Source organism: Paroedura picta, chromosome 4 (assembly GCF_049243985.1).
Source record: "Paroedura picta isolate Pp20150507F chromosome 4, Ppicta_v3.0, whole genome shotgun sequence".
Taxonomy (NCBI): Eukaryota; Metazoa; Chordata; class Lepidosauria; order Squamata; family Gekkonidae; genus Paroedura; species Paroedura picta.
The window spans coordinates 129,421,450-129,493,538 of NC_135372.1; the positions used below are offsets into that span (position 1 = coordinate 129,421,450).

The following is a 72,089-nucleotide window of genomic DNA, read 5'->3' on the forward strand; positions in this document are numbered from 1 at the left end:
ATGGCAGACTCAATATGGGGTGGTTTGCCAGTGCCTTCCCCAGTCATTACCGTTTATCCCCCAGCAAGCTGGGTACTCATTTTACCAACCTTGAAGGATGGAATGCTGAGTCAACCTTGAGCCGGCTGCTGGGATTGAACTCCCAACCTCATGGGCAGAAAGCTTCAGACAGCATTTCTGCTGCCTTACCACTCTGCGCCACAAGAGGCTCATAAAAGTAAGTCACCTAATTGGACAGAGTAGTGACTGCAAGTGTTGGTGTCTGGGACCGATAGCACTAAACAGTCAGGTCTAAACTATCCTTTTCCTTTGTGGACAACTATTCTCCCCAGTGATGGGAGGTTGGATGCTGTGGTCCATGGAAGGAGACATCAGGAACATAGATGCAACCAATCGGAGGGCAGGATTTCTAACTGTGTTGCAGGAGAACTTTTAACAGCCAGGTTCTATATATGCTTTTAAGCTAGTGCAATATTTCTGCTGATTCCAACAGAATGTATTTATCTGGTCTCAGAGCTACTTGGTGGCTTAAAGTGGTTAGGCCGAAACATGATACTCTATAGGGTTTTAATCTAGTATAAGATTATCTCATAAATGTGGAAATCACTGTAGCTCCCAAGACAATCTCTGTGCTAAACTAGCAACATTTACACTTTTATCTTTGGCTTTTGGAAAGGCAAAGTTGAAGTTCTATAGGATTAATAAGCCTTGGTTATAGCAAGCTCCCAATGGGAGATGAACTGGGAGTTAGAAACGATAAAGACAGCATCCGTTTGAATCCATTGGTTATATATGCTAAGGCATATATAAGCTCGAGTAATCTTCTTGCTTGGATTTTATCGATGGTCATAATCTTATTCCCTGTCCTACACTCATGGCCTTGTCCCCTGATCTCCCGTCCCTCATTTCTCAATATACCACAGGCTGTGAACTCCGGTCAATCAGTTCTACCCTCCTCCATCATCTCAATGTTTCCTGCTCCCTTAAAGAGCTCCGTACTTTCTCAAACTCTGAGTCCGGTGGGACCTTTGAGTCCAGCAAAGTTTTATTCAAGGTATAAGTTTCGTGCACAGGCACACTTCATCTGACACGAAAGCTTATACCTTGAATAAAATTTCCCTGATCTTCAAGGCGTCCACTGGCTTCAAACTTGGTTCTGCTACTTTAGGCCAACATGGTTACACTCCTGAATCTATCTGTACTTTCTCATTATTTGATAACTTGATTTGTATCTGTGTATCTATCCTTTCTCTCTGCGGCTCAAGGTAGCTCAAGGTAGCTTACATTATCAAAAAACAGGGTCATAGAAATACTTCCCTAAAGAACCAAATTAAAGAACCAAGGAAGCCTGCTTGACCTCAACCAGGGCCAGAGCTTTCTCCATTCTGGTGCCCAGCTGGTGTAATGAGCTCCCAGAGAAGATCAGGGCCCTGACAGAACCTAAGCAGTTCCATAGGGCCTGCAAAAGGGAGCTCATCCACCAGGCATTTGGTTGAGGTCGACCCAAACCACCACTGCCAGTTGCCCCCCAAGCTCCCCCCCACTACGATTGACACTGGTTCCCAGTAAGAGTTGAGCTGAGGCTCTTGCAATTTCTATTTTATAATGTTATTGTTATGATCTTGTTAAGTTATTTTTGTTATAATGTTATCACCTGTTACCATATGTTATCTGTATCTTTACCTGGTTTCTGTACACGCCCCGAGCCCTCGGGGAGGGCGGTATATGAATGAATGAATGAATGATGGGACTATCCCATTGCAGAGAAACAAGCTCAGGGTTCCCGTTGATTTGTCATTGTCATGAGTTAAAATTTCCATGAAAATAAAATGTTCCTTATGTTCATTGTTGTGGCGTGTCTGTATCTTATTTTGAAGGGATGTTTAAACATTACCATAGCGATCAGAGAGCGTTGGGGCAGTGGTTGAGAGTAGAGGAGTAAACTACCCCCCCCCCACTGGGCCTCAGTAAAATTGTCAAGCATTGAGTGGTCCCTGGTGATAGAAAGGTTGGGGACCACTGCTATAAAACATTAAAATCCGGTTTAGGTCACTTAAACCAGGGGTAGTCAACCTGTGGTATTCCAGATGTTCATGGACTACAATTCCCATGAGCCTCTGCCAGCAAACTCTGGCAGGGGCTCATGGGAATTGTAGTCCATGAACATCTGGAAGACCACAGGTTGACTACCCCTGCCTTAAACAATTCTAACCATCTCCTTCTTATAGCGGGAGGGTTGATATAGATCAAAGGTTTCAAGTTTTGATATAAATTTGGCAGGTGTTTTGAACAGGGAGGCCAGGATTTTGACACTATTTTAGGCCTTGACCATAGGCCTGGGGGAACAGCTCTGTCTTGTAGGCCCTGCAGATATGTCCAAGTTCCCACAGAGCCCTGATTTCCACCAAGCTGGGGCCAGGGCTGAAAATGCCTCGAAATAAAAATATAAATAAAATCAAGGAAAGAAAGAAAGAAAATGCCAGTAATTCTTCATTATTTTATGTTCTTTTCTTTTCTTTTTTTTATTAAATCTCATTCTTTATGGGCTAAGGAATGGTTCAAGGAGCAAGGAAATATGCCATGGGGCAGGTGGGTTAGTACCAAATAGAAGAGAGACTCGTCATAATGAGTGCAAGAGGTAAGATTTAAATTACAATGTCAACTGCGAGTTTTATTTAGATTAACAAATCCCACACCCTTGCATACAGAAGCGGAATAGACTGAAAACACAAGCTGCCCTAATACAGCAATATTCAATAAATATTCTGCTACTCCAAGACATTGGCTGACTAATACACGGCTTGTTCTGCCAAAAGATGTCAGATAGCATCTTGCTGAAGACATCAGTTGCTAATGTTCTCGCTTCCAAGTTCTTACGGCTGATATCATCCACCGTCCATTTCTGTTGTGTTTCTTTGCTATCACTAGACCTCCTGGGAGCTGTTCTGGAGGAAATTATTTGTGAATTCCTTCATGTCTTACTATCTCTGTACTCCAGGCATTCGCACTGTCCCCTTTCCCCACTGTGGGAAAGACAGAGATGAGGGACGGACCAGAACGAATGGGATGAAATTAATTCAAAAGAAATTCCGTCTAAACATCCGGAAGAAGTTCCTGATAGTTAGAGCGGTTCCTCAGTGGAGCAGGCTTCCTTGGGAGGTGGTGGGTTCTCCATCTTTGGAAATTTTTAACCAGAGGCTGGATAGCCATCTGACGGAGAGGCTGATTCTGTGAAGGTTCAAGGGGGTGGCAGGTGACAGTGGATGAGCAATTGGGATGTGAGTGTCTTGCATAGTGCAGGGGGTTGGACTAGATGACCAAGGAGGTTCCTTCCAACTCTATGATTCTATGATTCCAGCCATTTTCTCTCCCAGTTATGATGAGCAAACTCAGTTGGGTCAGGAGAACCTTTGAAACCAACCAAGTACATGAAGCTGCCTTTTCCTGAATTAGCCTACAGGTTAATATTGTCTTCTCAGATGAGCAGTGGCTCTCCAGGGTCTCAGACAGAGGTCTTTGACATCACCTACAATCTGGTCCCTTTAACAGGAGATGTCAAGGATCAAACCTAGGGCCTTCTGCATACTAAGCGGATGGTCTTTTACTGAGTTGTGACTCCTCCTCTCTCCATGCAGAAAAATAATGTGGCAGGGTAGGCAGGTTTTAGGTCACAGCATGTTCCACTTTCTTTTGAAAAAAACAGATTCCTCAAACACAAAAAGTATCCTGGGAAAGTACGAAAAACTCACATGCCAATGTAGTTGTGTCTCACTGACCGTTTACGCACTGGAGGTTTCATACCGGGCTGTAAGCTGGAGATGTAGTTGTGGCAGGTTGCCCCACCTCTTCCTGCAGTCACATGGGGGAGCATTTGGCCTGGTGCACCTCATCTGCCCCCGATTCGTGTTCCTGCACAGGAGCTGGGGCAGTGAAGTTCCCAGTGCATGAACGGTCACTGGGGTCATTTCTGCAAGTAGAAAGTTATTCGTCTCTCTAGAAGGAATGTTCTCATGCCAGTGGAATGGGGAACACAATTGTTAGATGAAAGTAAAAATGAGCTGATAACAAAAATAAATGGAATAACAGCAAATCAAACAATGTAAACAGTGTAAATTACTCCCAAATTTTGGGACCTTTGAAACCTAGCCCTAAACCTAATGCGGAAATACTTGGGTAATGCATATGTTTCAACTGCCCCCCTTCCCCTTTTACTAGATGTAATCAGGGGGTTTTGGAACCTCTGCCCAGCAAGAACCTCTGTGCTCAGTAGTGTCGCTAGCTCTTGGTTGGGAAATTCTTGGAGATTTTGGAGGTGGAGCCTGGAGAATCTGAGGGACCTCATTGGACTATAATGCTATGTAGTCCACCTTCCAAAGCAGCCCTTTTCTCCAGGGGAACTGATCTCTTTAGCCTGGAGATGAGCTATAATGCTATGGAGTCCACCTTCCAAAGCAGCCCTTTTCTCCAGGGGAACTGGTCTCTTTAGCCTGGAGTTAAGCTATTATTCCAGGGAATCCTAAGGTCCCACCGGGGGATTAGCATGACCAAACTCTGTGTACTTTGATCCTTCCATTAGACATGCATGCAGGTAACAGACCTCTTCTGTCAGTTGCAGGATGATGCCCTTTCCCTAGCTCCTGCTAGGTATCCTCTTCAAGAGCTATCAGATGATCATCTAACAGGTTCTATTGAAGAAACCTGTATAGCCACTGAAGAACATTAATAATCTCTTGTTGAGAGTATCACCACTGGTCCCTTTAGAGCAGGGGTGGCTAAAATTTGTTGTTCTTGCAAAAAAAGTGTCCATTAAAAAATAAAGATGATTTAAAAGGTTCATCGTGCTGGCTTTGATGAAAACCTTTACATGCTTAACCCACCCTGGTCTGCTGTCTGTTGTAGTTCCTAGAGTGCAATACCTGAGCCAAGAGTAAAGTCCCAAGATATCATGCCAAAAGGCTTGCAACTTGGTCACCAATTGAACAAAATACCTGCAGGATGCAGTAAAAGGAGGGGGTAATATGGCCAGGTGGACCTCCATTGCTGATGCCTTGCTGCCAGCAAGCCAGCAGAATCATCATTTTTCTCCTCATAGAATCATAGAGTTGAAAGGGGCCATACAGGCCATCTAGTCCAACCCCCTGCTCAAAATATTATGGATGGGTAAGAGATAGGGTTGCCAGTCTCCATATTGCAACTTAGAATTACAGCTCTTTTCTCGGCGACAGAGATCAGTTCCTCTGAAGAAAATGGCAGCTTTGGAAGGTGAACTCCATGACATTGTACCCCACCGAGTTTCCTCTCCTCCTCAAACTCCCATCTTCCCCGGGCTCCACCCTCAAAACCTCCTGGAATTTCCCAACCCGGAGCTGGCAACTTTAGGCAGTGAGGATCTATGGAGACAGAGCCCTAGATGACAGGGATAAATCTCCAGTTTGTGCGGTCTACTTAGAAGGGTTTTCCTTTTTTTTTAATGGAAGGGTTATCAAACACGAAGAAGACCACAGTGAATGGGTAATGGGCCGTTTGCAGCTGGAGGGGCTTTTGTGTCACAGCCTTTGCCAGAGCGCTCATCAGAAAAACCTGGTCATGATTTATTATGAATGATTAATGTTGTGCCGCGCTTCCTGCCGTTAGATCTGCTTCCCGTACCCTTCCTGTTGGAGAGCCGCTCGTCACCTCTTCGATACCTCAGCCCATCCTCTCTTTCTTCTCTCATCAATCTTCCTCCACCCTGGCCTTCTCCTTTTGAAGAGCTGCTAGAGTATTTCATGTCCTATTTGTTTGTCTTATTAAGCATGTAAGCACTATGTGGTCGAGGAAGGCATTTGGTGCCCGACGCTTTTGAAAGATGATGTGTAATTGAATTGCATTAAGGGTATTAATTTACGAGGGGCCAGTCACACTGGCAACTGGAATGCGCTCGGAGGAGTTTGAGGAAGTGAAATGGCTAGAAGTCTCCATTGACTCACACCTGGGAACTATCGATCTCACGCATGAGTGGGTAGCCGTGTTGGGCTGAAGCAGCAGAGCAAGGTTTGATTCCAGGGGCATCTTTCAGGCCAACAAAGTTTCCTTCAAGCTTTTGGGCGCGCACTCACTTCCTCGGATACAATACCCATGCCTGTGGGTAGAGAGAGCGAGCAGTAAATTGGCATAACCTGCTGCGAGCCTGCATTGCTAGGAACAGTGGGTAAGAAATCAAATTAATAAGTGCAATTTAAAAAAATAAGTAAGGAAGATGTTGAACAGATTCAGGGGGTAAACAGGAATGGCAGGCTTAGAAGAATTGGGTTTTATACCCCACTTTTCAGAAGAAGAAGAAGAAGAAGAAGAAGAAGAAGAAGAAGAAGAAGAAGAAGAAGAAGAAGAAGAAGAAGAAGAAGAAGAAGAAGAAGAGCTGGTTCTTATATGCCGCTTTTCCCTACCCGAAGGAGGCTCAAAGCGGTTTACAGTCGCCTTCCCATTCCTCTCCCCACAACAGACACCTTGTGAGGTGGGTGAGGCTGAGAGAGCCCTGATATTACTGCTTGGTCAGAACAGTTTTATCAGTGCTGTGGTGAGCCCAAGGTCACCCAGCTGGCTGCATGTGGGGGAGTGCAGAATCGAACCCGGCATGCCAGATTAGAAGTCCGCACTCCTAACCACCACACCAAACTGGCTCTTTTCACTACCCGAATGAGTCTCAAAGTGGTTTACAATTGCCATAGTAGGAGTAAAGGCAAGGTGAGGGAACAAAAGGAGGGCTAAGGGTGTAAGTAACGATGTCACTTCTGAGGGTGTGGCAGGGGGGCGTGGCCAGATGACATCCCTTCCAGGGCTCTTTGAAATCTGAAAAACTATTTTAGGGGCTCCTCCATGGTCAAAAGGTTGAAAAACGCTGGACAACACATTGCGAACCTAGTGAAACCTTCCACAGGACCTTTTCTTTCCGTCTTCTAATTTTCGCAGGATTGCAGTGAATTTCAGGCAGGGGCTTCTGGTGTAGACATTCCAAAACACATCAAGGTGAGACCTGTTTGTATCCAGCCGCTCACCTCCTTGGTGTTCCTCATCGTTCTGCCTCATCACATCAAGGTGAGACCTGTTCGTATCCAGCCGCTCACCTCCTTGGTGTTCCTCATCGTTCTGCCTCATCACATCAAGGTGAGACCTGTTTGTATCCAGCCGCTCACCTCCTTGGTGTTCCTCATCATTCTGCCTTCCCAGACCGCCTGCCACGTTCGGCCCGCCGAATGCATTGGCTGAATCCTTTTTTCCTTCTTCCATTCCCAGCCTCCTTGCATTAACACCCTGTAATGTCACTGCCTGAGTTATAAATCTTTTCTTTACTGAAGGTCAGCTTCAATCTTGTATGAAAATGAATGTCATAATTACTGCCACTCACTTAAAACCAGTCCTAGCTTTTTTCCCCCTCTAAGACCTAGCTAACTTTTATCCCATCTATAACCTCCCTTGTATTTCAAGCATTTTGGCTGTCAGAGTGGTAAATGACTTCCCTCCCATTTACGCCACCACCCAGAATATATAATGGAAATGTCAACTGAAGCTTTTTTTCCCCCCCCTTTCTCCGGGAGATGGAAAGCGTTATATGGTCATTTTGCCGCTGGTTCTCTTTATTGTTTAAATAGTCCCAAAAATAAAGCCCAATTAATTCAAATCCAAGGAACATGTGACAGATGCTAGGAACAGTTAGGCGAGAATGCCGATCTACTTAGGCCAGGGGTATTCAAACTGCGGCCCTCCAGATGTCCATGGACTACAATTCCCAGAAGCCCCTGCCAGCGAACGCTGGCAGGGGCTTCTGGGAATTGTAGTCCATGGACATCTGGAGGGCCGCAGTTTGACTACCCCTGACTTAGGCAATTGGGTCTCCTCGGCACATGACTGACGCCATGACATGAATCGGCTGAGCATTCATTGGGCGCTGGTGCACAACGGAATGCTGAGAACACACATGGGAGAGTTCAGTAAGCCGTTTTGGAATGGTTCTTACCCATGATAGCGCCACTTCTGGGGTTTCTCGAAACCTGAAGAATGTTTCAGAGGTTTCTCAATGGTAAAAATGTTGGGAAAGTCTGTGGCACCTACCTTGTGGAACAGGCTCCCTCAGGAGGTGAGTGGGACACCATCTTTAGATGTTTTTTTTAGCAAGGTGCTATAAGGCTGTGATATTTTCAAGGACTTTGAACAGGATTTAAGCTGCAGGAATTTTCTTGAGAAAGGCATAGCTGAAGTTTTATCATATTGTATTTTGTATTTTTTTTTTAAATTTCTGGAATTGTAGGCTATCTTGAGCCACAAGTGAACGGAGAGATGCTTTTCATCTCTCTCTCAGAAATTCCAGAGAGCTGCTGCCAGTCAGAGCTCAATAGAGGAACCAATGATAGTGTTGCCAGCTCTGGGTTGGGAAATACCTGGAGACTCCAGGAGTGGAGCCAGGAGTGGGCAGAATTTTGGGCAGGGAAAGAGCTCAGTGGAGGATAATGCTATGGAGTCCACCCTACAAAGCAGCCATTTTCTCCAGGGAATCTGACCTTTATTTATTTATTCATTCATTCATTCATTCATTCATTCATTCATTCATTCATTCATTCATTCATTATATTTCTATACCGCCCTCCCCAAAGGCTCAGGGAGGTTTACAGGGAACAAGAAAAGATACAGATAACAGATAACTATAATTTATAGTCTGGATATGGGCTATAATTCCAGGGGATCCCCAGGTCATCCTTGAGTTTAGCATCCCTAACCAAGTATTTGAAACAGTGTAAACGCAGCCTCGTGTGCTGTATGCTCATAGACCCAAAACTGTTTTTCTCCCCGGGGGAATACCAAGGATTACAGCCCTTTGTAGATGGAATTTTAACTTCAATATCACGAATGTTTCTCACCATCATTTAACCCAATTGGTAAGAAGAGAGCTGGAAAAGTAAGGTTCAGGTCCTGAGCAATTTCAGCCCCAGCACTGATAACAATACCCAGTGCCAGATTCAGGTGGGTAGCCGTGTTGGTCTGAAGTAACAGAACAAAATTTGCGTCCAATGGCACCTTTAAGATCAACAAAGTTTTATTCAAGGTGTGAATAATACTTAGTTGGTCTTAAAGGTGCCATTGGACTCAAAGAATGCCCTGTGCTGTTGTTCAGCTTCTCAGGAGGAATAAAATACGCGACTCTGTGTGCGGCAGGCATGTTATTTTGGTATTCAAGAAATGAGCATTTCAATTGGTGGGGCTTGAAGCAAACATAAGAGATGAGATTTTGGCGAGAAAGGAAATCTGAATACAGCCATCCATGCGGTTTCATCCCAAGATGAATGGGAGATGGCTTCTATTATTCACATCCAGAGGAGACAGGCCTACCAAGAATGATTGGGCGAGTGCTGGAGATAAATCATAACACAGATCGCGGCCGTCATGGTCCCATTGTGAACGTGATTCTTTTCTTTAAAGATCTGTGATGAGCCAGGAGAAGATGAAACGGGGCAGGCGGGAGATATTCTGAATGTTTCCCTCCCGGGAAACCACCCTCTGCCATGCCCACCAACTGGCCTGCCTAGAGGTCCATTCAAGAAAAAGGGACTTTCTTGGGTAAGGAATGTCACCAGCTTACAGGGGATCATGAAAATCTGCATAAAAGAATGCATGAGGAATATCGAAATGGGATGCCTATACATGAATTTGGCAGAATCAAACTATGCACACATGTACATAAATTCACAGTGAATTCAGAGAGCAGGAAGTCCCTTTTGCTTCTGAAAGGATGAGGGGAGAGAACTGCTTGCTTGTTTGTCTGAATTTCTTATTTGTTTAATTTAATTTCACACTGAAACTTGAAGAGGCTTTCACAGTCCAACATGACACAACCAAATAACACCAGGCATCCAATAAACAAGGGTTACAAAAAGGGGTAAGAGTACCCAGGGAAGGTGACATGCAGGTTCATGACACACAGCTGCTCAAAATATCACTGAAGGGCACAAGAATGGAGCTCAATAGATATGGCTACAAGGTGGAGGTCCTTCACACCCACTTCTGTCCCTTTCGCCCTACAATGTATTGAACTTCTTTGTGTCTGAATGCTCTGCTTTGCTTCAGAGATATTCTCCTGCCACCTGGAGAGCATTGAGCTGACCTAAGTCATCTTGTTAGCACCTGGTGGTTTCTTTGCTCCATCTCACCCTGTTCTCTTCCCAGCTACAATTCTCATCCCACATGGAGAGGTTTGCCAGCTCCTTGTTGGATGCAGGGGATCCTCTGCCCCTGGGGGCCCCACCTCCACTATCAATTAGCTGGCTGATGAGGGGACTTCTAGGAGCTGGAAAGAGGCCAGGCTACATTGCCAGAGACCTGGTGATGTCACTAGAGGTGGGAAGTTCGACTCAGATAAGTTTTAAAAATTCAATGCTGATTCAGGTACTTTTTCAGCTTAATTGAGCTGAACCACCTATTTCCTGCATTCAGATGTTTCAAAACAGTGTGGCTGAATCACAATTCGGTGTTCTGGCCATGATGTGGGCCATTTAAATGCAGACACCCCGCTTTCTCAACCAGCGTCCCACCTGCTCCCTTTAAATTGCTCCCTGGCTGGAATTGATTTGACCACATCCAAAAAGGTGAAGTATTGATGTCATTCAGATTTGGCCAAATCATTTCCAGCTGAATCTGAAATGGTACCTGTGTGTGTGTGTGTGCATGTGTGTGTGCGCGCATGTGTGTCCATCCCTAGATGCCGCTTTCAACAATCAGAGAGGCCAAAGCTGGGAGTGAGCAGAAATTGTCCAGGGAAACCCACTAGAACAAGAAAAGGGAAATGAGGCAATAGGCCTGCTGTTGGGTGAAAATAGATAGACTCTGACACAGAGAGAGAGCAGAATGGCTCAGTACCTATTTTGCCTCTGTGTTTTCCCACTTCTATCTACTCTGTCCCTCACTTGGATGGCCTCCCCATTGGAAAAGATTGGCCAAGTTGCATGTTGCCAGCCACTGGGCTAAACACAGTACCTGGCAATCCCCAAGAGAATGTGCAGGTGGGGACAGAGAAGCTTGCATCTTTCCAGTGCATGTCATCACTTCCACAGAATCCAGTGGTGATGTCATTATACCGAGGGTGATACTCTAGGATTTACCCCAAACCCCATGGTTAAACGATAACATTGGGGTGAATTCTAGACCCTGGTTGGGTGGAAAGGCGGCAAGAAAATGTTTTAACAAATAAATGAATGAATGTAATGAAGTCATTTCCAGTTGTCAGTGGAAGCAATGCCTTGCCTAAGTGCACCCCTCCTATTTCTTCCCATTTTTCTCCCACCAGCCTTGGAAGCTCCTGCAGTGAACAAGGATAAAGAGTGGGATTGGCTTACCTAAGAGTTGGCACAGCCCAGTAACATACTACTGGTCAGGCTCGGTCCTGTTGTGTGTGTTATGAGACTCCAGAGGTTACTTCCAGGTGAGCTGTTCATCCGAGGACATAAGGCAGGGCCACAGTTTGACTACCCCTGACATAAGGGATCAGGCCTGCAGGGCTGTTTTGGCTTCCAAGTTCTCTCCCGCAGATTGCATTACAAAAACCAGGGCCTAGCAGCCTCAGCAATATTCACGTTACCGAAATCTAGCCTTAGTAACCTCAGGAATATTGTAGTGGAGGCTTAGCAACCTCTGAAGTGGCTCGCTGAGAGCTTAAATCTATATGAATTTTTGCTGTTGTTTGGCAGCATTTTAATTCCCTGGTGGCTTTTAATAAAAGATTCTGGATGTTTCTGCAAACCTGGGACATTTGTAAAGAAATTCCCCCATAATGTCTATAGCTCCACTATGCAGATCTATCGATCCGCACTCTGTGGGCTAGTTTGGAATTATATGCATGATGTGGGAATCAGTGTCTTATCTAATGGATGCCAGCCAGGCAGAATTTTACAGGCCTGGGGCCAACTTTACACATATCCATTCCTAGAAGACATGATTGAATTTAATGTATTTTGTAGTTCATTTTTTTGAAACAAGTTATAGAGTTATGTACATGTGTTTGGATTTAACATTTGAAATAAATGGTTTTTATTCCCTGTTTGATGAAATTGTATAATGGATATTTGGGAGGAAAGTACTGGAAGTACTCAGGCATAGGTGATTGGGTCAACTCTGTTTTCCTGGCCTCTTGCTGAATAAAACTTTATTTGATTGACTGATTGATTAGTTGATTGATTGATTGATTATGCAACTTCTATACCTCCTGCAATTGGTCAACACTACTGTCTAGAATAGAATCGTCCATATTTATTTCTATTATATCACATGTTGTCCTGATTATACTCCAAGGCAGGGGTAGTCAAACTGCAGCCCTCCAGATGTCCATGGACTACAATTCCCAGGAGCCCCCTGCCAGCGAATGCTGGCAGGGGCTCCTGGGAATTGTAGTCCATGGACATCTGGAGGGCCGCAGTTTGACTACCCCTGCTCCAAGGAATTGAGGGAGCATACATCGTGCCCCTTTCCCTGACTGGGTAGAAGCAAGCCCCATGCTGAATAACATCTTTCATACAAGGAACTCTAGATGGTTACAGGATTCTCCACAGCTCTGTGGGGTTGGTTAGGCTGATAGCGAATGATCAACCCAAAGTCATCAAATCAATTTTATTGGCTTCCACTGGAAAATATCTATATATCCTAGCATTATACAGTTAGCATTATACAGTCAGTGTATCCTGCATCATTTTTTTGGTTGTGCAAGATGCCGTGCAAACCTTTTTTGGAAGACCCAGGTGAACCTGGAGCAACCTCGGTAAAGATAGTGTTAATTACTAGCTACAATGTATTTTAATTTTAACTTGAAATTTGATTGAGTCTCATGGTCTGGAATGTTTCTTCCATCCTAACTTCCAGTGTATTTATTTTATCTACATTGTAATATGATTTCTGGTCCTGTACCACATTTTATTAATGTTTATTTGTTTGTTACAAGGATTTTTATCTGGGTCTGCCAAGGCCTTGTCCAATATTCCAGCATCCACACCATAAGAAGACCCCTACTGGATCAGACCAGTGGTTCACCTAGTCCAACATGCAGTGGCAAACAAGTTCATCTGGAGGGCCAACTACAGGACATAGAGGTCTTCTCCTAATATTGCCTTCTGGCTCCAGGATTTAGAGGTTTAGTCCCTCTGGATGTGAAGCTTCCCATTAGTCACTATGGCTAGTAGCCAACGAAAGACCTATCCTCCATGAGGACATATGGCTACACCATAGACCTATCCTTGGATTATTGATCACATTCACTGCATGCTGCAATGCAGGCTCTGAAACATCAGTTAAGGTTGTCAACTCATTGTTGAGAAATACATGGAGACTTTGGGAGGGTAGCTGGGATTGGATGGTGGTGTAGCATAGAGGGTCCTCAGTGTTGTATAATGCTATGTAATCTACACTCCAAAGCAGCCATTTTCTTCAGGGAGTCTGGAGGTAAGCTACAGTTCCAGGGGATCCTCAGATTCCACCTAGGACTGGCATCCCTAACTTCAGTAGATGAACTGCTGAAAAGGCTGCCATCTAGAATTTGGTCTGCCCATCTCCTAGACATGATCACCTTCTGGCATTTGAGTCCTCAGCCTCAACTCTGTTGTAACAGGAGGCTACAATGAGCCCTCTGAAATTGCTGGCTGGGCCTGGTGCTGTCAGAACACCCCTCATCCCTTCATCCTGAAAATGTCCATCAGAGATCAAAGATATATGAAATATGGAGAAATAAAAATTTACAATTTGTGGGGTTTTTTAATTTAAAAAAATAAAATAAAAAGAGAACAACTAACAGAAGGCTTCAGGAGATGAGTTTAGGAGTGCTTTGAAACACTGGAGAGAAATGTGTCACAGAAAACAAATACACGCTCAGCTGTCCAAGTTTAATTTTTCACTGATAAGCCCTCCCTTTCCCAAAAAGCCTTTCCAAGCCAATGCAATAAATAAAACTGCGTAGCCTTTGCCAGGATCCAATTTCCATTCCTGGTGACTAAGTGTTTCTAGAGCTGATATCAGCCCATACGCCTCCCACTAACCAGGTGCCTCTTGTGTCATTGGGAGGGAGGGGGGGTGGACAGCGATGGAGGCTGTCAAAGCCAAGGACATCCTGCTCTTCTTGTAACCGACGCAGCCTCATGCTCCATGGCGAAGCCGTCCCGAGAGCGCTCGCCTGTTGAGTTTCCCCGTTGTTTGGGTTTTAATTCACTTTACTAAGATTGCTTTTCACTCACTTAAGTGACAGGTAGTTATTTGTTTTGCAGGGTTCCGTTTGACATTTTTTTGTTCGTGCGAAAAACCCCTAATAATAATAATTAGTGCTTTTTTAGAGTTGTCTGAGGTTTCAGTGCTGGTGCATGTTGTTAATCTCAAAGGTCCCCACCACTTGGCTGCGCATGGGACAGCATGATAGCATTTCATGATAGCAAAAGGAGCTTATTATATTAAGACCAGATTGCAGTATCTTTCAGCCTCTCACTTGCCAGGGAAGACTTAACATCCTCTGGATTTGTTTGCAATGCTGACGCCTTTCTCAGAGGACGCAGCAGCATGGTTTGGGGGTCTTGAAGATCCTTGTCAGTCAATTCTTATATCTCTTTCTTCATTATGACCGTTTATGCACTGGGAACCTCGCTGCCCAACGCCCATGCAGCAGCACAAATCGGGGGAAGATGAGGTGCACTGGGCCAAAAGCTCCCCTGTGTGGATGCAGGAAGAGGTGGGCCAACCTGCCATGGCTAAAACTCCAGCCTGCAGCCTGGCATGAAACCTCCAGTGCATAAACGGTCTATATGAAAGAAAACCTGAGGCAAAACACCCATGTATTCATGGATAAAAGCATAATTTTCTTTGGGTTACCTGTGCTGGAAAGCCAACAATTGTCCTTGAAATGCGAGACATCTACTATTTGATTTTTCTGTCCCTTTTGGGGAGAGCCAGAAAACCCAATCAAATGGACCTTGCTAATGACCCTTGCTCTGACCTAGATGGCCCAGGTTAGACTGATCTCATTGGATCTCAGAAGCTAAGCAGTTAATCCTTGAATGGGAGCTCACCAAGTGTATCTACACACAGTCAGGCAATGGTAAACCACACCTGAATGTCTCTTGCCTTGAAAACCCTCCAGTGTCACCATAAGTCAGCTGCTACTTTTCATCATCATTCATTCTCAGTGGGTGTTTTCTTTTTTAAAGACAAGTGTTAATGTTTATGTAGAAGACAGTAATATGACCTTCAAGCATTCATAGAATCATAGAACGATAGAATCATAGAAACAGAGTTGGAAGGGGCCACACAGGCCATCTAGTCCAACCCCCTGCTCAACCAAAAGCATTCTGAAGCATCCAAGAAAAGTGTATATCCAACCTCTGTTTGAAGACTGCCAGTGAGGGGGAGCTCACCACCTCCTTAGGCAGCCTATTCCACTGCTGAACTACTCTGACTGTGAAAAACTTTTTCCTGATATCTAGCCTATATCGTTGTACTTGTAGTTTAAACCCATTACTGTGCGTCCTTTCCTCTGCAGCCAACGGAAACAGCATCCTGCCCTCCTCCAAGTGACAACCTTTCAAATACTTAAAGAGGGCTATCATGTCCCCTCTCAACCTCCTTTTCTCCAGGCTGAACATTCCCAAGTTCCTCAACCTATCTTCATAGGGCTTGGTCCCTTGGCCCCAGATCATCTTCGTCACTCTCCTCTGTACCCTTTCAATTTTATCTACGTCCTTCTTGAAGTGAGGAACTGCACACAGTAATCTGGGTGTGGTCTGACCAGTGCCGTATACAATGGGACTATGACATCTTGTGATTTTGATGTGATGTCCCTGTTGATACAGCCCAAAATGGCATTCGCCTTTTTTACCGCTGCATTACATTCAAGTCTACATTTTGCAATCTGGGCATCAGATCATTCATTTGGGAGGACTACTGGGTGATTTGCATCCATACTTGTTGGAACTTTTGGACTAGAAGTGGACCCTCCAGAGAAACCGCACGGAGTAACAGTGTTTTGAAAGTTATGGATGGGGCAAGCAACTAGTCTCTTTGAATTATTTCTTTTTACAATTGGGAAAGGTTCTGCCGTTAATTACTAACCTTGACATTTTTATTTCTCCATTGTTTTTTGTGAACCACAACTGAACTCAATAGGACTGAGTAGCTGTTTTAGAAAAGAAGTGTCGTACTGTATAATTTGGATATTATGATATAGTTTACTAATTTGCCACTAATTTACTTTTGCCTTATATCTGTAATCTTATGATCCTTGTTCCATTTTTTCTGAGGAAGAGTCCATGCACTCGAAAGCTCATGACTTGAATAAATCTTTGTTGGTCTTAAAGGTGCTATTAGACTCAATTTTTGTTTTGAAAGTTATTAGTGACTTTTGCAAATGAGGCACAGATCCAGACTTACAGTACTTTGAGGTTTAAAAGTGAGAATCTTTATTGGGAAACATTATTTGCAAAATATATATTCATCTGCTTCAGTCTCCTTACTGAGAGTACAAAAACTTAAAGAATAGTTACAAAAGCAGTATATTGCAAGCCTCTTGTAGCTAGGCTGCAGACAGACTACATGCCACACATCAACAGATGGAGAGAGAGCAGAGAGCCTGATGGCTGCTTGCTTACTTGAGCAAAAGCACACACTGATCTTCTCTTCCTGAAGAAGCAGGAAGTGGGTGGGAACACATAGCTCAGAATTCCCTGAAACTTGTCCAATGACTGTTTGATGCCACTAGAGGGCACACAGATACAACTCAGCGGCTTAAACAGCTTAACAACAGCCCTTCAAGGCTGACTTCACCAAATAACTTTCTGATTGCTATTCCAGCAATACTTCTATTTAGGTCTCTCCTTCCCCCCCCCCCCCCCAGGATCTTTTTCAACCACTGAAGCTACCACCCCAGAAATGGCAAAGAACCTCTTTTGTGGGCATTTCCTTCTAGAATCATAGAATCATAGAGTTGGAAGGGGCCATACAGGCCATCTAGTCCAACCCCCTGCTCTGTTCAGTTGGAAAGGAGAGCAAAACTTCAATTATGCTAGGACTGGCCAGTGGTTCATCATGTGACTTTATCCTGGGTTAGGGTTAGACTCAGGAGAAATCTAGTGTGTCATCCACCTGCCCAGGTAACACCATGTGATCCCCTGCACATCAATAACAATTCTCAAAGCTTTAACAATAGTGGTCCTTATTCCTGGGCAGAGTCTGCACTTACTTTGTTTATTCCATTGTCAATCCTGTTGAATTCAGATCGCTTTTAACTCGGGTCTTCCTCTCCCCCCCCCCCATTGAAACAGGAAAGTCTTCTACACATGGTTAGGGTAGTTTCTTTCTTTTCTTGAAGAGAGGGGGGGAGAGGAGCCAGGCAGGGAGCCTCTTTCTTTTCTTGGAGGGGTGGGGGAGAGGATCGAAAAAGGCAGAGGAGGGAGGAAAAATCCAGGACCGACAGAAGTTGAGAGAAATTAGGGGCTTCTCCTTTAAGGCAAGTTTGTCACATGACCAGGTGTGGCCTATCAGAGGTTCTCTACCACGGAGCTTGGTTTCCCAATCCGGATATTGAGGCTTAAAAGCACTCTAAGATATCGCACAATAAAGGTAGGGTCACTCTGGATCAATCCTTCTTGCTGCAGAAGGAAATTTTAAATCTCCCCAAATCCAAACGGAAATCGCATTCTGTGTAGAGGGCAGGGAATGAATCGACCTGGGATTGGAATAAAAGCTCTGTGCAGTTTACACCCTGGTAGAAATAAAGCTCACAAAAAGTTGCAGTTTTACAACACTCTCTCACTAAGGAGGCTACGAGGTCTTACCTCTTCAGACTATACTATTCTAGCTTCAGCCGGACTGCTTGAACATTGGCTGCCTGCCTCCTGGCCCAGCTATTCGGTTGCCCTGATGCCTAAGAGCACTCAGAATGAAACATCCCCTGCCTTATAGAGTCTGTTTACAATACAGACTCAAAGTTCAAAGTTAATTTTAACAAATCTGAAGCTGCTGCATTAAATCTCTCTGACCAGACTCTTAGAATAACCTTCACTCTGCATTCTCATTGAACTGGACTTCTAAAACATGGAGTGCCATGGTGCTCAGGTTATTGATAAGTGCTCTCCATTTTATAACAGCACTTTTGAATTTATGCTCTATCCAGTTGGAAGGAAAAAAAAAACAGACATATGGAGAAATGTGTTTGCCTTACATTAGCTGCGTAGCTGCACTTATGGATGGTTGCAGTGTCCAAGTTCTACTTCTTATTTCAAGCTATTCCAATTTATCTTGAATTTATTTTTTTTTCAAACTGAAGGAACAAGATTTTTTGAACAGCTTTCCCAGGAATGAGAAGTAAAGCCTGAATAGATTTGGGCGGGGGACACACCTTTGAGTGAGATGATCGAATTCAGTGGCAGAAGATTAGGGTGGGTGAATAACTCAGCACAAAGAAAGCACCTTTTGACTGACCCTTTAGATGCAGAGATCAAATATTTGTTCAGAAATGGTGAAAGAATACAATGTCTGTTCCCTCCCTCACCACTGGATATTTAAAACAGAAATTTGGGGGAAATATATACAATCCTTTCTTCCCTATCAAACACAAACATATTTTAATGCTTTAACAACATAAAACCGCATCATTCATAACTCAATGTATAAAGTTGACTATTTGGCATGTTTATGAAATTTAAATGTATAAATGCCTTCATTTTCTACAAGCAAACCTGAATACACCCAGTACCGGATAAAGATCTACCAATTGCTGCATCCTGGGCTATCTTAATAAATGTATCTTAGCATTTGCCATGGGGAGGGGGAGCTGAAAACAGAAAACACAAATGTTGCTGCTGCGATCAAAAGGAATTGTATTATTTAAACTGAACCAAGCACAATAGGACCAGCAACATGTCTGGATATAGATCTAAACTTTATAACATTACAAACGTTAAACTCTTCAATAGTGTGTTAGCAGCATAAACATTTGTGTACCCAATTCATCATGTTTAAACAATAAATATATCCTCAAAATATGCTGTATATGTGTATAATACACACCAGGTTATCATTATCTTCTACAAAAACACATACATCCTTAACACTATTTCGCTCCCTTGTATATTTGGGAAACAGCCTCCTGGGAGGAGACTGTCCAGGGCCCTGTCTGTCCAGGTCCACTCTGATTGGCCCTCCCCCTCCAGCTCCCACCCTCCCTCCTTGCCTGCTAGAAGCCTTGTGGCTGCGGCCTCCATTGTCGCCCACGAGGAGAGGCAGCGACAGGGCTTTGCGGCTCGCAGGTACACTCATGCTGGGAGGGAGCAGGGGGGAGTTTGGAGCCTCCCTGCTAGCCACAAAGCCCTGTCACCACTGGCAGGGAAGCTTTCCATTCCTTTTGGCCTGCTTTGCGGGCCAAAGGGAGCCGCGGCCACCCTTTCATGCTCTCCTGCCTGCCCCCACTTTCAAAGCCTTTTTTAAAAATGGGCTTCGATACTAGTTATCTACATAATCTTTACCACACCTTTTAAAAAATAATTTTGTGAATTCCAGAGAAGATATTTTGTAGGAGTTTCTTTAGCACTCCACCAAAATTAGGTGGTGGTGGTGGGGAGTCCTCAGGGAACCGGGAGAAAAATAGCCCCGGTCCTCCCCCCAGCCTTCACATCTCCATTCACATCTTCAGATCTCCATTCATGTGCTGGGATTGTGATCCTTCACTCATAAAGGTAAAGGTATCCCCTGTGCAATCACCAGGTCATGTCTGACCCTCGGGGTGACGCCCTCTAGGGTTTTGCTCATAGGGAATTATTATTTAGGAGGATGTTGAAGAATGTAATCTCTCCCCTGTACTCTCCGTTCTGCCCCCTTAGCCAATTCACTGTACTACAAGAATGGACAAGGCCTATATATGGCAAAATTATAAGTAGGATTGCCAACTGTGGCTTGGTAAATTCTGGAGGATTTGAGAGTTGTGCCTAAGCAAGACTGGCCTTGGAGAGGGAAGAAAAATTTGTGATGTCACACAGTAGTCAAATATCATCTCCAATTCTTCCTTTTCCTGTGACACTACTTGCTCGCACCAACATTTTACATTTAAAACTCCTACCTCCTATTGCTTCCACGTTTTTCTTCTAACATCACTTGTAGTCGTCTATGGGCATGCGGTCTGTCACATGAACTGTTTTTTTTTCCAAAATAAATGTGCCATGTGTCACTTTTGGGTATCCAGTTATGTTCTACTGACCAAAAAAAATGAAACAACCAGCCCTTCACAACATCACCTTCAGGTGATCCTCTCAGACGATCCATAGGGGCATGCAGGCCGACATACCCCCCTCTATCTCACTTCCTCTAGCTGGCCTCTAGCCTTGGCTGTTTTTAGAGGGAACAATCAATCAGTTTCTCGTATACTCCACAGCAGCCTTTCTCAGCTTTTTTACCATTGAGAAACCCTTGAACCATTCTTTAGGCATTGAGAAACCCCAGAAGTGGTACAATCGTGGAGAATATGGTTGGGAAGCAGAGCTGTGGACATGCCCACCCAGGGCCCCTCCCCTTCCTACCCCCTCTAGACCTATCATGGTCCATTTGGAGGAGCAGGTCGACATGACCACACGTGGTCATGATGATGATGATGATGTCATCCATTCAGTCATGTCTGACCCTCGGCGATTCTATAGGAAAGTCTTCACCATGCGCCCCTGTCTCTGACTGCTTCTTTTAGTTGGTTCATGGTCAGCCCTGTATCAGCTTTGATCGTATCGAGCCAGCAGATCCTTGGGCGACCACATTTCCTTTTGCTGCTGACCATGCTGAGCATTAATGATGCAATCCTTCTGGTTTTCTTTTGGCTCAGGCCTCTGCGTTATCCGTGGGCTACATTGGCAGCTAGGTGTCCATAAATGCCCAGGTTACTGGCAGAGAGCTGTTGCCTTTCCCCAGTGGCTTGTTCAGTACTTCGTGGCCTGGGGGGCCTACCACTCCATACCATAGTTGGCGTACTTTCCATAGAATTTTCTTGGCAAGAAAAATGGGGTGGTTTGCCAGTTCCTTCCCTATGCCTCTGTAATTGACCTGCAGGGAAAAAGAAAAGCAAATATTGTTTGTTATTCATTAAGAATGTTCACAATAGATTGATTTACAGTTAGGAATCAATCCCATGGTAGGGTCTGGTCACCAGATCAGAGATCCATTTCCCAAGAGAAAATATCAATTTCAGAGAGCAAACTAGTATACTATAGAGCAGGGGTAGTCAACCTGTGGTCCTCCAGATGTCCATGGACTACAATTCCCATGAGCCCCTGCCAGTGTTTGCTGGCAGGGGCTCATGGGAATTGTAGTCCATGGACATCTGGAGGACCACAGGTTGACTACCCCTGCTATAGAGCAAGCTTGCTCAACCAGGGTTTAGTGAGACCTTGGGGTTTCTTGATGGCAAGGTTTCCCTAATGGGTGTTAAGTAATCTTTAATCATAGAATCATAGAATCATAGAATCATAGAGTTGGAAGGGGCCATACAGGCCATCTAGTCCAACCCCCTGCTCAACGCAGGATTAGCCCTAAGCATCCTAAAGCATCCAAGAAAAGTGTGTATCCAACCTTTGCTTGAAGACTTCCAGTGAGGGGGCGCTCACCACCTCCTTAGGCAGCCTATTCCACTGCTGAACTACTCTGACTGTGAAAAACTTTTTCCTGATATCTAGCCTATATCGTTGTACTTGAAGTTTAAACCCATTACTGCGTGTCCTTTCCTCTGCAGCCAGCAGAAACAGCATCCTGCCCTCCTCCAAGTGACAACCTTTCAAATACTTAAAGAGGGCTATCATGTCCCCTCTCAACCTCCTTTTCTCCAGGCTGAACATTCCCAAGTCCCTCAACCTATCTTCATAGGGCTTGGTCCCTTGGCCCCAGATCATCTTCGTCGCTCTCCTCTGTACCCTTTCAATTTTATCGATGTCCTTCTTGAAGTGAGGCCTCCAGAACTGCACACAGTACTCCAGGTGTGGTCTGACCAGTGCCGTATACAATGGGACTATGACATCTTGTGATTTTGATGTGATGCCTCTGTTGATACAGCCCAAAATGGCATTTGCCTTTTTTACCGCTGCATCACACTGCCTGCTCATGTTTAGTTTACAATCCACAAGTACCCCAAGGTCTCGTTCACACACAGTGCTACCTAGAAGCGTATCCCCCATCCAGTAGGCATGCTTTTCATTTTTCTGACCCAGATGCAGAACTTTACACTTATCTTTATTAAATTGCATCTTGTTCTCATTTGCCCATTTTTCCATTGTGTTCAGATCTCGTTGAACTCTGTCTCTATCTTCCGGAGTATTTGCCAGTCCTCCCAATTTGGTGTCATCTGCAAACTTGATGAGTAGTCCCTCCACCCCCTCATCTAGATCATTAATAAATATGTTAAAAAGTACCGGGCCGAGCACCGAGCCCTGAGGTACCCCGCTACTCACCTCTCTCCAGTCTGATGAAACACCATTGACAACAACTCTTTGAGTGCGGTTCTCTAACCAATTCCCTATCCACCTAACTATCTGAAAATCCAGATTGCAGTCCTTCAACTTATCCATCAGAACATCATGGGGAACCTTGTCAAAAGCTTTACTAAAATCCAAGTAAACGACATCAACCGAATTTCCTCGATCCAGCAAACCTGTTACTTGGTCAAAAAAGGAAACTAGGTTGGTCTGGCAGGACCTGTTGGAGACAAATCCATGCTGACTTCCTTGGATCACCAAATTATCCACCAGATGTTTGCAGATCACTCCCTTTAATATCTGTTCCATTATCTTCCCCACAACGGAGGTCAGACTCACTGGTCTGTAGTTTCCCGGGTCATCCTTCCTCCCTTTTTTGAAGATCGGAATAACGTTTGCTCTTTTCCAGTCCTCCGGGACATCTCCAGTCCTTAAAGAGGTTCCGAAGATGATGGACAAGGGCTGTGCAAGTTCTCTGGAAAGTTCTTTGAGTACTCTCGGGTGCATTTCATCTGGACCAGGGGATTTGAACTCATCCAGTGCAGCTAAATGCCTCTCGACAACCTCTCTATCCATGTTAACCTGCCACCCAGACACTATCCTTTGGCTACAGCCATCTCTAGATGTGCCTAAACACTTTGACCTGTGGGAAAAAACAGATGTAAAATAGGCACTAAGCCTTTCTGCTTTCTCTGCATCTTTCGTTAGAGTTTGTCCATCCGCACCCAACAGCGGGCCTATTGCCTCCTTTACTTTACGTTTGCTCCTCACGTAACTGAAAAATCTTTTCTTGTTACAGTGGGCTTCCCTGGCCAATCTTAGCTCACTCTCAGATTTGGCCTTTCTGATGATTGATCTACAGTGCCTAGTAACCTGTAGGTACTCTTCTTTAGAGCTCTGTCCTTCCCTCCATTTCCTGAACATTTTCCTTTTCTTTCTTAGTTCCTCTTGAAGTTCTCTGTTCATCCAAATAGGCTTCTTAGAGCTCCTGCAGTGTTTTCGTATTTCTGGAATAGTCATTGATTGAGCATGCAATAGCTCTTGTTTGAGTAGCGCCCACCCTTCACATGCTCCCTTCCCTTCCAGCATTCTCGTCCATGGTATGACACTCATCATGTCTCTGAGTTTATTAAAGTTTGCCCTACGAAAATCCAACATCCGCGTCTGGCTACAAGCTTCCTTGGCTCCCCATCTCAAAAGGAATTCTATGAGGACATGGTCACTTCCCCCTAGGGTCCCCACCTCCTTCACCTCATCCACCAACTCTTGCCTGTTGGTCAGTATTAAGTCCAGTATGGCTGAACCTCTTGTGGGTTCATCTACCATTTGATAAATGAAATTGTCAGCCAGGCAGGTCAGAAACTTGCATGACTGAGGACGCTTCGCAGAGTTTGTTTCCCAGCACACATCTGGGAAATTGAAGTCACCCATGATGACAAGGTCCTGCCGTTTGGATATTTTCTCAAGCTGCTCACAAAGTGCAGCATCCACATCCTCTCGTTGGTCAGGCGGTCGGTAGCAGACACCAACCACCACACTGTTTGTTTTCCCCTTGCTTATTTTCACCCAGATGCTTTCCACTGTAGATATGCTCTCCTTCACTAGAATTTCCTGACAGGTAAGCCCTTTCTTCACATACAGTGCCACTCCTCCACCTATAATATATAATATATTTTTTAAATTTGTTAAACATTTATCAGGTGTCATATCATTCTTAATGAACACCAAACAATATTTCCTTTTCTTTCTTCTATTTTTGCAGTCATCACATTAAAAGTCTAGAAATTGCCACCTAAATCACAGCTTTGATTGATTGATTTTTATACTGCCCTCCCAGTAGCCCGGCTCAGGGTGGCGTACAACTATATATATATAATATACAATCATTTAAAATGTTAAAATTTAAAAGCACAACCGTGCTGTTTACTGGTCCGTTTTTATTTTATTATTTTATTTTATTTTATTTATTTGGTTTTTAGACCGCCCTCCCAGGAAGCCAGCTCGGGGCAGTGAACAAAATTAAATAAAATACAAAATTAAAACAAATAAAATTAAGTTTTAAAATTAATTTGAATAAATAATGGCAGGTTATAAACAGCAGCGAGCAATATTTCCACAGGGCATCTATGGGTGGCTGGGGCCATACATAGGTAGGTAGATAGGGGTTAACTTTGGACCCAACCAAAAGCCGGGTGGAAGAGCTCCATCTTACAGGCCCTGCAGAATTGTCTTAACTCCAACAGGGCCCTGGTGTGCTCCAAGAGCTCATTCCACAAGGTAGGGCCCAGGCAGAACACAACACTGAGCTATTGGGATTAAGGACTCTTTATCCCAATCGATTCACATTCTTTATCATACAAAGCTGTCATCTGTAACTGATACATCTACCTCTGCATTGTCAATTCTGACTGACTGCTGTTCTCCAGAGATTCAGACAAGGGTTTTCCCCAAGCCTGATACTACAAATCCTTTAAACTTGAGTTGCTGGAGATTCATCCTGGGACGTTCTGTGTTCAAGGGATGGGTGCTGCCACTTATATTTGGGGAGATAAAATTGTTAACTTTTAATATATCATTAAAATAAGTTGGGGGGGGGGGTAAAAGGCAAATTTCAGGGCTATGAATCATAGGTTTGAAGGGGATTATTACTGCTAGGGTAAGGTTTTATAGCAGCCTGAATAGCCTGAGCTTGTCAGAGCCTTAGAAGTTAAGCAGGGCCAGCCAAGGTCAAGTCTTGGATGGAAGTCCACCAAGGAAGTCCTATGCAGAGGACAGCTAAAGTCACAAACAAGGAGCCTGATATATCCCCGGAAGGCAAAATCATGACACTCAGGCTCACTTACTTTGGCCGAATCATGCAATCCAACTCAATGGAGAGAGCAATTATGCTAGGACTGGCCAGTGGTAAAAGGAAACCAGGCTGAGAAAGAACACAGTGGTTATATACAATCAAAATGGATACTGGCCAAAGCACTATACAACTAAAAGAAGTGGTGCAAGATTGAAAAATGTGGTGACAGTTGATTCATAGGACTCACCAGTTGGGTGATCTTGGTTAATAACAGTCGTGTTAGACCTGTTCTCACAGAGAAGCGTTGGTTTTTATATGCCACTTTTCTCTACCAGGAGTCTCAAAGCAGCTTACATTCGCCTTTCCTTTCCTCTCCCCACAACAGACACCCTGTGAGGTAGGGGAGGCTGAGAGAGCCCTGATATTACTGCTGGTTGGAACAGCTTTATCAGGGCTGTGGCGAGCCCAAGGTCACCCAGCTGGCTGCATGTGGGGGAGTGCGGAATCAAACCCAGCTTGCCAGATTAGAAGCTGCTGCTCTTATCCACTACATCAAGCTGGCTCTGCCAGAGCTCTCTCAGGCCCACCTACCTCACAGGGTGCCCGTTGCGGGGAGAGGGAGGGAAGGTGATTTTAAGCCGCTTTGAGACTCCTTTGGGCAGTGAAAAGTGGGGTGTAAAACCCAGCTCTTCTCGATCAAATAGCTTTAAAAACAGCTATTAAAAACAGCGTTCACCCATTCAAAGGATAACCAACTCAGAATGATTTTGGTGGGTAGCCTTGTTGGCCTGCAGGAGAACTATTTCAGAGAGCAGCTGTGGAGTACAGCTAGCAGAACAGCTGGTATCACCTTAGAGACCAGAAAGGGTGTAAATGTTCAAAAGAAAAAGCTCCCTTCATCAGATATGAGTCAGCACAGGGATTCTGCCTCTTCCCACCTTGGCTTCGCTTGCTGTGCAATTGCCTGAGAGGATGAAGCCCAATAATCCAAGGAATGAGTCCTCCTCACAGCAATGTCTGGAGACTAGGAAATTGACACGTTTTGCTTATTAAGTGAGAATGGCCATAGTACATACCCTTCCTGAAGGGGAACAACTGCGCCTAATCTGACCAGAGCGGTAATAGAAATTAATAATTAAGCATCTGTTTTCTTTGGTGGCCTTTTGTCAAATCGGCTCAGACAAGACAATACCGGTAGAGAGAATTAAAATACCATACATTTATATACAGAACGGAGACAACGTTTCTGTAATTGGTGCGGCTCTGCAATATTTTCCCTCTGCCCTAGTTTTCTCACCGACCAAACATTTTACAGAAGAGGGGGAAAAAACCAATTCAGCAGAGAAGTGCCGATATCCCCAGAAATGCAAAAACCACACGGGAATATTGACAGGATGTTACCTGTCTCCCATGTAGAGGCAAACTGTAATGGCTGCAGGCCGTGCCAGGAAGTCTCGAAGAGATCAAAAACCATACTATTAAAAATGTATTTCAGAAATAAACAGCGTAAATCACAGCAATGAAATATAAATTAGAAATGAGTCAGTGTCGGAAATATCCACATTGCCCTGGAAGAAAAAGAAGACAAAGAAGTGTCCTTTGAAGAGGACTCGTTTGCATACAGATTTGGCGAGTGAGGATTGTGTCCAGACTCTTAAAAATCAAGTCTTTGCAAATAGAAATACAAAGACCTCACAAACGGGGACTGTAGGAGGGGATGATGGGAGGTGGGAATGTGTAAGGGGGAGGACAGAAGGCAAGTCCCTGCTCTGAGGAGTTCACAGTCCAAATTTCAGCTACTGGAAGAAGAAGAAGAAGAAGAAGAAGAAGAAGAAGAAGAAGAAGAAGAAGAAGAGCAATTGTTTTTTTATACCTCGCTTTTCACTACCCAGGAGTCTCTTGTGGCGCAGAGTGGTAAGGCAGCCGTCTGAAAGCTTTGCCCATGAGGCTGGGAGTTCGATCCCAGCAGCTGGCTCAAGGTTGACTCAGCCTTCCATCCTTCCGAGGTCGGTAAAATGAGTACCCAGCTTGCTGGGAGGTAAACGGTAATGACTGGGGAAGGCACTGGCAAACCAACCCGTATTGAGTCTGCCATGAAAACGCTAGAGGGCCTCACCCCAAGGGTCAGACATGACTCGGTGCTTGCACAGGGGATACCTTTACCTTTACCTTTCACTACCCAAAGGAGTTCCAAAGCAGCTTGCAAACAGCTTTCTAGGAATGCCTGAGGTCCCCTGGAATTATAGCTCATCTCCAGGCAACCTAGATTAGCTCCCCTGGAGAAAATGGCTGCTTTGAAGAGTGGACTCCATAGCATTATACTCCACTGAGGTCCCTCCCTGTACCAGATCCCATGTTACAAAAGGGGCATCGGAGGCCTTAATGTGGGCCAGAACCTGCTGCAATGCGAATGGTATATCCCTCCCATGCATAATCAGTCTATAAGTACTTAAGCTTTGTTTTGGTGGTATAGTCATGATCAAAGTAAGGCTGCTGCCATCCCATTGAAGTAGGTGGGGCATAAGAAGCCTGTGTGCAGGACAGCAGCTATAATCTTTTGGAAAGCATGAGCCTTGCCACTCACTGTGCCTCATGCCTAAAAGTATTTAGCTTTTTCTGACGCACATGAGATTACACCCTGAGTACAGAACTTAATGATAGCGAAGAGTGGTGACTTTAGGGACATAACATAGGAATTGGTCTCCAAAAAGGATAAAATCTACACATTATAGATCCCACTCATCCATTCAGCTACACATTATAGAGAGTTCTATATAGGTATATTTATATAGAGAGTGTATCATCATAATCTTGACCACTGAGGAAGACCCGGAAGGGTCGAAACGCATTTGGTCCTTGGTTCTATGTACTGTTAGTTCGGTATAGTTTTTAAGAAGTTTTTATTCTGTTTTTAATTGTGCACCGTAATAAAGAATTAACAAGTTTTACATTATTTTTATTGATCAGCTCAACTTTTGAGTTCCTTCCTAGAAGTATTTAGACCCATGTAATGGAGAAAATTATCTAGAACAGGGGTAGTCAACCTGTGGTCCTCCAGATGTCCATGGACTACAATTCCCATGAGCCCCATGCCAGCGTTTGCTCGCAGGGGCTCATGGGAATTGTAGTCCATGAACATCTGGAGGGCCAAAGGTTGACTACCCCTGATCTAGAACACCACTTGAGTTTAATGAATACCACCTAGCAAGAGCTAATCACCCAAAGAAACTGTCTGAATGGCGAGAAGTCCTGAGATGTTTGATACTTGTACGCAATTTAAAACTGAAGGCCGACAGATGTAATGATCTTCCCAGGAAGTTCTCAAAAATCAGTCTGAACCCACAACTGATTAAATACACTTTAACACATGCCAATTGGGCTTATGCCTTACTTCTTGTATGCGTAGAGGATCTGACTGATTGCAAGAGACATCTGAAAGAATTTGGATGTGTTCCCTTCCATGGTTATGTCGCTTACGTGACTTTCTCACCACTGCCCCCTGCCACCCACAAGAATCTTCTTCCATTTTATAAAAAAAGGTTCATTGCAATGTGTAAAAAAGTTTGAGATTTTAAAGTTGAGATGTTTCACTAGGTGTCTTATTGTGCCTTTGATGTCTCCCTAAGAAGCCAGCTAATCTCGTGATGAGTTCTAGTAACCATTTTGCAGACCCCCTTCAATGCACCGGAGCCAAGAGCAGAAAATATCAAGCCAAATTCAGTTATTTAAACTTTAAATTTTAAAGGATGCATTTGACTGCACAGGTACAAAAAAGGGATGAACCACATACTTTCTCATGCTTTGTCCAAACCAATCAGTGCAATGCACAGAACGGCTATGACACATTATATCTGGAGAAGATTGTGTGTGCATGTGCGCACACATGCGCAAAAGCTTATATCTTGAATAAAATTTGATTGGCTTTAAAAGAGCCACTGGACTCAAATTTTGTTCTGCTGTTGCTTCTTCTCTTGTAAATGAGATGATTTGGTTCTTGAACTAGGCAAAGGCAGCAGCAAGATTTCCTGCCCAAATGGCTCCTGCAAATATGATCAACATAGTGCTATGCCCATGAAGAACTTTGCCGGAGAACATCAAGGCAAACAGATCTGAAGTCTCCCTCAGTCGCTGGCACTGACCATAGTGTGGGAGCTGTTAGTTTTCAGAGCAGGGTCTGTGATGTGAAACATTCTAATTCAAGCTAAGCAGATGGTAAAGTATCTCTATATAAAGGAATTTAGAGGGCTTGTTTACACAATGGGTTGTTATAACAACCCTTTAGCTCGCTTTCTGATTTGTTTGTACAAGTGAACTAAAGGTGAAAAAAATAATCCCTGGATAATTAGGGGGCTCTTCATGTGATAGAACAACCATCTGAGTTGGGTGGAAGTCACAACTCAGTGTAAGATTAATCCAACAGCAGCCCAGGGATGAAAACTTTGTACATAGGGCTGTCCTTGGCAAAGGGGACCAAGAGCACAACTCTTATAAAATGAGATCCATTGGGAGCCATCTTGGTGTAGTGGTTAGGAGTGTGGACTTCTAAACTGGTGAGCTGGCTTTGATTCCTCGCTCCTCCCCCACATGCAACCAGCTGGCTGACCCTGGGCTTGCCACAGCACTGATAAAGCTGTTCTGACTGAGCAGTGATATCAGGGCCCTCTCAGCCTCACCTCCCTCACAGGGTGTCTGTTGTGGGGAAAGGGAAGGGAAGGAGATTGTAAGCCGCTTTGAGACTCCTTCGGGTAGAGAAAAGCAGCATATAAGAACCAACTCTTCTTCTTCTTCATTAATATCAGGGTTATCTCAGTCTCACGTCGCTCACAGAGTGTCTGTTGTGGGGAAAGGAAAGGGGATGCAACTGTAAGCCACTTTGAGACTCCTTTGGGTAGAGAAAAGCAGCATGTAAGAACCAACTTTTCTTCTTGAAAATGTATTGCCATGGTGAACTAGCTTTGATCAAGCCCTGTGAAGAAAGGCCGAGGGACTTGGGAATGTTCATCCTGGAGAAGAGAAAGTTGAGAGGGGACATGATTGCACTCTAGAAGTATTGGAAAGGTTGTCACATGGGCAGGGAAAGTTTTCTGTTGGCCAGCAGAAGATAGGACCCGCAGTAATAGGTTTAAACTACATGTAGAACGATACCAGCTAGATATTGGGGGGGGGGGGGTCAGTCATAATAGGTCATCAGTGAAATAGCCAGTTTAAGTAGGAAGTGAGCTCCCCGTCACTGGTGGTCTTTAAGCAATAGCTGGACAGATACGTATCCTGGATGCTTGAGGCTGATTCTGCATCAAAGAGGGGGTTGGATTAGATGGCCTGTATGACCCTTCCACCTCTATGATTCTTTAAGTACACATCAGAGCCAGCCTTATGTTCCATCTTGATCCTAAACAGCATTTTTGTTAATCACGACTATATTAGATATGTACCACGAGGGCAGTACATACCTGATGCTGTTGGTGACAGGCTTATCCATAAACTCCTTTTCTCTGGAAAACCAAACCTTGGACATCCCCCTCCTGATACGACATGAGTCATAATGGGTTAGATCCAGTGGCAAGTTTCCAGTTGTACTAGAGCTCTTGCACACAGGGTTGTCAACTCTGGATTGGGAAATTCATAGAGATTTCGAGGGTAGAGCCTGGGGAAGGTGAGGTTTGTGGAGGTGAAGAACTTCAGCAGCATATAATGCCGTAGAGATCAATTTCCTAAGTGGCCATTTTCTCCAGGGGAATTCCTCTCTGTCAACTGGAGACCAGTGGTAATTCTAAGAGATCTTTGTGCCCCTAATTGCGCAAGCAGAAACCCAAGATAAAGCCAGCAGTAGCTGAGCTTGTTGTAGCCACACTTACTTTTCTCCAAGAACGAATGCAAACAATTTCTATGCATTATATTGTTATTAGGATTATTTATTGGCTTTCTATACCACCCTCCCGAGCTGGCTCAGGGCGGTGTACATCATGCAATTAATTGTAACAATTTAATTAAATCAACCTAATAAATATTAAATATTAAAAGTGTAAAATATACAACATAATGGCAGATTAACAGCATCTAGAAAACAATAGTAGCATCAGTTTGTTATTCTAATAGATTGGACTCCCCATAGATCTTTCCCAGGCTGGGTGTCTCTGTGGGGTGTTTCTGTATGGGAGGGCTTATAGGTCATTGGGCCCCAACCAAAGGCTTGGTAGAAGAACTCTTGTCTTTCAGCCCTGCAGACCAGTTCCAGCTCCAACAGGGCCCGGACCTCCCTAATTTGTAGGGAGAAAACCACTAGGTGTTCCAGAAGAACTTGTACAACCAGGCCTACACTAAGTCCATTTATGTGTCTGCTTGTTCATCATTGGATCCAAGTTCTTCCACTTGGTGGTGTTCAGTGTTGGGATATGCAAGATCTGTAGTGTGCATGGTTCAGAAACATGGGTAGAATGTCCTTTGGGGGCAACGGAGGATATGTGCGTTTAGCATAGTTAGTTTCAGAACTTCCTGATGTTTTTCAAATAATCTCCTCCAGTGTCCTGATTCGTTCTTCGGAGACTTCCAAAGACAGTTGGTCTTTGACTAGTTGGTCTCTCTCTCTCCTGGCCTCTTTCTAGCCAAAGTTGTTTCTCTTCGTGACAAAACTATTTTATCCTTTAAGCTTCCTGGTGCTGCAAACCTCTTTGCAAATTTAAACTCCGTCAACATTAAGGCCGGCAGGGGATCATTCTAATTCAGTATCATCTTACATTATTTAAATGCTATTCTGCTAATGGTTTTACAGATTCTTGATTTTAACCTCGATTCTTGACCTGAGTCCATAGGGATGGAGAAGCTCAGAAACCCAGCAAAATGAACAAGTGAACAGTAAATATAGCAAGAACTCACTTGTAGAATAAGATACAGGCATGGACTGTGATCTTGCAGAATTCCAGCGTTTTCTGTACAGAAGATCTCTCTGCTGGATTGTACTCCAGATACACAATGTTGATTTTGCATTGGGCCAAAGCCTGTCACGGAGGGCCGTATTCTGAGAAAAACCAATAAACCATCTCAGTTTTTCCTCTTTGTGAAAGTTTTCTTTCGTACGGCCGCTGTTAAGGAATCCATTCTGACAGTCCACGGATATTCATTTGTTTTGCCTCCAAGTTTTGCTGAAACAAAGTACTCCGATGAAAGATTTGACTACCTGAAACCATTTATTTTGGGAGCGTTTCTGCCATTAACCTTAGATCATCCCATAAAGACAGCTGGAAAAGAAACAAATAAACACATCTCATTCATCATGAAGTGTGATAATAGAATGTTTTACGAACAAAGTGCTTCTCTCCTGGAACCATGCAATTTTAACACTGCATATGAGGATATTCCCCAGGCAAGGGGGGAAAGCAAAACTATATATAGATATCAAGGTGTTTTCATGACATCCCATTAACGGTAGGGACACCGCCTGAAGGGCTGTTGATGCCAACCCAACACTGTGCAGTGCAAGAGAGAACCATGGAGAGATTTGGCAGGGATCTGGATTTTGACACTGGACTTAGAGTCATAGAATCATAGAATAATACAGTTGGAAGGGATCTCCTGAGTCATCTAGTCCAACCCCCTGCACTGTACGGGACACTCACAACCCTATCGCTCATCCACTGTAACCTGCCACCCCTTGAACCTTCACAGAATCAGCCTCTTCTTCAGATGGCTATCCAGCCTCTGTTTAAAAATGGTCCTGATATTTTTGAAAGGCAATTGAAAATAATAATAATCTATCCTGCCCTGAACATTGTTGTTGTTGTTGTTGTTGTTATTATATATCCCGATCTGCCCCCTCCAACATCAGCCGCATTCGGCCGACCGCCACCATTTGCTGCCTTGCCGTCGAGGGGGGGAGGAAAAAGCCTCCCCAGGGCCCAGGCAGGCTAATCGCCGGCTCAGCCTCCCCGGCCCCTGGGGAGGCTTTTTCCATGGAGGGGGAGAGTTCGGGGGGCCCAGCCCTTCCCACCCGCCTGGGCAGCGCTGCCAGGGTGGTTGGAAACAACTAGCGCCCGCTGTATTATTTTTACAGCAGGCTTAATTACTAGTAAGTAAATATATTACTAGGGAAACCAATGTGGCAAAACTACACATGGCTTAGTAGCATCCCTGTTAGATTACTGTAACACACTTGACTTGGATCCACCCTTGAAGACACTGTGGAAAGTTTAGTTAGTGCAAAACGTGGCTGCCAGAATCTTCTCTCGGATGCCCCGAAACAATCATCGAAAGCCAGCGCTTGAGCACATGGGTTTTTGCTGCTGCTCAGATTCTTCACTAAATCAGCATTTCCCCTCCCTTCCAGACAGTACAGTATCACTGGCTCGTCTTGCTCCCCTGTTTTTCCTTCCCGGTTGGCAAAGACTCCCCAGGGAGGGTAATTGGGAGACAATGACGGGTAAACAATAGGGTGGGAAAGGGAAGGGGGGAAGCCAATGCAATTTAGAAGCCAACCCCAAGCAAAAATCTGATGCCCAGAAGCCCAGGGTTGTGCTTTTTTTTTTCTGTGGACCTTTCCCCATTTTTAAATGGTAACTGTTAGCAGTACGTGACATTTCTAGTCTGCCCAGCATGTTACTAGTACATGACAGGGAAAGTCTGTCACCTTCATAAAAGCACAGACCATCTATCCGGGCGGCAGTACACGGTGGAGTCCCTCTGAGTATTTCCAATGTCACACCAGATATTGTCAGTGGTATTTCTCCGCTCTTCATTGCCGCAATTTATAGGGATGCCTAAAAACAAAAAGGGAGGGGGAGGGCTCTGATTATTTTTGCATGAAGATTGCTTCTCCTTGCTCCTCACGACGTTTCAAGTGGCAAAGCCGTTCTTTAAAAAAATTCAGGAGTGTTAATTTATCCTCCTGGCAACTTATAATTAAAATACAGCGCTCCTGCCAGCAGTTGTAGTTGTGGTGGGGGAGGCGGAGGGGGAAATACCTGCAAAAGGAGGGTTCCTGTTGCCCCTGCTGTTAATTAATTATTATTAGATGCTGTGATTTAAAAGGAATGATCTGTCTTTAGGATTTCGATGCTCCCTATTATCCTCATTAGGTAAATGGTGAAATAAGGATGAATGAATTAGCGAGCAGATGAATTAATGATTAAGGCAGCCTGGCGTATTTTAGATGAGGCTCCATAAAGAGCAAAGCTGAACTTCAGCATGAAGTGCCTGCAGTTCAAGGAGATGCTCGAATGCGAATGACGACCGGCCGTGAAATTTTCAAGCGCACACACACAAACGCACTGCTATACACGCCTTCGGCACTTTCGCACCGCCTGAATAATGCACTTTCAATCCACTTTGGATGCACTTTAGAGATATATTGCAAGTGAATTGGAAGTGCACCTTTCGAGGTGTGTGGAAGTGCCTGACACACAAATAGTTCTTAAAAGGAAAGAATCATAGAATCATAGAATCATAGAATCATAGAGTTGGAAGGGGCCTTACAGGCCATCTAGTCCAACCCCCTGCTCAACGCAGGATTAGCCCTAAGCATCCTAAAGCATCCAAGAAAAGTGTGTATCCAACCTTTGCTTGAAGACTTCCAGTGAGGGGGCGCTCACCACCTCCTTAGGTAGCCTATTCCACTGCTGAACTACTCTGACTGTGAAAAACTTTTTCCTGATATCTAGCCTATATCGTTGTACTTGAAGTTTAAACCCATTACTGCGTGTCCTCTCCTCTGCAGCCAGCAGAAACAGCATTAGGACATTAAAACATAAATAGTGTGATTCCGGAGACACCCTTGAGCTGGATCCAACAATATGTTACTGGAAACACAAACTCACTTCCAAGCCAGCATAGTGTAGTCGTTAAAAGCATTGGATTCTAATCTGGAGCATCGGGTTAGATTCCCCAGTCCTCCATCTGCAGCCTTGGGGACCTTGGGCTAGTCACAATTCTCTTAGAACTGTTGTCACAGAGCAGTTCTCTTAGAACTCTCTCAGTCCCACCTACCTCACAGGATGCCTGTTGAGAAGAGAGGAGGGGAAAGTGATTTGTAAGCTGCTTTGGGATTCCTTCAGGTAGTAAGACGAGAGGTATAAACCTCCCAGTTTTTCATGGAGTTATGCCTGTGAGACCAATAATACTGAATGTACTACAGTATTGGCTGGTAGTCATTAGTACCTTGCACAGTGTTAGGCACAAGTTGGGATCCAAGAAGTTTAACTATCAGCATTTGTTTCTGCTTTCACGAGGTTTGATTCTGACGATAACAGAATTGAAGCCTTTTAATTCTCATCCAGTTCACATCCTGTTCCTGCAGTCTGCATATTTCTTCTTTCTCTGATTTTCTCTTCCAATCGCAGAGTATTACTCTGCATTCTAATAAGAAAAATCGGATTGCCGAGTTTCTTTCATTCTTTTTTTTATGCTGCTGGATGTTAAAAAAAATTGGCCATGCCATGTTTACATTTGTTTGTGCTTTTGAAAAGCTCATGTTTTTAAAATGGCTGCTCCATGTTTTCAAAGCAGAGCAAAAAATGTGAAACTGGCATGGTCATTTTTTTTTTAAGTTAACACCCAGACCTAGATGAGAACTTAGAAAGCATTGGTTGGATACACACTTTTCTTGGATGCTTTAGGAAGCTTAGGGTTGATGCTGCGTTGAGCAGGGGGTAGGACTAGATGGCCTGTATGGCCCCTTCCAACTCTATGGTTCTATGATTCTATGATTTGACTAATGTTTTAATGATTGAGAAACACAGTATGTTGGATTCTTTAGCAGATCAGCAGTATATAAATGTTTCTCTAATTAAAAAAAAAACTAGGAATGCAAGACCACACTAGAATGAGTTAAAAATCAAAACAGGAATCAGACTGCATAGATTTTCCATAATTTTTAATAAAGAGATTGGCAGGGTGGGAGGAGACCGGGGAGGGGGGAGGGCAGATGTCAACCATGGGAGTGTTTCTCAACACCCCCCCCCCCCGGCCAGCTGATGTGTGATGCGCACATCAGGAGGATGAAGGGAGGGAGAACGGGTAGAGGGGATTCACAAGGAAAGACTTGTCTACAGTTCTAATGCTGAACCCTGATTCTTGTGAGACTTACAGAGGAATAATTTTAAAAAAAATTAAACAGTACTTCAATTTAGACAGAATGAAGGCAGGAAAACCTTCCACTAAAATAGAAACCTGGAAGTGGAAGAAGCTTGAAGATGCTCTCCTTACACTCTCAAAAGGCACCTTCTGCCTGAAGCTTAAAGAACTTTCTGGAGAGCTTGCGGAACCTTTGTCCATCATCTTTAGGACCTCTTGGAGGACTGGAGGAGAATGAATGTTATACAGGAACCAGGAAACTACAGGCCAGTGAGTCTGACCGCAATTGCAGGGAGGATTTCAGCTTGTGCTGTGGCAGCTGCACTGGTTGCCAGTTGGGTTTCAGTTTTGGTTTAAACCTTTAAGGCCCTATGTGGTCTGGGCCCAGTGTACCTAAAGAAGAAGAAGAAGAAGAAGAAGAAGAAGAAGAAGAAGAAGAAGAAGAAGAAGAAGAAGAAGAAGAAGAAGAAGAGTTGGTTCTTATAGGCTGCTTTTCTCTACCTGAAGGAGTCTCAAAGTGGCTTACAACCACCTTCCCTTTCCTCTCCCCACAACAGACACCCTGTGAGGGAGGTGAGGCTGAGAGGAACCTGATTTTACTGCTCAGTCAGAACAGCATTATGTTCTGCAAGTTTAAACAGGCTGGTGGTTTCTGGCCCTAGAGAAGTATGCTTAGCCTCAGCCAAGGCTAGGGCCTTTTCAGTCCTGGCCCTGCCCTGGTGGAATAAGCTCCTAGAAGAGCTAAGGGCCCTGTCAGAGTTCTCACAGTTCTGCAGGGCCTGCAAGACAGAGCTCTTCCACCAGGCACTTGGTTGAGGCCGGGTGGTGGAATATTGATCTGGTCCCTCCTATGAATACCCAGCCATGTAGCAGGAGGTGGTAGGGTGTCCAAGGAGCTACAGGAAGGGGAGGTCAGGGTGGGGTGGATTGTATTTTCATTATTTTATGTGTGGTTTACTCTTGATGTAAACTGCCTCAAGCCGGCAGGCTGAGAATGGTTATGAAGAAATACAAGTATAAACAAATAAATAAGAAGAATAAATAATGGAGCACATTTTAAAGGGGGCGATCTGCAAACATCTGATTGACAATTTGTTGATCCAGGGAAGTGAGCACAGATTTGTCTTCAACAGAAGCTGTCAGACCTGCTTTCTTTCTTTGACTGAGTGATGGGCTTACTAGATCATGGAAACTCATTGACCGTTTCTGCTCAAGGATTCTGTCCCTGGATAGCCTCTGGTTGCTGTTGGGTTTTAGAACCCCCTTCACATGACATTGCCTGCATTCTGACCCTGTCCAGGGGCTGGCTTGAGATTTGCCCAGATTTGCCTCAAAATGAGGGAAATCACAAAAGTGGATTTGCCACTTTTTATCTTGCATCCCATCAGTAAGCAACCAGAGACAAGTCTATATGGAGGGTGAAAGGCACAATTGTCTCTGTAGCATTGTCCCACTCTTGCACCCGCCCTCCCCTCTCCATTTCCTGCTCCGAGTATTTTTTTTTTCAATGTCATGATCCACGTTGCAGCATGACCACAAAAATACATTGTCAAAGGTAAAATAAAATCTTCTTTAAAGTGTCCATGGTCTTTTTGGATCCGACAGGCAAAACACAGTCCTGTTTATATTTTCTGGAGGTGGGGTATGAAGAGGGAAAGGCGGGGACAGGTGATCAAGCAGCCATCTCCCAATCATCCAGGCATCTGTATGCTTTGATTTTAAGCCCAACATTCACACAAAATGACTCTTTGGGCTCCAGTTACTACATGCCGCCTCTCACAAATCCACCTGGACAGAAATAGAGCCTGAAATTGGGGAGGTGGGGGGGGGGGATGCTGTAGCATTCTAGCATTTCTTGAAAGGAATGCAGAAGTGTTTACTTTAAAATGCATCTGTGTTGTGGCATTACTGCATAGCAATGCAGAAGTGCCTTTAAAAATATATATTTTGGGGCTTGCGGGCTGGGGAAGAAAGTTTCAATCCAGGAGATAACTGCTGTGATTGGTGGCTTGCTGTAATTGACAAGCGAAGGAGCAGGAGAAGGAGTTTGTTTTGTTTTCCCTTGCAGCCTCATTGGAAGGCAAAAAACCACAATGGGGCAGAGGGAAAATGTAGGAGGGTTCTCCCATGAAGAGAGCTGCAAATGCAAGGTTTACCATCCCGCGTTTGCAAGCAGGAGGCCACTCGTGTTTTAGCCCTCCAGGTCATCTATTCCATGTCAGCTATTCAATGTCATCAACCTAAAGCATATATGATAAGTATCTGTCCGGCTGCTACTTAAAGACCACCAGTGAGGGGGAGCTCTCCACCTCCTTATGCAGCTGATTCCACTGCTGATTTTCCCACCGAATATCTAGCCAGTACTATTCTACACGTAAAGGGAGAATCTGAAAGTGATATCACTGCATTGTATGATCGTTTAGAGTTTAATTTAACTTGACGGTAAATGCCGTAGACAGTGAGCAAATTCCTAGAATGTCACACAATCTCCTGGTATTTCCCAACCGATAGCTGGAAACTCTTGGCAAGAAACACCAAGGCCCTAGATGGCTCCTCCAAGACGACTCAGATTAGCTTTAAACCCAGGAATGACATTACAATCAAAAGCAAGACTCATCTATTTCTATGGCACCCAGTTATTGTGGATCCTGGAGGTGGACAGTCCCTCTCAGAGGGGATGCAGCCTTGCAGAGTTTCATGCATGTATACTGAGCTGGTGGTTATGAATAAACTTAGCAGGCAATTTGTAAAAATAAAAGTTTGGTTGCTCAATTCCCCAGTTGCAGACACAGTATCAAGAGGCAGTAGTGAGTGACTGCTTAGCGACAAGAAATTACTCCTTGGAGCATTTCAGCTTACTGTGTGCTGCTTTCCCAGCCTTTTACTCACTGCAGTTCAAGGTGCTGTTTATAATTTCCATGTTGGGCTTCACATCCAGAAAAAAGAAGAGGTGGGTGGGCCTTTATGCCTGTCTGGAAACACCAATCTTTGGTCCAAGTATCCTTCCATGAGCCAGTCTTGGAGAGTTTAGAAATGTAATTGATGATGATGATGATGAGGAGGAGGAGGAGGAGGAGGAGGAGGAGGAGAAGAAGAAGAAGAAGAAGAAGAAGAAGAAGAAGAAGAAGAAGAAGAAGAAGAAGAAGAAGAAGAAGAAGAAGAGACTGTTCATGGCAAGGGAAATTAACATTGACCTTTTATCCCTCCTTATTTAAAATGTCCATAAGTGTTTATCATTTATTTTAAAAGCAAGGATTGTTTCTGAATCTGGTAAACTCTGGTACAAATTACCAAGGGTGCCAAGAGTATACAAAACAGGAGTAAAAAGCTCCACAGGTGCTTTTGTGGCATGACTACCTCAATGCCCTTCCATGGGGTGATTAATGTCAAATCCTAGATGCCATTATCGCTAGCTGTGGAGGAAGAAGAAAGTATTTATTCTGCTTTTCTTCTTATTCTTATATGAAGATAAAAGAGCTCTGGCATGACTCAAGCTCCACCATTGAGACGTTGTGTTTGTTCATGTTACATTGTCTGACCACTCGCGTTTTGCTCCAATGGTTCTACGTGGAACGTTTGTAAAACAGATGCAATCCCCCCTCCTTGCAAAGATAATATCTGAAGCATGGAACGAGCCTGGGAAAAGAGTGGGTGGTTCTTCAAGCAAAGTCTGGCAGTCTTCAAGCCAAGGTTGGATGCACACTTTTCTTGGATGCTTTAGGATGCTTTGGGCTGATCCTGCGTTGAGCAGGGGGTTGGACTAGATGGCCTGCATGGCCCCTTCCAACTCTATGGTTCTATGATTCTATGATTCTGATGGGAGTCTCAAACTCAATGGGTTTCTCAACAGTGAAAAAGTTGAGGAAGGCTGGGTTAGAGAGAGACAAAGTATGTACAACTTGCACATGTGTAGGTTTTATTCACAGTCAGAAAGTCAGAAGTGTGGACACCATCCATGTTCAACCCTGATTGCCTTTCTGTACTTTTACCAAGCGTGTGAAAAGGTTTAAGTCAACCTCTTAAGGGCCTCCTTGCCATGATGATGTTGATGGAGGAGAAGGTTAATGCTCATCAGATACTCAATCCTCCCTCTGAAAAGTCTAGTGAATCAGATATAATTGACAAGGTGCAATTTCTTCATTGACAAGATGTGAATCCTGCCCATCCATTTGACATAAGCCGTGGAGAGAGGCAGGCTAGTGTTGCTTCCCTTATAAGTCAGTCAAAGTCACTCATGTCCATTGGCAGAAGTGCTGGAAAGCTGCCCGCACCTGTTCCTTATTTCAAGGAACAATCTTTCCCAGGAAGAATAGAAATACTGACAGGAAAGAATTAATTTTCCGATGGTCTCACAGTACCCCTGTTCACAAGTTACCATGAATGCACATACAGTCTATGTCAGTAGTTCTCAACCTGGGGGTCGGGACCCCTTTGGGAGTCAAACGACCCTTTCACAAGGGTTGTGGCAGGGCAAGCAGCTTGGCTTGGGGGGGGGGCACTGCCACTGTTTCTGCTTCTCCTGCAGGTGCCCACGCTCAGCCGCCAGCCACTCCAGCAGTGCCTCCAGCGCAATTCAGTCTCCTGCCAGGCCCTCCAGATGGCACCGCAGCTTAGTGGGACAAGAGGCAGAACTAAACTGAGAAACCCCAGGAAAAAAAACAGTTTATATACAATCACGAACTATGGATCTTCACGCCATTGGTCAGTTTCGGTTTAATTTCCGTGAAAGAACGCTTGCATAATTTTATGGTTGGGGGTCACACCACAACATGAGGAACTGTATTAAAGGGTCGCGGTGTTAGAACCACTGGTCTATGTAAAGAACACATTTGATTTTTCTTTATATTTGAATTGAGTAATTCCCACGTTATGGTCAGTATATGTACAACTGAATGAATAACACAAACATGTTCAACTTGCCCTCCAGAAGTTGCATTGGTTACCAGTTGAGTTCCAGGTCAGGTTCAAGGTATTGGTTCTACCCTTCATGGCCTTGTGCAGTCCAGGTCTTGTGTATCTAAAGGACTGCCTACCAAGTATACCTCCTGTGAGCCACTAATTCCAATCTGTTGGTGGTCCCTGGGCCCAAAGAAGTGTATTTGGCCTTGAACAGAGCCAGGGCTTTTTCAGCCTTGGCTCCAGACTGGTGGAATGAGCCGCTAGTGGAGATCCGTGTCCTACTGGAACTATCAAAGTTCCAAAGGGTGTATAAAATCGTGCTCTTCTACCAAGACCAAAAGGAGCAACAGAACCACCACCATCACCACCACCACAACCTCTCCTTTCCCCTTCCCCACCAGAGGAAATCAGAACAGAAAATCTGTAAACCGCTCAGATAGTGGTATGAATAAAACAGTAAGGCTAAGTGGGGTGGGCTGAGTCCAGGATAGGAAACATGGGCCGACGATTGTCCCCTTGGCCCAGGACTGACAAGAATTCTAGCCAGTTGGATGAGGGGCCAATTGGAAAGCGTGAAGCGCCTTCTGATCAGGCCCTCACCAGGACAGACCAGAGTTCCATCCACCTGCCCACACAGTCCAGCCAGGGGCAATTGGGAGAGATCGCTGCCAGTCTGCTCCTGACCACCACAGGGAGAGGAGGTCAGTAGGGCTGCCAAGGGGGATGAGAACAGAGGCTTGTGCAGGATGTGCCAGACCTTTTCACCCCAAGGCTGTCCTAACTGTCATGTCCAATTGTAAATTGCCTCAGAACCCTGACAGCTGGCAGGAGGCTGGTGAGTGCAGTCCCGCCCCCCTCCCTTCAGGCCAGCTGTGAAGGAGCCTTTAACAGCCCCTGACTGAGGCATTTCCGAGAGCAACCCGGAGGAGCCTCAGGGCACGGGGGGGGGGATTTCTCTTTCTGCCAAATGGTTGACAGGGAGGCCACAGAAAAGCCCCTTCTCACTTAGAATTCTGCTCTGGCCAGGGGTTAGACACAGCCAAGCCATGTGTCTTTCTTCTTTGCAACTCTCTGCAGATTTGAGGCCACTGCACAGCGTTATTCTGCAAACAAAACTGGATGCTGTTGCAGAGGTTCTTTTGTCACCTGTTTCATCTGCACAACAACCCTGTGCAGTAGGCCTCAAGTCTTTTAATTCAACAACAACCTATGTGGGAGGCCTTAAATTTTTCTTCTCTACCACAACCCTGTCCAAAGTAGCCCATTCTGCCTGAGGGGCTGATCTTTATATTTTGAAGATGAGCTGTAATTCCAGGACCTCCCCAGGCCCCACCTGTAGGTTGGCTACCCCTGGAAATATTCCTCGAGTTCTGGAGGTGGGACTTCAAAATCATACAATTACTCAGAGTCCAGCCTTCGAGGAGGCCGTGGGTGTACTTCTGGGCCCGGGGAGGGGGAGGAAGCCTTTCCCCCGGCCCCAAAAGCACACCTAGCGCCCGTTGTATTTAAAATGGTCCTGGTCCCTAGTAATTGTATAACCCCACTAATCTAATTATTGGAGGTCTACTCCTATTTCTATTAACAAAAACTATTGGTCTATGTATTGTTTTTATGGTTATGGTTTATGATTTTAATCTTAAACAGAGGAGCTTTTTAATAGAAGAGCTTTTTAAAGGATAAAGCAGAGGAGGAGAGAAAGACGCTGTAACCTGCTTTGGTTCCCCAGAGAGAAAGAAGTGGGTTAGAAATATCTAAATACATAATAATAATAAAAATAATCACAATACTCTTATATAAAACATCATACAATCACCATAAAACATTAAAACATCATTGATCTAATGAATGCCTCCAACTAAAACTTCTAGGCAGCAGGTATTTTTTCCATTTTTCCTCCTCCCCCAGTGGTGAGTCCAGAGTCTTTGGTGAATGTTATTCTGGCCCCCCATCATAAACCTGAAGGAATAGCTCTGTTTTGCAGGCCCGGTGGAGAGATGGTTCCCTACTCCCTCTGAAGCAGAATTCTTAAAAAACCCTACTGAATTACAAAATCACAGAGTTGGAAGGGACCATACAGGCCATCTAATCCAACCACCTGCTCAACACAGGATCAGCCCAAAGCATCCTAAAGCAATCTAGGATGCATCCAAAGCATCCTAAAGCTATACTCATGGATAGCAATCTAGTTCTTGACGTGCCCAAACTCAGCTTGACTCAGCCATAGTTTATTTGTTGACCGATGTCTAGGGGTTGTTCATGTGTTCTTTAAAAAAGCAAACATTTGTGGGCGAAATAGATGGCATTTAATGTATAAAGGTCCTTTTTCCTTTCCATGGATTTGTGGAGAATAACTGGGTGAGGATTTTCGCTGGGGAGACCAAGACATCCCACATTTGTCTTCAGCCATTCTCATGAGGGTATCAGAGTGCAAAGTCAAGCCCTCACCTCACACAAAACCAAAGAAATTAGCCCCCAAATCCCAGAATTCTCAAGCAGCCATAGGTGAACCGGCTTCACGATTCAAAACTAGTCTCTTCTTGCAGATTTCCTAAACTGGTAACAAACTTGTCACATGAGTCCTTTGTTTGCCTCAACCTATCGATTTTTGTGGACTGGGCAAAGCCTTCTGCTCCATCCCCATGTATCTTGCCGTTCTGAGCTATGATTTCAGATGCGGAGTTATAAATATTCCAGCGGCACCCACAAGCATTACAGAGTTCCAGTGAGAAACCCCGTTCAGGAAGGATTTACAGCTTGGCTGTAAGAGTGGCGTCTGGATGCAACTTGGCACAGCAAGATCTCACCATAAGAGCCCATCCGTTGGGTCATAAATCAATCCGGTTATTTTTAAAAGAGAGAACTGCAAAGCACAAAGTTCTGTCATTCGGCTGACACTTCCTTGATCTCAACATGCACCTGGATTCCAGGGGCCAGCAGAAAGTCATCGCCTCCATGGGCTGGCAATCATTTTGAAATACATGTTAATATTTGAATAGCATTAAGTATACCTCCTTTCCTTTCGGGAGGATGTGGAGAGGATCGTTATTCAAAGGAAGGCTCGCCAAAAATGGGTTGGAATGCCAGAACTCAGCACTGGTACCTCGGAAAGAAAGAAAAATTAGCCACGTGGATCTCAGTGCAAGATTGTTGTGCCTTAGGCCAGCCTTTCACAACTTGGTGTACAGGTTAGGAGTGTGGACTTCTAATCTGGCATGCCGGGTTTGATTCTGCACTCCCCCACATGCAGCCAGCTGGGTGACCTTGGGCTCTCCACAGCACTGATAAAACTGTTCTGACCAAGCAGGAATATCAGGGCTCTCTCAGCCTCACCTCCCTCACAGGGTGTCTGTTGTGGGGAGAGGAAAGGAAAAGTGATTGTAAGCTGCTTTGAGACTACTTCGGGTAGAGAAAAGCAGCATATAAGAACCAACTCTTCTTCTTCTTCTTCTTCTTCTTCTTCTTCTTCTTCTTCTTCTTCTTCTTCTTCTTCTTCTTCTTCTTCTTCTTCTTCTTCTTCATTGCGAAACCCCTGAAACATTCTTCGGGCTTCGAGAACCTGCAGAAATGGCATAATAGTGCAAAATATAGTTTGGAAGCATAGCTGTGTACATGCCCACCTGGGGTACCTCCCCATCCCCTCCAGGCCCATCATTGGCCATTGGGGTGTGTGGCAGGTCCACATTACCATATATGGTCATAACACCCGATAACTATTTAACATTAAAAAAACACATATAAAATTAATTAACTCCCACCCATTCTGGAAACCCTTCCAGGGCTACCAGGAAACCTCAGGGCTGTCAAGAAACCCCAGGGTTTCATGAAACCCTGGTTGAGAAAGCCTGCTTTCGCCCAATGATATCAAAGGGATTTAATAAGGATGAACAATTTTCTCTGGACTGTGGTAAGTACCTCTAAATATAGTCATTTAAACCATGACATAATGCTGAGATAGCATACATATATCAATAAAGCTAATTCTTAATGTGGTCCCATCTCTAGATACTTAAATCCAGGAACCATTGGAGGGAGAACTCATTGGGAATACGTCAATATCAGTCACTGGGCAACTTGCTCCAAAACAATTTGCATGACTCAGATATACCTAATCTATTTGGTGCCTGGGGCAAGTGGGTGGATGAGGCTCAGTCACATGGGGGCAGGGGTGGGGGGTTGGTCCCATGAGAGGCTTGGTGACACAGGGGTGGAGATCCTGAACCCCTTAGCTGCCATGGAGAAATGCCCATCCATGTCTTGTGACTGCCCTGTCACCCAACGTCCTGCTGCCTTCCCATTGGGCAGCGATGAAGGAGCCAGTCACCTTGGGCCAAATTACTCCCCAACATGCCCCCTTCATTAGAGGGTGGGATGGGCAACAGGCAACCATCAGGGCTGGCCTGTGCCAATACAACATGAGTGCAGCAATGGTCATACAAGAGTCAAGGAATCTGTGCATGGGTGCTCATCCATCCAAAGGGAAGGCCATGGAGGTTTGTACCAGATGGCTGTCAGACAGCCTGCCATTGAGAGAAAGCACCATGCCCCACTTGAAATCCATGGAATCCACTGCCACCTACCAGCTTCCTCCATCCACAGGGGTGGGAATCAGAGACACCAACAAGCCTCCTGTATGTGCGGCAGGCCCCACCAGTGGCAGGTATGGGTTGCAGCCTTAGGCTGCTCCCTTCTGTCATCAGGCAAGATCTGGGCCAGAACCATGCAAGGCTCTGTGGTTTTGCAAGCAGCTGCAGTTATGCCACCCCTATCAAGTGGCTCCCAGGACACGTGCTACCACACCCTAGGTACGCCATTGCTCACCCAAGCCTGTCTGCTTTCTGCTGTTGTGAGAGACCCATGTTCAAACCACCAAAAGAAGAAACAGAGTAGGGAGAGAGATACAGGGGAAGTCATGTGCGGCTGCAAATACCTGTTGGTTTCCAACTAGGTGCAAAACAAATACTAAAAGGTGCGAGATTCTCATCGTCCAAAATCCATCCCAACCTAGAAGAAGCGCATGATAAATACGTGTGTGCACATTAGTGTCTCAGTGCTATAGATTATACCATGTCTCCAGTGTATTCCCTTTTTTTAATGCAACAGCAAACTAATTTACTCTAACCAAAACTATCCAAATATTTTAAATAACATCTCAGACCCTTTAGATATGTATAGCTGTGCTTAGTCTGCACGGCAGGAAGGAAGGTGATGAAGTGTCAGAAGAAATTGATTCTAGATCCAGTTTCCTGTTAGAAAGGATTGTTTTACCCACCTGATCCTTGACTTGATATTGAATTAATGAGAAAAAAATTAGCAAACTTCGATGGACAAGTTTGTCAGATTTTTTTAAAGATGTAAATTCAGTTTCCAATTGCTTTTTTGGAAAAGGTTTACACTTAGAGATGTCAGCATCCCATGTCCCTTATGCACACAGGCTGTGGCATTTCAATATGCTGGCCATGCAACAGTTTGTTCTGAAGCTTGGAGATATCCATCTATATAATACAGGAATTAAGAAAAACAGAAATTAATTTGAACTCTCTAATCAATTCAAAGGGCTGAGAAAAATGAGTGGGGGGTCATCAGCATTGAAAGGCACTTCAGAGATTTTTCCCCCCAGTGATTATGAGGACAGTGACAAAAAGTGTATCTGTGAGCATGCACAATTATCAAACTTTTCTTAAACTTCTATTCCAAATTACTGATCTCTCTGCCAAATGCATGATTAAAAAAATCTGCATGTTTTCCAAACCTGCAGAACCTCATCACACACACTTTGCCATATTAGTTGTTAAGAGATCAACATTTCAGTTGGGTCGAACGGTCTCTTTTTGTTCAATCTTGCCCAGCCCACCTCCTTGCTGTACCACTCTCCCACATGACTCTGATCCATGTATTTCTCTTGAACCCCAGCATAGTCCTTTTGTTGGTTAAAGGTGTTTACCGCCTTCATTTTTCCCCACTGGGAAACCTAACTGGATCTTACCCATATGCCTATGTGAAATTAGTCAGTAAGAATTAATATACATTATCCCATCCATGGGTTGGGTCCAGATGAAACTGGTCATTTCCACTAATTCTCTCTTCCTGCTACAGACCTCCTTCCTGTTGTTCCTCACAGTCCCCGCCCCCTTAGGAGCAGCATTTTGTGGAGATCAGAGGGATACAATGGAGGGGGGAGAGGTCAGGAAAGTTCCATTCTGCTGACTGAAAATTTCATCTAAATCATAGAATCATAGAATCATAGAGTTGGAAGGGGTCATACAGGCCATCTAGTCCAACCCCCTGCTCTACACAGGATCAGCCCTAAGCATCCTAAAGCATCCAAGAAAAGTGTGTATCCAACCTTAGCTTGAAGACTGCCAGTGAGGGGGAGCTCACCACCTCCTTAGGCAGCCTATTCCAACTCCAAGCATTTGGAGAGCCATCTTTCGAATCCTAAAACATTAATTACGTTACATATAAACACGTCCCTGTTTCTCTCGGTATATTCCTCTTCTCCCCTTCCTCCCACCCTCTTCCTTTTGTTAAATAATTCAGCTTCTGTGCCAGCTTAGCTGACCTTTGCTTGATAAAGTCATATTTCCGAGCATTCGCCTGCATTTGGTATTTTTAATCAGGTTCAAGTCCGCTGGCCACACATCAGAGCCGAGAATAATGATGCTACAGATATGTATTTTAGCCAAATGATGTTCTCTCTGCCACACGCACAGCCCCCAAATCACTGAGTTGTTAACTAAAGTGTAGGAGAATTTATGATGCTAAATAAAACCGGGGAGGGAAAAAAAAAAGATGTTTTAATAAGATGAAAATCCAAATGTTAAAATAATGAGCCATCTGTATGGGTGGCCCTCTCCTGGGATATGCCAAGAGCTTTACCATCTGTGAAACATTTACCAGCTGTTTCCTTCCCTTTTTTTTTTTTTTTTGTAAGAACATAAGAAATCCTTGCGCAACTGACACATCCTAGGGATAGAAGCAGGTTTGTTCAGTTTCAAGATGTTGCCGCGGAGCTAGCCTCACTAGGGCAACCCTGGAAAAAGGTTTGGGAGTGCTACAGTTGCCTGCTTGTGAACTCTTCCTCTACCTGAAGCCCTGCTGACAAATTGTTCTGGAGTGGGAGTCTGTATCCACATCAGCATGCCTCCGTTATGAATATTCAGTGGGAGGGTTTTTTTTTGTGTGTGTTCATTTGTTAAAACATTGTTTCAACGTAAGGTTCATCTAGGATAATTCCGGGAACTCTGCAAACGATGTGCATTCGACAACAGAGCTGTGCTTGCTATTTTTAGGATTGGGTTCAGTATATTTAAAAAAAAACAAAAACTTGTGCCAGGCTACCATGCATGTCCCTCTTTATGCATGGCTACCAGCTGTGCATGTATCGGAAAGAAAGAGAAATAAATGTTGAAATGTGGCCGGTGTTAGTGAAGATTGCTAAATCCTTTGCCGAGTACCCACTGAATTGGAACTGGTCAAGAGAACCTGGAGGTTTGGGTACTGTGACAATTCATTTCCATGAGCTAGTAGATGATTCATGTGACATTCTATCTACACATCTGTCAGTCTCTCTGTCACCCTGACCTGGATGCCCCGGGCTAACCTGATTTCACCTTAACATCTATGCAAGGCTGACTCTGGGTAGCATTTGGACCACCAAAGAAGCCTAGATAGGCAATGACCAACCACCTCTGTATTTTTCTTGTCTTGAAAATCCAACAGGGTTATAGAAACAGAGCTGGAAGGGACCTCAAGGGGGTCATTTGTTCTAATCCCATGTAAAATGCACTAAATTCATAACTACCCCTGGGATGAGTCTGCACGGAGCTTTTATTCCAATCCCAGGTGGATTCAGTCCCTGCCATCTCCATTGAATGCGATTTCCATTTTGATTATGGATGATTTAAACTTTCCCTCTGCAACAAGCAGGATTAATCTGGAGTGAGCCTTCCTTTATCCTGCAATATCCTGGAGTGGTTTTAACCCTCACTATTTGAAGAATCGGATTGAGAAAGCATGAGAAAGCATGCAGAGCTCTCGCCGCTTCGAATTGGTTGGGGATTCCATGGTAGAGAAGCCATGATTGGCCATGGTTGCCCAGATGACAAGCCTGCCTTAAAGGGGAAGCACCTAATTTCTCTCAGCAGAAGCTCCCAGAAGCCCTAACTTCTGTAGGTAGAGAAGGGTTTTTTTCCCTCCCTGCTGTCTCCAATCCTCTCCCCCCACCCTTCAAGAAAAGAAAGAGGCTCGGGCTGTGCTTGGCTCCCCCCTCCCCTTCTGAACTTCCCTAACTACGTACAGAACACTTTTTGTTTCAATGCGGGGGGGGGGGGGGAACCAAGTTCAAATCGATCTGGATTCAGCAGGATTCACAATGGAATAAACAAAGTAAGAGCAGATTCAGCTCAGGTCTCCAGACCCCCTCACAATTTTAATTGTCCTCTGGGCACATTCTACTTTTTCAACATCCTTTTTAAACTGCAGTGCCCAAAACTGAGCACAATACTCCAAGTGAGGTCTAACCAGGGCAGAGTAAAGTGATAACAATCACTTCATGTGATCTGGACACTATACTTCTGTTGACACAGCTCAAAATCTCATTTGCCTTTTTAACTGCTACATCACAATGCTGATTTGTGTTTAATGTATGGTTTACTAAGACACCCAGATCCTTTTTGCAAGTATTACTGCCAAGACAAGTCTTCCCCATGCTGTAATTATGCACTTGAATCTTTTTTCCTACTTAAATGCAGAATTTTACCTTTATCTCTGTTGAAATTCATTTTGTTAGTTTTAGCCCAGTTTTCCAGCCTGTCAAGATCATCCTGCCTTCTGTCTTCTACTATATTTGCTACCCCCTCCCAATTTAGTGTCATCTACAAATTTAATGAGCATCCCCTCTATTCCTTCATCCAAGTCATTTATAAAGATGTTGAACAACACCAGGCCCAGGAGGACAGATCCCTGAGGCACTCCACTTGTCACTCCCCTCTAAGAGGATGAGGAACCATTAACAAGCACTCTGTGGGTGCAATCTGTCAACCCGCTACAAATCCACCTAACAGTAATAGATTCCATACCACATTTTACCAACTTGTCAACAAGAATATCATGTGGAACCACATTAAAAAGCCTTACTGAAATCAAGATAAACAACGTCCACAGCATTCTTCTGATCCACCAAGGTAGTAACTCTTTCGAGAAAGGAGATAAGGTTAGTCTGACATGACTTGGGGCCTTTCCGCACTCGTCAAATATAGTGAAATGCTTATCTTAGGTAGTCGTTATATTCCAGCTGCTCTGCATGACGTCACCAACATCCAGCATCCAGGCAGCAAATGGCTGGCTGCATCCTCCATTTTAAAGCTCCATTTTAATTCTCATAATGTGGATTCCCCAAACCAGAAGCACTTTCCCCCAGCAGACAAACAGCACACTACACTCTAAAGAAATGTATAGCCACCTCACTCTTCCTTCTCCCGGAGATGGGATTTTTTTTTTAAGCAAACAGCCTGAAGCAACAAATAAGCGTGCAAGCATGCAGGCAAAGACAAAAGGAGTTTTTTCCCAAAGTTGTCACACAAAGCATGCCTCTCTACAGCCCCCCCCAACCCCAAATGAGGAATGAGATTAATTTTTAAATGATTCAAGACTCATGATTCCATAAGGGGTGGTGTTATAAAAAGCACTATGCATCTAGGATCCCTGGCCACTATAGCCTGATTAGATGCATAGATGTTTCAACAGAGAACTATTGATTAAAAAAAAAATCAGGCATCATGGGACCTTTAAAAAAAGGAGAAAGGGGATTAGCTATCTGGCTTGATTGACAGGCGGAAGAGAGTCAGTATAGACTGCGTTGCTCTCTTCCACCATGTCCAGCAGTGCTTGCGAAGTGTAAGAAGCGTGAAAAGGCAGCACACTACAGCGGGATGTCAAGAAGGTGAGGAATGGCCAGAGGTGTGATAATATTTAGCGCTACGCCATTACGTTGGCGTAACACTATTTTTTTCAAAGTGCGGATCTGCCCTTGTTCTTGGGGAACCCATGTTCGCTCTTAGTAAGCCTATTCGTCATTTTTAAATGTTCAAGGACTGAATGTTGGCTGATTTTGCTCTAAAACCTTTCAAAGTATACATGTCAAGCTAACAGTCTGGATCCTCCGTATCAAAGAGGGGGACACTTCCCCACCTCACCTGTTCTCTGAGAATTCTCAACAAATAATAATAATAATGAAAAGAGGCTCTCAAATTCCATCAGCAATTCCTTTAGTATCCTTGGGAGCAATTAACTTGGCCCGGAGTACTTAGTATCATTTAGAGAAACTAGGTGTATATGCACCACCCCTACCCCTACCCTAGGCTGCAGCTCCCTTCCCTCATCATGTGTCACTTAAGTGGGCTGCAGCTTGGCAGTGCTTTCCACCACCATCTGTCTATCTCTGGCTGTCCCTTTTACTGACGATCTGTCTTAAGGAAAATTGACGTGCAGAACTGGTTTTCAAACTCCATTTCCAAACAGGAATATCACTGCTGCTTATTGGGCTCTTTACACTCCGAAATCTGTCAAGTGCTGCCTAGTTGCACCCGCCTTATAGCTACCCCAGCAAGGGACTTTCAAGGCAAGGGAGAAGCAGAGGTAGCTGGCCATTGCCTTCCTCTGTAGAGTCTTCCTTGGAGGTCTCCCTTCCAAGAACCAAGGCTGCTTAGCTTCTGAGGAAATTGGGCTATACCATGCTGTCTTCCCTCCTGAATAGACCCAAGGCCAATAAACATCCCTGAAGTTCATTGTCCCAGTTCCTGCCAATTCTTTCCAATGGGGAGATGATAAAGTTGGCACTGGCAGTCTTCAAGCAAAGGTTTGATACACACTTTTCTTGGATGCTTTAGGATGCTTTGGGCTGCGTTGAACAGGGGGTTGGACTAGATGGCCTGTATGGCCCCTTCCAACTCTATGATTCTATGATTAAGTTAAGTTGGCTGGTGGGTGGTAAGGAGAGAAGTCAGGGGGGGGGCAGGAGGAGAGGCTATGGGGGCTTTTAACAAAGGTAAAGAGGAAATAAGGAGAGGGAAATTCACCCTGTATGTCTTTTCAGGTTCCCTCTACTGAAATGTTGGGTGGAATAAGACTGGCAGATGGACACAAGAACCATTTTGTGGCGTCAGAACAGAGACCATCTAGTTCATTTCTCTGTTTCTGACATAAGCCATCCACATACCTCCAAGCACGTAGAGACAGGGCCCTTTTTCTTGACCAATTGGCGACCTTAGCTGTGAAGCCATTAAATTGTGTTATAAATTAGGGTCTTGGCCCAACCCTGTTTCAGATGAAGCTGAATGGGCAAGCTTTGGACAACATCAGAATTATGACATCACACTGCTCTTTGACATCATTCTGAGAGACACCTAGAGTCGCCAACCTCCGTGTAAGGGCTGGAGATCTCCCAGAATTGCAACCAATCTCCCGGCTACAGAAACCAATTCCTGCTGGAGGAAGTGGCTGCTTTGGAGGATGGACTCGAGGACTCTCTACCAGGGGTAACCAAGCTGTGACTCTCCAATCCCCATGGACAACAATTACCTTGAGCCCCTGTCACCATGCTGGCAGGGCTCATGGTAACTGTAGTCCATGGACATCCAAAGAACTACAGTTTGGACCCCATGCACTATACCTTGCATAGGACCATCCCTTCTCCGAACCCCACCATGCCCAGCTCTACCTCCAAATCACCAGAAATTTTTCAACCTGGAAGTGGCAACCTCTCAGCTGAAAATCTTGTTTTCTTGTGATTGAGCCCTTGAAATTAAGAATTATTATTATTATTATTATTATTATTATTATTATTATTATTATTATTATTATTATTGTTATTTAATTTTTAGACCACTCTTCTCCAAATATGTCTCAGGGCGGTTTAATAACATAAACAAAAACACAATAAAATCCCCATAAAAACCCCAATTTACGTCAAACAACATGTCACATATAACATGTAAGTGGCAGTGGTCACAATTCTAATCATATTTACCCAACTTCCTGGATGTTCAGCCTGGTGGGGAGAATAATATTCAGAAAAAGGCTGGTGCCAATGCAATAGATCTAACAATGATCTCGATGTTAGAGATGTCAATATTGGTGGGGATCCTCCGATGGATTAGTGGGAAAGCTGCCCTGGCCTTAACCATATGCCTGGCAGAAGAAGAGGTATAGTTGGAATTCAATCTGAGCCTTTGCATTTACGTGGAATAGGGTTGCCATCCCTATCTGGCATCACGGTCAAGTGGCACATTGCCACAATGTCTAATCACTCATTTGCCACCCTGTTGGGGACCAGGGATTCTCTGGCTACAGCATGAAACCTGCACTCCCTAACATGAAATAATGCTTATTGTTTCCACCCCACCCCCACCCCCTTAATGATTTTAAGCAGCCAAACTCAACATTCCAGATAGGTTTCTGTGTCTTTAAATCGAGGGCCAACTCTTAAACTGCACCTTTAATCTTCACCTGGGGAGTTGTGATTTATTTTTCTCCAGATCTGAAACCCAGAAAAAACCCTGCTTTCTAATAAACAGTCGTCTCTCCCTTATAAAGATATTTCATCTCATGGGGTGCCTGCATTTCTGGTTCTAGCTGAGAATATTGATCTCGATTTTAATGGCAGCACCCCTTCCAGAATCCCACATCATTCGGGGGAAATGGTCTTTGTCCTATCTTTGCATCTGATTAGGATTTTATAACCGGGGGTGGGAGGAGGGAAACAATCACAGCTATGACTTGAATTTCTGTATTCGGGGGTAATTTTAGTAGGCTTAATTGCTTTAATCACACACTCCAGGGTATTTGGAGATGTGTTATAATGTGAGACTGTAGAACTTCATTTATCCAAATGGCCTGGGGGGGATGTTTAAAAAATCCTTAAACACCCACCGCCCCCAAAATGAGTTTAGGAGTTATAGGAGATTGCTAACCACAAAGCACACTGGCTGACACAGGATCACAGAGGTGAGAACAGGGCTGCAACCTTAGCACTAGCACAGCATTTTAGAAGGAGCGGTCAGGCAAAACCCAGGAAATTACCAATCCTGTTGCATTTCTTGTCTCCCCTAGTTCTCCAGGCCATTTTAACAGATCGTTCCTGGTGAGGAGGATGCAGAGGGCAGAATCTGAAACTTCGGGTCTTTTGTGTCTTGTTACTGACTTATCTTTAAGTCCTGCTTTTCTTCTTTCTCCAACTTCTTCGTTCTTCCTTCCTGCTGCCACCTAGGTATCATGGATAAGCTAGTCCTAACTCAGAAACGAAGCAGGGTCAGCTCTGGTTGGGAAACCATGAAGTAAGTCCAGGGTTGCTGAGCAGAGAAAGGCAATGGCAATCCACCTCTGATCATTTTTTTTTTGCCCCAAAAACCTCAGGTGGGTCTCCGTGACTGTTTATGCACTGGGAACTTCACTGCCCCAGCTCCCACGTAGGAGCACAACTTGGGGGTGGATGAGGCGCTCCTGGCCAAATGCTCTCCCGTGTGGGTGCAGGAAGAGGTGGGGCAACCTGCCATGTCTAAAGCTCCATCCTGCAGCCCGGCATGAAACCTCCAGTGCAGAAACGATCCATGAGACAGCTCTGCAATTTGATGGTGCTTTCTACCACCGCTGGTCCTAAGAACCAGATAGCAGAGATTCTACAGCAGGGGTAGTCAAACTGCAGCCCTCCAGATGTCCATGGACTACAATTCCCATGAGCCCCTGCCAGCAAATGCTGGCAGGGGCTCATGGGAATTGTAGTCTATGGACATCTGGAGGGCCGCAGTTTGACTGCCCCTGCTCTGCAGGATCAAGTGATATATAAGAGGTGATGTAATAGCCATCTTCAAGTACTTGAAGGACTGCCACGTGGAGGATGGAGTGGAGTTCTTTTCTGTTGCCCCACAGGGTCGGACCAGAACCGATGGGTTGAAATTAAGAATTTTCAACTAAACCTATGGAAGTAGTTCCTGAAAATTAGAGCAGTTTCTCAGTGGAATGGACTTCCTCTGGAGGTGGTGGGTTCCCCTTCTTTGGAAGGTTTTAAGCAGAGGCTAGATAGTTGTCTGACAGGAATGCTGATTCTGTGAGCTTAGGCAGATTGTAAGTGGATGGGCACAAGGGATTGTGTCCCTTCTTGGCTCTTGTGGCTTTTTCTTGCATGTCCAGGGAAATGCTGATCACCACTTCGGGGTGAGAAGGGGAATTTCTTCCAGGCCAGACTGGCCAGTGATTCTAGCATTTTTGGGGGGGGAGGGGGCATCATCTGGACATGGAATTGGGGTCACTATGGGTGAGCAGGAAGGTGTGAGTTTCCTGCATTCTGTGGCGGGTTGGAGTAGATGACCTTGGAGGCCCTTTTCCAACTCTATGATTCCTAAGTGTGCAAGAACAGACATGGGAAGAAGTTACTGTAGTGCTAAGAGAATATCGGTGCAAACCTACTTGTGTCTCCTAAGAAACAAGACCCATTATGTTCAGTGGGGGTTCCTAACAGGCAAGTATGTTTAGGATTGTATGCTGAGTTAGCTGACAAATCAGGGCTACCAAGGCCCTGTCAGGCCAGAAATCTTGGCCCAAAAGGTCCTGGATCTGGTTGAGACCAGGCAAACATCCTTGGGGCCAGGGATTACCAAGAAATTGGTGTTGGCAGAACACAATGTTCTTGGGAGGAGGAAGGTATTGGGAAAAGCCGTCTCTTTTTGCCATCAATGTTTATATGGCTTTGCCCACCAAAAAAGAGGGAGGGTAGGGTAGGGTAGGGTAGGGTAGGGTAGGGTAGGGTAGGGTAGGGTAGGGTAGGGTAGGGTAGGGTAGGGTAGGGTGAGAAAGGAAGGAAGGAAGGAAGGAAGGAAGGAAGGAAGGGAGGAAGGAAGGAAGGAAGGAAAGAAGGAAAGAAGGAAGGAAGGAAGGAAGGAAGGAAGGAAGGAAGGAAGGAAGGAAGGAAAGAAAGAAAGAAAGAAAGAAAGAAAGAAAGAAAGAAAGAAAGAAAGAAAGAAAGAAAGAAAGAAAGAAAGAAAGAAAGAAAGAAAGAAAGAAAAGGGGGACTTAGACGACATGATTTTTTACTGTATGAATTTTAGAAATCGTGATCCATTCCATTAAAGAGCTGGGATTAGGGAGCTCCTTCTCTCTTTGCATTATTGATTGACTGCCCATGTTGGGCAGGAACAGCAGCGCTTCGAATGCCGTTCTGCTTTCCTGACCCTGCCTCCTTCTTATTGGTATAATATTTATGGTCTTGCGGAGCCTGCCTCTTCGGAGCTGTGTGTCTGCCTGATTTGCAGCACAGGTGCCGTGTAGGTGGGTGCTATGTGGGTTTCCCCCGGCTCTGCCAGGATGCCTGAACTGTGCTAGCTGAGCACCAGGCACTGGCAGGCCTGAGCATCCTGGCAGCCAAGGCTGGCAATCTGTGCCAATTTGTGGAAGCAGTTGGGGGTTCAGAAACCTTTTCTAAACTTGTCGGGTTGTATAAATAGCACAAATCTGTGCCTCAAGAGAGGAATATAAAAGGAATAAAGCCCCCCCCCACATTCCCCCTCCCCCCAAAAAAATTCAGATCAGGCAGACAGACCAAGAAAAAGCAAAACACCGTTGATATTTGCTGCTCTGTCCGTAGGCTTTAAAGGGCCTGGATTAGAACGAATCAGAAGAGGGCTCCCATGCCTGTGTTTAAAGGATCTGCATAGGGATTTGTTTAAAGGGACCCTGACTCTTGAAAGCGCCTGCCCTGGACAGCTTGGAGCTCTCTAAGGTGTTGCTGGACTCAAATCCATCTCTATAACAGAGCCCAGGGGTGCCTTCTTCTTCTTCTTCTTCTTCTTCTTCTTCTTCTTCTTCTTCTTCAGTAATATCAGAGCTCTCTCAGCCTCACCTCTTACAGGGTGTCTGTTGTGGGGAGAGGAAAGGAAGGCAGTGAAAATCCATCTCTTCTTCTTCTTTCCTTTCTCTGCATCAAGAACTCAGAAGCTGCTGAGTTAAAGCACAGTCTGACCTGAACTTAGGTTGGCTTTCACAATTCCTCTCTTATTCCTGCCTCAACTAATTTTGTCTACTTTCTGGCTCCAGGCCAAGCCTTCTTTCCTCCTGCCTTCCCTTCCTGGCGATATTCTAGGGCTTTCTCTCACGAGTTGTAACATCGCACAATATCTATTTGCCGGTGTTTATTATTAAGCAGTGCCAAAAGTGTTTATCGATAGAAACAACAGGACAACCCATAATTAAATCATTGTTTCGGCTACATCTGCTATTTAGCAACTTGAAGGGAAATAATTTTTCTCACAACAAAGAGGGAATGGTCAAGGAAGCTCTCTCTCAAGTTTGCACCCATTATTACCATATAAAATAATATATTAGTTGCTTAGCTACCGATCATAAAAGGAGGCCAATTAAAAATGAAAGACTCCTTAACTAAACTGTGTGGAATAGAAACGCAGAAACTTAAAAGCTGTCAGGTGGTTTTGTGGAGAGAATAGCAAGAGGTGATTGACAAAGTGGGTTTTCCACGGCTTCAATTTTGGCTTTGATTCAATAAATGACTGACGTGCCGGTATCTTCTGAAAAAGTAGATAATGCTTTGGAGAGGTTATTTAGTAAGCTGCTGATTGACAGTTTACTAAAACCGTCCCGTGGACAGAGGTAACCAAACAGAGCCATATTTTGACAGGTAAATTTCTTTAATCTCCGTTTTGCAATACCTCTTCTTCATATTATCGGTAGAGACTCAGAAGTACCAGTCAGGCCCATTATGCACGGCCGCTGAAACGGCGATTTCGGGTCACATGGAAAACGCGGAGGGGGAAGAAGCGAAGCAAACCGCTTATGCACGGGACGGGACGCAATGGCGGCAAAACCCAGAGTAACCGATTATGCATGCAGCGAACCCGGCGCTGCTTCTGGTTGCACCCCGGTCACCCGGGAGCTGTGCTTTTTCCCGTGTTTCGGTAATGCGGCTTTTTCGGTGGCGTGCACCGAATCTGCGGCTGGTTGCAGCCGGCCCCATGAGTTTTCGGTGATTTTAGTTGCCGCCATTCCACCCCGAATGTGCGCTATCCCCCCCCCCCCGTGCATAATGGGCTTAAATTGCCAAACTGAAGTCTTGATATTGTGTGGTCCCCCCCTAAAATACACTGTGGTTTGTAAGGAGCATCTTTTTATGTAAAAATGGGTACTGCACAGCCTAGACAGGTTTTTTTTTTTTAATGAAAATAGTTTAACCTTTGGTTTCTGCCAGGTATTGTATTGTAGAGATTGGTTGTAGAAGCGAAGTAGCAAGGCAATGAAATCTAGGCTGGGAACATTTTGATCTGAAGAAGGGATCTAAACTATCCTGGCAAACTATGGCCACCTTCAAACATCACCTGTAAGCACAGTTAGGGAACAATGTGTACAAACTCAGCGTATGCTCTTTCTTCTTTCCCCTCTCCCTCGGTTGGCATGTGAAATCCCTGCTGGAGTTAGTTCATGACCTATAGCTTCAGGGTAGCCGGAAAAATAGCAGCAACAACAAAAAAATAAATAGATAAAATTTTATTTAGAACCTGCCCTTCCCCGAAGGCTCAGGATGGTTCACAACAAATGTATAAACAGTAAAAATATTATCTAATCATAAAATAGTCATAGGTATTTTAAAAATCGCCCATCGCCCATTAATTAATACTCCGGTTGAAAATATGATCTACCTAAAACTGTCTCCTCCCTCAAGGTGAGGGTTCTTTGTTGTTGTTAGGTGCGAAGTCGTGTCCGACCCATCACGGCCCCATGGACAATGATCCTCCAGGCCTTCCTGTCCTCTACCATTCCCCAGAGTCCATTTCAGTTTGCACCGACTGCTTCAGTGACTCCATCCAGCCACCTCATTCTCTGTCGTCCCCTTCTTCTTTTGCCCTCGATCGCTCCCAGCATTTGACATTTCATTCTATGTTTTAAATGGCTGTGCTCTGAATTGTTATCTGTAAGCCACCTTGAATTGTTATCTGTAAGCCACCTTGAACTATGAAGAAAGGTGGGATATATAAAAAAAGAAAGGAATTTTTAAAAAAATTGACAAATGCTCCATCTGATGAATGGACAGGCCAACCTTGATAAGAAGAACAGTTGGTTTTTATACCCCGCTTTTCACAGTCCAAAGGAATCTCAAAGCAACTTAAAATCCCCACAACAAAGAGAGCTCTGACAGGACTCCTGAGGAATAACAGCCCTATCAGGCCTGTGATGAGCCCAAGTTCACCCAGTTGGCTTCATGTGGGGGAGTGGGGAATCAGATCAGAAGCTGCTGCCCTTAACCACTACACCTGCTGGTGTAGGCATCCTTGTTGTTCCAGGAACTATTGGTAGGCATTGTATTCACCTGGAGGTGTCATTGGGCTTGCCAACTTCCAGTTGATGGCTGGAGAATGCCTGGAATTGCAGCTGATCTCCAAATGGCAGAGACCAGTTTCCATGGAGAAAATGGCTGCTTGGAACGTAAACTCAATGACATTATACCATGCTTAGGTCCCTCTCTCTCCAAACACCCCTCAAAGAGTCTTGCGTGCGACTACCTCCAACCTCCTGGTGGTCCCTGGCCCCAAGGAAGCCCGCTTAACCTCAACCAGGGCCAGAGCTTTCTCCATCCTGGCTCCCACCTGGTGGAACGAGCTCCCAGAGGAGATCAGGGCCCTGACGGAATCTAAACAGTTCCGCAGGGCCTGCAAAAGGGAGCTCCTCCACCAGGCATTTGGTTGAGGTTGACCCGGACCATCACTTCCAATTGGCCCTCAGCCCCCCTCCCCCACTCCTATTATAACCGCCACTGGTCTGCCTGGCGCCCTGGGTCCCGGTGGAGCTGAGGCTCCTTTGCAGTTCATGTTATTACTGTTATCATGTTGTTGTACTGTTGGTGTTGTCACATGTGTTCCTCATGTTATATGTATCTGTTTCCTGTTCCCTGTAAACCGCCCTAAGCCTTCGGGGGAGGGCAGTATATAAATATAAATATAAATATAAATATAAATATAAATATAAATATAAATATAAATATAAATATAAATATAAATATAAATATAAATATAAATATAAATATAAATATAAATATAAATATAAATATAAATATAAATATAAATATAAATATAAATATAAATATAAATATAAATATAAATATAAATATAGATAAACCCTATCCTTCCCAGGCTCCACATCTAAAATCCCCAGAAATTTCCCAACCCCCCCTCTGGCAATCCAGCTTGGTGTCATGGTGGCAGTCTCAAATATGGAGAACCGGGTTTGATTCTCCCACTCCTCCTCCACACTCAGCCAGGTTGGTGACCTTAGGCTAGTCCCAGTTCTCTTAGAGCTGTTCTCAGAACAGTTCTCACAGAGCTCTCTGAGCCCCACCTACCATCGAGAGTCTCTGTTGTGGGGAGAGGAAGGGAGGGCAATTTTAAACCTTTTGGACTCTCCTTCAGGCAGAGAAAAACTGGGTATAAAAACCAACCTTCTTCTTCTTCTTCTTCGAATCATAGAATCATAGAATCATAGAGTTGGAAAGGGCCATCCAGTCCAACCCCCTGCTCAACGCAGGATCAGCCCAGGATCTTCTTCTTCTTCTTTTCGGTCTCCTCCTTTTACAGATTATACAGTGGGTAAAACTTGCATTTGGCAGCTCTGCTTCAGAAAATGAACCTTCTTTCACTTAAGAAATATTATCAGCATCTCTTCTCACTTGTCAATGACTGCGAATGAAGCAGCACCTTGGCGCATACCGGCAAGGGGGCTGGGGTGGGAGATATTGGCATGTTGAACAAACAAATCCCAGACATGCGATGGCAATAAAAGGGGCGTCCGTTTGGCGGAGGTGCCGACGAGGTAGTTCCAGCCCAGGAGATGGGTTTCCTTTGCAAAGCTGAGCTCGAGGCGGCCGATTAATTTGCAAGGGATCTTTGGATTCTCCGGCCTGCGAGCTTTCCAGTGGAGAGCGTCTCCCCTTTTAAAGAACCTGCCTTGCAGGACAAAAGCAGCTCAACCTCGTGGATGACAACAGGGCAGCCTTGGCTGGATTTCATACTTGGCTTACCCAGCAATGAGGAAGGAGTGATGGAACGGCCTCATCAGAAATTCCAACAGGAAGACGATAAGGAGGAAGGAATCCAGGGAGAAGCATCAGGCAGATCTCTGCCTGGCCCACCAATAATGCAAGGCCTCAAGACCCTGTAGTGGCTGGAGCAGGCATTCTCTACCTGGGTTTTGTGAAACCCTGGGGTTGCCTGACAGCCCTGGAAGGGTTTCTTGAATGGGGGGCAGCTAATTAGTTCTTAAAATATATTTATAAATGTTAAATATTGTTCGGGATAGGACCCTATATGGTCATGTTGATACTCCTCCCCTTCTAAAATGGCCAATGATGGGAAGGGGAGGGGCCCCAGGTGGGCGTGTCCACAGCTCTGCTTCCGAAACATATTCTACACGATCACACCACTTCTGGGGTTTCTCGAAGCCTGAAGAATGTCTCATGGCAAAAAATGTTGAGAAAGGCTGGGCTACAGTGTCCGGCTAGGATCGAATCCCCGCAACGCCATGGAAGCTTGCTATCCCGCTTTGCAGGGTTGTTGTTGGTGACGACAACATGGGAGAGAAGAGAATGAGGAAAGCCACTTACCACGCTATTGGGTACAGTTGTCCTTTCAGTTGGCTGATGCCTGGATTTGCTATCCTATGCTACGCCAAGGCTCTGGCAGATGTAACCAATAAAGTGGTGGCCACTTCAGCTCCAGCAAGGCATCTGTTGTTTGTTCACCACCTCCCTCTTGGTTGGGGGCCAGCAATGCCACCAAGGGGGGAGTAAGAGCTCCCATGTCCCTCACTAAAACCACTGCCATTCGCTGGGCTGAAGCTGTGCTGGGAAGGGAGTTATTTCCCTGCGTTTTGCAGCTCCACATGCACCTGGAGCCTGAGACTTGAGAAAAGCCAATGTCTAGTTTGGCTCCTTGTTTTTGCTTGCCTCATTATTTTTTTTTGCTTGCCTTTTGCCTTCGTCAATGTGCAGGCTGTCTCTTACAGAAGGCCGCGACGGAGCCCGGAAAGTTACATTTCAATTAACAGGACATTAAATGTATTTGCTTCTTTTCCCGGGGTTTGATAGTTCAGTTCAGCTTGCTCTGTGCTGTTTACTCGACAAGCATTTGTGGTATGTGTAAACTACATTTGTCCATTTATCTCGCCTTGACATTTAAGGAAGGGGGAAAAAAATACTCTGAAAACTCCTTCGTGCCTGAACAAGTGATAGGGTTTTGTTATAAGTGGCAACGTCAGAGACTCCAGGTTCTTCAAGCACCTACAAGCCCTTCTCTCTCTCCAAAGGAGCAAAGGGCATTTCATCATGTACAGCAGGGTTAGTCAACCTGGACTACTATTCCCATGAGCCCCAGGCTGTCTGGCCAGCTGAGAGCTCGCTACATCCTCCATTTTTGAAGCGCGAGGTGGGAAATTGCATAAAGTGGATTCACCAACCTAAAAGACACTAGCTCCCAGAGAGCAACCAGCAGGCAACCTGCAGAAGGAAGATATGGAGGCTCAAATGTGCTAAAGTCATCTGCTTCGTCCTGCCCTTGCACCCACCTCCCTTTCCTTTTTAAAATGGCAGCAGGCCTGGAGCAATGAATAGGTGGACACGAATGTAGGCAATACCAGAAATAAAAGAATATATTTTTCAAGGTTGTAACACAAAGCATACCAGTTTGGTATAGTGGTTAGGAGTATGGACCTCTGTTCTGGCAAGCCGGGTTCAATTTTGCACTCCCCCAAATGCAGCCAGCTGGGTGACCTTGGGCTTGCCATGGTGCTGATAAAACTGTTTTGACCAAGCAGTGATATCAGGGCCCTCTCAGCCTCACCCACCTCACAGGGTGTCTGTTGTGGGGAGAGGAAAGGGAAGGTGACTGTAAGCTGCTTTGAGCTTCCTTCGGCATATAAGAACCAATTCTTCTTCTTCTTCTACCTCTCAAAAGTTTTCTCCCCCCCAAAAAAAAAAATCGGGAATGATATTAATTTTTAAATGTATCAAAGGACTCGTGATCCCATAAGGGGTGGCCTTAAAAAACATTATGTATCGATGAGTCCATGCATAGGCTTTGCAACGGAGAAGTATGATTTATAAAAAATTAGTGGACATCATGGGACCTTCAAACTGCATCAAAATATGGAGGAAGGGGATTGGTTGCCTGAACTGATTGACAGGCGTGTATAAGGCGCGTTGCTCTCTTCCTCAATTTCCAGCAGCAGATGTGGAGGGTGAGATGCATGAAAAGGCAACAGATAAAGGTGAGACAGCAAAAAGGTGAGAAGGGGCTGGGAAGCGCGATAAAACTTAGCGCTCTGACATTCAGCTGACTAAACGCTATTTTTACTAATGTGCAGAAATGCACATTCCTCTTCCAAATACTGATGAAAAAGTGTTAATTTGTCTCCCGCCCCCCCACTAAACCTTATCCTCATTTCAAGATCCAGTTGTGCCATGTGACAATATTGAACCCACCTAAAAAGATAGCCAAGGGTAGTCCGATCTCATCAGATATTGAAAGCTAAGCAGTGTTGGCCCTGGTAACGATTTGAATGGGAGACCACCAAGGAATCTCAGGGTTGCAGCCCAGAGGCAGGGATCAGAAACCACCTCTGAATATCTCTGGCCTTGAAAGCTCCCCAGGGTCGCCATAAGCAGGCTGCGAAATGACAGCAAACAGAAACCCAACAACCAAAAGAAGCTCTGTCTCCTGCTATAACACAAACATAACATAACGCCAGATTCGAACGCTTCAGCTCTAGAATGGAACGTTAAAACTCACGACGAGCCCGTTCCTTTGCCATCGTGAGAAGAACAAAACAACCCTTCCCTGTGCCTGCTGTTCATTTTTTTAAAAAAAAACACTGTTCTCCTTCCACCACTAAATGTGCAAAAAAATCCTTTTGGCAAACCGTATGGGCTTTTCCCCGTGTTAAAAGAAAGCGAGATGACTTTCTCCTACTTAGTTATAAATAACAGAAGGAGCAAACCCACAACTGCTGTGCAGTGTCAGTTTGGCTCAGAATTCTAAACGGACTCTGGCCAATGTATAAAAATGGACACGGGAGTCTTCTCTCCCCCCTTCTCCCTCCCTCCCTCCCTCCCTCCAGGTCTTTGTAATCCCACCCCCATTCCCGTCTCGTTCTGCCAGCCACAATGACATCTGCTGGTGGAGACAGGAAGCCATAAATCTGTAGGGCTCCTCTCAACCAAGCTTTGTTAATGCCTCTATTTATTTTAAACACACACACACACACCGGTTCGGGCGCCATCTCAGTATTGCTGGACCTACAAGCTCTTCTTTACGTTTTTATGCCTTCTTAAAGGGGGAAGGGAGCATTGCGGATTTAATCTCAAGTTGCGTTATTGAAAGATGAACAGTTACTGAGGCCTCTTGGATTGCAAGCACATCCTTGGGAGAGGGGGAAATGAAAAGAAAAAAAAAACCCAGAAGAAAAGAACTGTCTCAAATTACTGATCCCAGATTATGAGGAATGCTTACTTTCATGCTTCTTTTCAGTGAAAGGCATCTACTTCAAGTAAAATTCGCACACCCCTGTGCTATGTATGGGGACGGAAGGGTGCTAATGTGAACCACCATGCAAATGAAGGAATGTAAAAGGACCAATCAGAGACTCGAAATCCTGGACTTTGTGGACCAATCGTAGGGCTATATTAAGGGCCAATCAGAGCTCTTGGTGGGCCCACTGAATTGTATATAAGTCCCCTCCCCCCCATTGTTTGTTATTTTAGTGTGTGTTTGGGTTCAATAAAAGAGCTGTGTTTTCAAAGAACTTGTGGTCTGTGTCTATTGAACCAACAGATAAATTGTCCTGCAAAACCAAAGCTCAGGGTTCGCTTCTCTTAACATATCAGGGCTATATATGGTTGCCAACCAGCCAGCCTTCCAGTGCTGGTTGGAGTTCTGGAGTTACAACTGATCTCCAAGCTAGAGATCAGTTCTGCTGGAGAAAATGCTGCCTTCCAAGCATGGGTTCTCTGGTGTTACATGTATGTTGAGCTTCCTCCCTTCCCCAAACTCTTCTTACTGTTCTCCTGGGTGTAGTCTGCATGGAGCTTTTATTGCAGTCCCAGGTTGATTCAGTCTCTGCCGTCTACACGGAATGTGATTTCCATTTTGATCTTGGGCGATTTAAATATTTCATCTGCAACAAGCAGGATTGATCTGGAGTGACCCTACCTTTTCCTTGCGATATCCTGGAGTAGTTCTAACCCTCGATATTTGAAAAATTGCATGACTAAAGGTGCAGCTCACTGCTTTTCCCCAAACTAGCTTGCTGCCGAGCCTCCAACATTGTACAAAAGCCCTGATTGGTCAGGGCATCAGTTCAAATGCTTCTGGTTGCAAAACTTTCCTCCCAAGATTTATTGTTATTGTCACCAGCCTTTCCAAGTTGCTCATTTTCACTGTTAGTATTCCCTACCTACTTGTTACTTTTACACCCTATACATGGTACATCCCATGGATATGCAAATGATAGAGAAATAAAGATAAATGGGTAAATATAGCGGGAAGAAGAAGAAATGGAAGTGGGATACAAACAAAGACTTTCAGGGTCAATTTGCACGTAGAAAAGTGGGATTTTTGAAACAGGAGGGCAGAGAAAGAATGCCAGCTTCCTCAAATTCTTAACTAGAGAATGCACCCAAGCTTGAAGACTGGCAGCGACTGGGCAGATACATATGGATGCTTTAGCCTGATCATGCATTGAGCAGGGGGTTGGACTAGATCTCCTGTATGGCCTGTTCCAACTCTACGAGTCTATGATTTTCCTGCTGGCAGAGGGCAATCCCCTGGCATCAATCCCCTGCCTTGGATCTCTTGAAGAGAAGAAACGGGGGAGGATGGAAACAAAGGTGGTTCTCTAGGAATTTCACCCAGTCTCTATGGTCTTTGCCATGGAGATTAACAGAAATTCCTAACATGTCACCTGGATGTAACATTGCTTTCTTCTAAAACTCTATCCTCCCTAGGGACAACCTGAACACCTTCAAGCATTTGCCTGTTTAGGGTTGATAAGGATAAATGAATTCAGGCTGGAAGAATCCTGAAAAGTATATACTCTTTCAATTAATGTGTGAGTCATGCTGGTTAATGGAGTCCCTGCCTTAAGAATGTTGTTCAGATTTTCTTCTTAACCCCCAGAGCATTAGCTCTTCCATGGTTTCTTAAGCAGGATTGCATTGGGGACTTCCTTAGCTTTGCACAAACAGAAGAACTTGCCATAAGGTAGCATGAAACCAAGATGCAAAAGACCAGCTACTCACGAAGAAAGCCAGGACAAACACAATCATAGGCTTTTAATTAATCTGAAAGTCTTTTACATTTCTTATCAATAGGATTGTATTTGTTCATATTCCCTCTCCCACACAGGTAGTTTTATGGGTTTAGAAGAAATGTGCTAAAATATTTTAAAGGAATGTATTTTTATAACATTTGATGATACAATGAATTTAATTCCATCCCCCCACTTCTGCCTAGCAGAGGAAACTTGGTTACATGATTAGTTATACTAAGAAAAGTAGATTTTGACTTGACTCCATATTAGCCTTGGATGGAAAGTTCAACTGCATAAGCCTATCAGAGGTGCAACTAAGGTCAGGTGGGGTTGTTATTCTGGCTCAGTTTGATCCAGAGGGCAACACTCTGCTGGGTAGCAAAGCTTGGCTCTAGATCCTGTGAAGCAGAAAGAGCCACCAAGTATGTTCAGCATATATGTTGTCGAGGGATGCTCCAAACATTATATTTTACGGGTATGCACATAACAATGTGGAAATAACCTGAACCACTATATAATGTATCTCTGCGGCAATCACACACCTCTTGCCACATGTATCAGACATGCGCCATGAACTGGAATCCCTTTGTGAAACCATGCAATGTCAAAGATCAGGTTACTGACTTGTACCCCATGAAATGGCAGTCTTCAAGCAAAGGTTGGATACACACTTTTCAAGCAAAGGTTGGATATACACTTTTCTTGGATGCTTTGGGCTGATCCTGCATTGAGCAGGGGGTTGGACTAGATGGCCTGTATGGCCCCTTCCAACTCTATGATTCTATGATTCTATGAAATGGCCCAGAGTAAGTTCAACATGCTCCAAAAACATAAGTGTGCCTTTTAAGGAACATTGGAATTCATACCTTCCATTTTTTACACAATACATTTTATAGTAGTGGATAGTGCAAACAAAAGTTTCAGGGACACTGTCAGTTGGGAGACAGGAAATTACCTCTGGGTTATCATTGAGACCTTGGGGTTCTAGTGGACAAATTATAGAAAATATTGAATTAATATGGAGATGAGAAAGACAAAGTCCATACTGGGTTTTTTTTAGGAAACAGATAGCATTCTTTCCCTCTTCCTGTTTAACTTGTACACTGAGATCATTAGAAAAGATTAAATTTAAAGAATCAAACATTGAAATTAAGATTGGAGGAAGGAATATTAATAAACTTTGGTATGCTGACAACACTTCAATCCTATCAAAAAGTATGGAAGGCCTGGAACAGTTGATTACAAATGTCAATGACATGAGCAAGGAATCTGGCCTTTTCTCACACACTAAAAAGACAAAAATAATGACAACTGCGAAAAACAGACATGTCACAATAACAATTGATGGTGAAGAGATCGAGTGCGTTCAAAAATTCATTTTTCTTGGATCTCAAATTGATGAGACTGGTGATTGCAGTATGGAAATAAAACATCAGATTGTTTTGGGTCTCTCAGCAATTACAAGCTTGAACCGAACATGGAAAAGCAAGGACATAAGCCTGACTACCAAATGTAGATTAGTTCGATCTATCATATTTGCAATAGCCATTCATGGGTTCTGCGGGTTCCATGGACAGGAAAAGTCACAAACAAGGAAATACTTCAGCGCATAAATTCTGATCTGTCACTGGAAGGCAAAATCATGAAACTTTGGCTTACTTTCTTGGGCCATATCATGCAATCCAACTCACTGGAGAAAGCAACTGGTCAGTGGGAAAAGGTCAGTGGAAAAAGGAAACCAGGCTGACAGAGGTCATGGTGGTTGGATATGATCAAAATGGACACCGGTCAGATCATTACACAACTAACAGAAGTGGCGTGGGATCAGAGGTTGTGGTGGCAGTTGAGCCGTAGGCTCACAAGAGTCGGACTTTGCTGAATGGCTAATATCATCATCATCATCATCATCATCATCATCATCATCATCATCATCATGAAACAGACCAAAAACCAAATGGTCAGTATTATAATATCCTTGTATAGATCCGGTGTGGTATAACAGAGTGTCAGGCTAGGATCTGTGAGATCCAGATTCAAATCCCCACTCTATCATGGAAGTTTGATGAGTGACCTTGGGCCAGTCACACATTCTCATCCACACCTACCTCACAGGGTTGTTATGAGGATAACATGGAGGAGAGGAAAATTATGTAAGCTGTTCTGGATTCCCACTGGTGAGAGAAGTGGGGTATAAATGACGCAACAACAAAGTAGAGCTACAGTGTGGCTTCTCTGGAATAATGTTTAGAGGTCTTCTTACTTTACCTCAAAAAAGATACCCAAGAGCTGGACAAATATACAAGAGGACAACCAAGATGATTACAGCCTTTCCTTGTAGCAACGAGTCTAAAGCTTCTTAGTTTAGGAAAAAAACAATTGGGGGAATGATAGTTTATAAAATGATATAAATAGATAACTTTTTCTCCCTTCCCCACCACAATACAACTTGGGACCCCCTAATGGACTTGACAGATAATGGATTTAGGACAGACAAGAGGAAATACTGAATGAGTAATTAAATCATGAAATTCTCTGCCAGATGGTGTTATGAGGGCCGCTCACATGGATGGCTTTAAAAGGGGATTAGACAGATTTATGGAGGAAAGGTCCATCAGTGATGACTAAGGGAAGCCTCCGTGTCCAGAGGCAGTGAACCTCTGACTCCCAGTGCAAGAATGCAACATCAGAGGAAGCCCTTGGCCTCTATGCCCTGTTCACTGGCCTTGCGGGGCAACTCATTGGCTACTGTGTAAAACGGGATGCTGGGCTAGATGCATCATTGGTCAGATCTTCTTACATTTGTCCTGGGAATACACTGTCCACATATTCTTACCTTTGTTCCACTTTCCTACTGGATCCAGGTATTGTACCTCTTTCATTGGAACTTGGTCTAAAATATAATGTACTATTCTATGGAGACAACTATGCACAGCCAGGTAGATTTTGGAATTATTAGTTCTTGCTATATTCTACAGAACCCAAACCACGTTCCTAGTATTGTTATATGTGCGTCAGGTCGACTCCAGGGTAGAAGAAGAAGAGTTGGTTCGTATATGCCGCTTTTCTCTACCCGGAGTCCCCAAGTGGCTTACATTCGCCTTCCCTTTCCTCTCCCCACAACAGACACCATGTGAGGGAGGTGAGGCTGAGAGAGCCCTGATATTGCTGAAGAAGAAGAGTTGGTGCATATATGACGCTTTTCTCTACCCAAAGGAGTCTCAAAGCATCTTACATTCACCTTCCCTTTCCTCTCCCCACAACAGACACCATGTGAGGGAGGTGAGGCTGAGAGAGCCCTGATGTTGCTGAAGAGGAAGAGTTGGTTCTTATATGCCACTTTTCTCTACCCAAAGGAGTCTCAAAGCATCTTACATTCACCTTCCCTTTCCTCTCCCCACAACAGACACCCCGTGAGGGAGGTGGGGCTGAGAGAGCCCTGATATGACAGAAGAAGAAGAGTTGGTTCTTATATGCCAATTTTCTCTACCCGAAGGAGTCTCAAAGCGGCTGACATGCACCTTTCCTTTCCTCTCCCCACAACAGACACCCTCTAAGTTGGGTGAGGCTAAGAGAGCCCTGATATCACTGCTCAGTCAGAACAGCTTTCTCAGTGCTGTGGCGAGCCCAAGGTCACCCAGCTGGCTGCATGTGGGGGAGCGGGGAATCAAACCCAGCTCACCCGATTAGAAGTCCACACTCCTAACCACTGCACCAAGCTGGTGAGGATTGGGTTCCTTGTCCATTACTCTCCAAGCTCCGCCATACTGAGATAAAGACCATGAAGGGCATCTCATTTTCCCACTGACAATATTTGGATTGTGCTGACCTGGATAGACCAGGCTAGCATGATCTCGTCAGATCTCAGAAGCTAAGGAGGCTTTAGTATTTGGATGGGAGACGATCATGAAAATCCAGGGTTGCTATTCAGAAGCAGGCCACATCAGACCACTTTTGTTCAGCTCTTGCCCTGAAAACCTACGGGGTCGGTAGAAGATGGTTGCAACTTGATGGCAAAAAGGGGAAAAATCTGGGAAATACCCACAGAACACAACATCTGTATTGTGGAAGTAGGAGTTCCGGCAACCACATTCTAGAAAAAGAAACGATAAAGCTTTCTCCAGCTTCTTTGCTTCAGCAGGGAAGTGACGGGTTCGATATCTGTTGTTTTATAATAATAATAATAATAATAATAATAATAATAATAATAATAATAATAATAATAATAATAATAATAATAATAATAATAATAATAGTTGGTTCTTATATGCTGCTTTTCCCTACCCGAAGGAGGCTCAAAGTGGCTTACAGTCGCCTTCCCTTTCCTCTCCCCACAACAGACACCCTGCGAGGTGGGTGAGGCTGAGAAGAGCCCTGATATCACTGCCCGGTCAGAACAGTTTTATCAGTGCCGTGGCAAGCCCAAGGTCACCCAGATGGCTGCATGTGGGGGAGTGCAGAATCGAACCTGGCATGCCAGATTAGAAGTCAGCACTCCTAACCACTACACCAAACTGGCTCTCATTTGTCCTGGGAATACACTGTCCACATATTTTTACCTTTGTTCCACTTTTATTTTTATTTTCATTTGATACAAGATAGAAAAATACGAGTACATTAATAAGGCCCGTCATAATGCATGAAATAAAAATATATACAATAAGCCCTAATTGTGAATACTGATAATTATGCAACTTATAATATCACCCCCACCTTATAATGTCCCTTTATGATACATTTTGCTAGATAGCTCAGGTATGAACCCCATTATTCTTGGAAAGCATAATGGGTTCCATATCTGAATGCTCCTCTATGGGGAAAAATATCAGGAAAAACTGAATGGAAACCCTTGGCCATTCTGGTCATGGACATCTAGGAAGCAGGTAGAGTGCGCATGGGCGGAGATGGGAGGCCTGCTGGCTGAAGAGTCAGTGCCCAGGCGACGCCATTACCCTTGAACCTGACAAATGAAAGCATTGAGCTGCCAGGGCATGCTTATTGCAAAGCATCGAAAGGGAAGTCACTTGGAATAGCTCCCATTCTCATTTTACAGATGGGCCAATGAGGCTGAGAGACAGCGACTTGCTCAAAGGAGCCAGTAAATTAATAGCCGAAGCAAAGCTAAGAACTGTGGCCTCTCTGATCTCAGTCCACGTTCCTTCCCCTCCCCTCGTCCTGCCCTGCATGGCTCCTTCTACTTCTGACACCACACGGCTGCTTAGAATAACACTCTGTGGGTTCTGAGTCAGTGTAGCTGAACGCAAATAGCATCCCAAGTGCGGGTCCACCAGATGTTTTTAATATGTCTCTATCACTCTGACACAAGTGGGGCTGTGATGTTACTTCCTCTGTAGGGCCAAGTTCACGCAAGAATGATTTCCTGCCCGGAATATCACTTCCAGGTGAAGGAGCCATGTGTACGCTTCTGCGTACCTGCGGCAAACACGTGTGTGGTGATTGAGCTTGGGATGCGTGGTGGGTTCACACTGGAGATGCATGGGTCA

General features: G+C 44.6%; 1 long non-coding RNA gene across 1 annotated transcript; it reads right to left on the reverse strand.

The window, feature by feature from the left end:
• Window positions 1–33,958: 33,958 nt before the first annotated feature.
• Window positions 33,959–52,589, reverse strand: LOC143836880 (uncharacterized). The gene is made up of 3 exons (XR_013230809.1): window positions 52,454–52,589; window positions 46,508–46,730; window positions 33,959–34,028 (listed from the first exon to the last, which is right to left on the reverse strand). It is a non-coding gene; the product is annotated as an uncharacterized LOC143836880 (long non-coding RNA).
• Window positions 52,590–72,089: the final 19,500 nt, after the last annotated feature.